The 72,089-nt window shown below is 39.7% G+C and overlaps 2 protein-coding genes across 4 annotated transcripts in view; one reads left to right on the top strand and one right to left on the bottom strand.

Annotated features, from left to right (window-relative positions):
• The window catches only part of LOC116738820 (cytochrome b5), a 27,692-nt gene extending 2,912 nt beyond the window's left edge, over positions 1–24,780 (bottom strand). Inside the window, exons 1-5 of one of the 3 annotated variants that reach the window (XR_004345377.1) lie at positions 24,509–24,774; positions 5,855–5,983; positions 4,030–4,059; positions 1,617–1,640; positions 322–356 (exon numbers count right to left, since the gene is read on the bottom strand). Coding sequence is in view for 2 of the 3 variants with exons in the window: in XM_032602627.1 (XP_032458518.1) it covers positions 126–356; positions 4,030–4,059; positions 5,855–5,983; positions 24,509–24,637 (519 nt within the window). In the remaining variant the exon portion in view is untranslated. Of the gene's footprint in view, positions 357–1,616; positions 1,641–4,029; positions 4,060–5,854; positions 5,984–24,508 lie in introns of all 3 variants that reach the window. The other 2 variants (XM_032602627.1, XM_032602628.1) reach the window with 2 other exon arrangements.
• A 15,022-nt stretch (positions 24,781–39,802) lies between these two features.
• On the top strand, positions 39,803–66,894 carry C14H18orf63 (chromosome 14 C18orf63 homolog). The gene is made up of 12 exons (XM_032654291.1): positions 39,803–39,936; positions 41,704–41,782; positions 43,708–43,764; positions 45,538–45,649; positions 46,558–46,599; positions 48,057–48,133; positions 55,651–55,760; positions 58,364–58,460; positions 58,572–58,657; positions 59,847–60,030; positions 65,649–66,647; positions 66,838–66,894. The coding sequence occupies exons 1-12, from the start codon at positions 39,803–39,805 to the stop codon at positions 66,892–66,894; spliced, it is 2,034 nt and encodes a 677-aa protein (XP_032510182.1).
• Positions 66,895–72,089: the final 5,195 nt, after the last annotated feature.

The following is a 72,089-nucleotide window of genomic DNA, read 5'->3' as shown; positions in this document are numbered from 1 at the left end:
AAAGATTGCCCAGGTCACAGGACTGCCACGGGGGAGCAGGAGACTACATTTGTTCTGCTCCTTAAGGTAGATGCAGCTGGAGGGTGAGATCTGGGGTCGCTCTAAAGTGTCCACGGTCGGAGCTGTCAGACAGTTGAGGAGGGAAGGCCCTGGGTAGTCTGGGTGCTAAGTGGAGATGACCCCTGGCCTGTCCACTGAGAGGCACACGGCGGGAGCCGGAGCAACAGAGGCACCTCGGATGAGGGGAGAGGCCCCCAGTCCAACTCTGATTTTAGGAGCCTTCTGATCACAATAATGCTTTTAAAGAAAACTACCACGTACCTGGAATTAGAATTAATAGTAGTAATAAGAGTTTCCTGAAACACAAGAGAAAAAGTAAAGTAAGTTAAGGGGAACATCTAAACATTTATTCAATTGACTAAAACCTGTTTTAAAACAAGATCACAGGGCTTCCCGGGTGGCGCAGTGGTTGAGAGTCCGCCTGCCGATGCAGGGGACACAGGTTCGTGCCCCGGTCCGGGAAGATCCCACATGCCACGGAGCGGCTGGGCCCATGAGCCATGGCCGCTGACCCTGCGCGTCCGGAGCCTGTGCTCCGCAACGGGAGAGGCTACAACAGTGAGAGTCCCGCGTACCGCAAAAAAAAAAAAACAAGATCACAATAGTTTATTCAATTCATTCTTCTTATTCAGTGCATTCTTCAAAAACAGTTGAAAGGGAAAATTATATCATAAACTTCTCACCTGAATACCTAATTTCATCATTTTTTCAGAAGAAAAAAAATTAGATAATTTGAAAGAAAATGTTAAAAATTAATAGGCTACCTAAAATATTCTGCACATCTAAATACTTTAACATAGAAACCAAACACAGGTATCATTTATACATATACAGAACCTATCATTATCTTTAAAGTTTCATTATCTTTGTTTCATTTTTCAAATGCATGAATGAAATGTTCAATAAAAACATCAGTTATTTCATCAAATCTCATATGAAGTAAAAGTGTACCCAGATTATACAAAAGACATGTCAACCAAAAAGAAAAAATAAGAAGTATCACTTAAATTATAACAGTCTGGACCACCTTTTCTGGCCTTCTTTAACTCTGTCAAGAAGGCTCTAAAAAGACACTGGAGGCGTCACAGGCTGACTTCACACTGTCACCCACCAAGAAACCTTCAAATGCCACGGTCTTTCAGTTACAGCCTGTATCACTTTCCAGCACTTTCTGAGTGGGGTCCTTCCTGTCAGTACCATGAAAATGAACTATGGATGGCTCTAGGAAGATGCATACTTCCCCAAACAGTGGGGTAACTAAGGCTTAATGAAATGTAAGCTTTTTCGGGCTTAAAAACTTGTTAAGAAGCATTCTTTTGAAGCGCCACACCAGCAAAAGTATTAGTGCCTCAAAGAAAGGTAGCCAGAAATAAGGCAGCTTCACAGAGTTCTATCTCTGTAGTTTCCCAAAACACAAGGTAAAAAACCATTAGCAAAACAATCAGCGATTTGCAGTGAGGCAAAGCTACACACAGCAAGGCGAGTTAAAGACATTCCCGTGGAAAGGCAGAAACCTTCCAGGAAGAGCAAGCAAAGCAGTTGTGAGACCCACCAACCTGGTAACATGGCCTTTAAGATTCCTGACACAGGAGGAGGGAAAAAAATAGTCATTTAAAAGAAAACTTCACAGTTATTATCTTTTTAAGCAATATTAAATCTTAGAGACTACAAAATGTATCCATAACTACTGCAAGATTAGGTTTCAAATTTTGCATAGATGAATAAAATTAATAAGGATTACTAGAAGTAACTGGACAATGAGAAAATATTATTTAGCTATTAGAGACATATAAAGAAAGACATAATCAGTTCTGAAACAAATACAACAGTTCATTTAAGGTAAAATGTTATTGTCACACTAGACAGCTAAGCCTGAAATAGTAAACAGAAGGCAAACATGGATCTGTTATTTTGTTATACCGAGCACATGCATTTCACCAAACATGCTGACAACTTGGCTGGCTTGCCTTCCACTACTAGTGCAACGTCACCACCAGCAACAACAATGATCCTCTAAAGAGCTGAACTGTAAAAGACAATATGCATTTTTATTGCTTATTATCTGTTAGGCTCTTAACCCAGGGATGCTTAAGAGTTAAGGCAAGTTTGAATTAGCACTTGGGCCACAGTTGGGTTTTGGTATGTAACTAACAAATCTGTCAGAACAGGGAAAAAAAGACTGGTCTTTATTACAGGCTGTGCCTCCTGTTCACTCCCTGACCTTGAGGGGTTCAATTTCAAGTAGGAAAAGGTTAACAATGAAATCAGTACATGATAAGCTCTCAATAAAAGCATGCACAGCCCATTGAGCTTTTGCAAATCAAAGTCACCTCATTTATAACTTCATCTCACTTAGCCTATTTCTTCACTGGAAGGCTTTCCTAAAAATACTGCTGATGGAGTGATGCCTTTGATGCGAAGGCTAGAGCCTACGGAGGCATGAGGGACTTGCAACTGCCAAGCCTTAAGTGGGTGCTAGCAGTGGTTCTGCAGTGTGTGACCTTGAACAAGGTCAAAGCCTGGAACAAGGTTGAGTTTCATTGCCTTCACCTTCCCTAGAAGGTCCAGGAATTCCCCCGTGATATCATGAGAACCAAATCAATTCACTAACATAGCAATGTTTTGAAAACTGCAACCACAAAATCCTAACAGTAGGTATTGCCACTAATGATATCGTCCATGTCAAATTGATAGATCTGGATTTGCTTACTTAAAAATGTGTCTCTGTGTCTACAAATATCTTAACTTGGCAACTTCACCTGTTTCCCTTTGGGCAGGTTCAAGCTAATAATCTTTGGTGCAGCTTCCTTCATAATTTGAATATCTTCAGCAGGCAAAATTTCAAAAATTCAGACCACAGTGTACATTTATCAGACTGGAGATAGATGGAATGATTATAAGACACACCCAACAAGGAACACTCTCTTCTGATAAACTAGAAGCACAGAAAAGATAAATCTAGGAAAGTGGTCATGTATTTTCTTTCACTGTGTCTGCTTATGGCCTCTAAGAAAAATAGCAAGTTTCTGTCCCATATTCCTCCAGTTCTGCTCTAAAGTCAGCAAAGTCACATATGTTCTAAAGGAAGAGTCTGTCTCTCAGAAGTAAAACAGTTATGTAGGAGATCTTAGCTCTAATTGGTGCTTGCTTTCTGCTGGTAGGAATCGTGGTTCAGGACATGGTTGGACCTACATTAGCTCCAAGTTCAGGTAACAATCCTTAGCAAATTCTTGTTTTACTACAGCTGAATGATATGCACCAAGCTTACTAACATACTGAACACCTAATGGGAAAAATTACACTTTTTCCCTGACAGACTTTAGAGAAAAAGCAAAAAACTTCATGTATCACAGAATTTCAACAGTCCAAAAAGGAGCCTCAAAAAAGGTACTAAGTCATCTAAGTGAGGTGATCAGGTCAGAGAGAAGGGCTAGTGAACCAGGGCATAAAAGTAGCACTACTAGAATTATTTTCCTTCCTTAAGGAAAAATACATCAAAAAGTTCTTTAATTAGCATTAAATTCAACCAACAAATATTTACTGAACACCTACTATGTCCCAGAGACGTGAAGATGAAGAAGACATAGGTAGTGTCCTTAAAGGTTTAAGTATTAAGACCTCTGCTCAGATTTTAAGTTCTCTGAAAAGAAGGCTTATGTCAAATCTCTCAGATCAGAAGCACAATGCCACTTATAAAAAGTAGCTCTTCAAAAGGTATCTGTTGATAATTATGGTGAAAAAGTTATTTTAAGTATTGAGAGTCTTGTGACGAGAATACACAAGCTATCCTAATGAAATATACTGAGCGGCCTAAACAAACAAAAAATTTTGCTGAGACAACAGGGTACATATTCATCTAACCTAGAAAGACCTCTGCTGGCCTCAGGTAAATAAATGCCCTCCAGTCTGACAGGTATGAAATACAATGCAGATAACTATAGCTGAGATACTGGAGATGGTCACACTTACCGAAGGCTTGGTTATCTTTGACCTGTCATCCTGCAATTAAGAAAAAAAAAAGTAAGGTCCATTATGAAAGGAAAAACATCTGTAAAACTACCATTTCCAAAGTACTCGCTTTTACTGAGATTAAAAAAAAAAAATTATTATTCAGTAATTAGCATTTTAGGTTCCATCTAGGTTATCAAATACACAGTTTGATCCATCTGACTGCAAAAATTAATAGCAGATTAAGTGCCTAGATTTATTTTGATCTAGCGTTCCAAAGTTTAAAATAGCATGATAGTCATATTTATATGCTGATCTGTATATATATTTATGATCTGTAATTCAGGGAGCAGCTGAGACCTACTTAGATTCTTCTCTTCTATCCTCTGAAATTCACTTTGAGGTGGGGGGGGGTAGGGTGTGTGTGTGTGTGTGTGTGTGTGTGTGTGTGTGTGTGTGTGTGTGTGTGTGTGTGTGTGTGTGTGTAATTTGTGTGGTATCCTCAGTGAATTCCTGCAGTCTCCCAATTATAGGGTTATAATCTACTCCCTAAAGGGTGATCACAGGTGAGGCAGAAATGCTGCAGTCACAGCCTGAAATCCCCCCTGCTCTACCCTCACAAGCTTTGGAATGGAAAGAATAAGGACAGGATGGAACATTTTAAGGGAAGGCCTTTCCAATTACCATACAACTATTTCGCTTTGGTGACATATGAAGATAAAGATGAAAATATGTGGATGAATAAACCTTCCTGATAAATGAAGCTTCCTTTCTCAAAGTACCATCTCCCACCACCAAAAAAACCACGTCTCACTCGACGGAAACTGCTCTAAAATAGATTTCCTACCTTCAGCCTTCCCCAAAGAGCCTACTTCAACCTTTCCTTTATTCACAGTCACTACAAGAAGCATCAATCAGACGCAACAGAACTTTTTGTATGGCTGTTTTTCATATGGTTTCTAGGTGTGCTCACTGGGGTTGAGGTTATTTGCTATGTTTTTTCCTTGTTGGAGCCCGCTTCTAGGAGCACCTCCACCCCTTCAGGTTGGCCACTGGTAACGTGCCCAGAGCTGGGGGAGGAGAAAGGAAGGCACTGGCTTGGAGGAGAGGTCCAGGCTCTCTCTAGAGGTGAGAGGGATCTACCTGTCTGCTCCAGATTCCAAGTTTGCACATCTCCAAGTTTGCAGCTATATTCCTGATAACTTTGGTTGACAGATGAGTGAAGTTATAAACGTACATTTTAAAATGCTGCAGAAGGGCCTAAATTCCTATTACAGCCCTGGGTTTACATAAAAGCCAAAACAAGCCTACGTTTCTGCAAAATCAGTCCATGGATTGCCACCAAAGATGATGTTCTCAAAGGTCTCAGGTAGAGTGACAAGGTTGAGGACCATGTGTGGGTTTTACAGAAGGCAGAGTTTATTCATTGAACATAGCTGATTTTTTTTTCATTTCTAAATCATTTTTTAGAATTTAAATATCCTCAAACTAATGAAAGTAGAAAGGAGTTTCTTAAGAAAAATATTCTGGTCAAAGAAGAAAGAAAGACAAAATAACCCTACTCTGGGTCACTACCCCCACCTTCTAAAATCTGCTGCTCAGGGAAACTTCAGAGTCTGAGACACACCGTCCCCAGGACGTGACCCTGGAGTGAGAGGATTCTAAGTGCTGGTGAAAAGTGCAACCAGGGAAATACAAAGAAATTTCTGGTCAATTTATTTCTAAAGTCAGGAGGAACTGTTTTTTGCTTTTTTCCTTTTTAAATTTTGTAATATGCAAGTCTACAGATTCGAGTAAGGTCAACCCACAGCCTTAAAGAGAAACAAGGCCCCCAAAAGGTGCTTACTGGATGCAGTTCTCCAATGATAAACGTTTTGGACAATTCTCGAGCATCTGTAGAGTGTCCGACATCCTCAAAGTTTTCAGTAGCATCACCTCCAGCTTGTTCCCTTAAGACTTCTTCCCCACCCGGGTGCTGTTTGAAGGACAGACAGAAAAATGAGTATGTTTTCCAGGCAAATGAGTTAAAAGGAAGTGGCCAGTTTACCTAACCAAACAGGCTACTCCAGAAGCCACAGATGACAATGTGGCAATATAAACCATTCATAACCTGGGTGAAAACGATTCCTTTGTATTCAATTTCCTACTTGAAAGTGCAGACAAACTTTCTCCAATAGTAAGACATTTATTTCCCGGTTATTCACATGACAATAAAACCATTAGGCACTCATTTTTCATCCTTTGGGAATGTCCTCTTTGCTTTTCCATAAAGCTCTCAAAATCTCAAAAAGATTTTCTCAGTCTTTACCCAATCTACATCTTGAACGCATTTCCACACTTATTTAAAAGCCTTCCACTGGGGCACAGGATATGAGTCCGCTTAAACATGGGAAGCCGCCCTGGAGGTACAGGCTGTTGACTGGCTCACTCTGAAAGCCAGCCTGAAGCTTCCTGATGCATCTCCAAGGCCGTGGCAATGACAAATGTGTCTTGTTAGTTCTCGAACAGTCTGTTTATTCTTAGGCACAGCCTGACAGGGACACACAAAATGACTAACTTATGCAGCACCCACAAATTATGCAAATTCACAGATTGTTGTTTCTTCTGTGTGGGTGGCTTCATTCATGAGTTCCTTAACTTTTGGGTCCTGTTAAAGATATGTGACCATAGACAAGTCTCCCAAATTAAATCATTATTTTCCAGTTACAGCCTATCTTCAAAGGAAAATTTCAAATGAGGTTAAAAACATAGATTAGGGCTTCCCTGGTGGCACAGTGGTTGAGAATCCACCTGCCGATGCAGGGGACACGGGTTCATGCCCTGGTCCGGGAAGATCCCACATGCCGCAGAGCGGCTGGGCCCGTGAGCCATGGCCGCTGAGCCTGCGCGTCTGGAGCCTGTGCTCTGCAACGGGAGAGGCCACAGCAGTGAGAGGCCTGCGTACCGCAAAAAAAACCCACAAAAAACAAAAACATAGATTGGCCTTTTGTAAACAATCAGAAAATTATACAAGTTTTAAAAATATAGAATTTTGGGACTTCCTTGGTGGAGCAGTGGTTAAGAATCCGCCTTCCAATGCAGGGGACATGGGTTCCAGCCCTGTTCCAGGAAGATCCCACATGCCGCGGAGCAGCTAAGACTGTGCGCCACAACTACTGAGCCTGCGCTCTAGAGCCCGCGCGCCACAACTACTGAGCCCACGCACCACAACTACTGAAGCCTGCGTGCCTAGAGCCCGTGCTCTGCAACAAGAGAAGCCACTGCAATGAGAAGCCCCCGCACACCGCAATGAAGAGGAGCCCCCGCTCGCCGCAACTAGAGAAAGCCCGCACGCAGCAATGAAGATCCAACACAGCCAAAAATAAATTTATTAAAAAAAATATATATATATAGAATTTTATCTTTAAAGTGCTAAACTGAAGAAAGTAAACATTCTACTTCATAGACCGTAACACAATAGTCTTCACCTAAAACAAAAGGACAACTTCTCAACTTAATTTCTCATCAAGCACAGGAAACAAAGAAGTATGTGTCTACATGTATGTATGCACACATGCATTGCATGCGCAAGTGTGTATGCATTATGCATATGTGTATGCATGCACATATGTAACCATTTATGATTCAGACCCTGCCTAAACCATTTATAAGGCAGTTTTCTTTTTTTTTTTTATAAGGCAGTTTTCTAAGGAAAAAATAGAGAATGAGAGAAACATCTTGGGTTATATTGGTTTGAATGACCACTGTTTAGGAAAAAATATAGAATAAATGAATTGATGCTAAAATACATTTGCTCTACCTTTTAAGATTTTTTTGGATTTTTAAAACAATTAGTAAGGAAACAAAGTCTAAAAACTGATTTTTGGAAAAAAATAATTCAAGTCTTGGTAAGACAATAAATATGGGACTGGCTTGTTATGTGCAGGGAAAGGCAAACAGAGACACACTGCCAAGGAAATCAAGTCTAAATCATGATGGTGTGGAACTCCACAATTCGTCTTGTCACTGTCCTCACTCTTGTGACTAAGTTCATGCTGCCATTTTAATAAGCAACCATCACATTTGAAGACTAAAAGAAATGCTCTTCCTTACCTGCTGGCGCCCGAAAGTGACAAAGAAAGAAAACTGGGAACGCTGGTGTTGGCGCCGTCTTGGTTATTCCCAGAGATGGTCTATGTCTCCCATTTCTTTCCAGAAACTCTCAGAGAACATACTACTATCTTTGGGGCAGGTTATAGAATTTGGGGTAGCCCAAAGAAAAGGCAAGGCTTTGAAAAAGGAAAGTGATATAAGAACAGGCATGCAAAGCAAAATTATCTGAGGATTTTCTAAAAGATTAAGGAAAAGACCAAAATGCCTAGTTACAGGCAGGCAAGATTAGAGGTAACAAAAAAAGAGTCTGACGGGGCTTCGCTGGTGGCGCAGTGGTTGAGAGTCTGCCTGCCAATGCAGGGGATACGGGTTCGTGCCCCGGTAAGGGAAGATCCCACATGCCGCGGAGCGGCTGGGTCCGTGAGCCATGGCCGCTGAGCCTGCGTGTCCGGAGCCTGTGCTCCGCAGCTGGAGAGGCCACAACAGTGAGAGGCCCGCATACCGCAAAAAAAAAAAAAAAAAAAAAAAAAAAGAGTCTGAGACAAATTTTGGTGAAGTCTGTATCAGAAATCTGTCCTGGTAAAGGGTCACTCACTAGGACCTCCACTCATCCCACCGTGTGCCGGCAGTCAGCCCCTGTAGAGCCCAGAGGGAGAGAAAGACTGGAGGGAACGTCAGCGGTGACGGTAGGAGGACCCAGGAAGGACAGAACCGGCGGCAGCCATGGCAAAACAAGCCATTCCCACTGGAATTGTCCTTCTAACAAAAAATCTCCCATTTTTCCAGAGGAAGATTCCATTTTCCATGTGCATAATTCCCTGTCTGCTTCTGTGAAATCTCTACTTATTATAAGGTCCCCAAGTACCACCTTGCGCTGATAACATATGAGAATCTCCAGATACAAACTAGGGAATACCAATAAAATAACTGGAAATAGCTTTCATTTTTTACATCTTTTTGTATATAAGGGTTATTTGCAAGCAAATAAACAGGAAATAGATTTTAAAAGATGAAACATTGGCATAATCCATAATTCAGAAGACATCAACTGTCACAATCCCTACCCATTCCTAAGAACACTTTCAGAAAGACGTGGTAAATTCCTGTGGTATAAAGAGAATGGTGGCTACCAGGTCCTGGAATTACAACTGGCTTTCTACTGCTCACAGCATAAATGCTTTCAGCGATGCTGGCACAGTGGATCTCTTCTCCTTGAAATGTTTTCTTCACGTGGCTTCCAGCACAACAGGCTCTCCTAGTTTCCCTTCAACTTTATTTCCCCTCCTGATCTTCTCCAAGTCTCAACCCCAGCGCTCAGTCCTTGGCACTCTCCCATTCCACCTGTACTAGCTCTCCTGGTGATCTTACCTGGTCTCCGACCCAGAATATCACCTGTTCTCTAGTGAGTGCAGTTCATGAGGCTTCCTTTGAGCTCCAGACTTCTCCCACATGCAACAGCCTACTTACCTGTTCACTCAATGTCTAATGAGCATCCTGAACATAACATAACCAAAACTGAACGTTTTACTTTGCCCCCAGATACACTCCTTCCCAGTTATTCTATTCTCAGTGAATGTTGCCACCATGCATAGTTGCTGCAGCCAAAAACTAGAAATCAAACTTCATTCCTCTTTCCTTCTCACTGCCATCCATCAGCAAATCCAGCTGGTTATCTTCACAACATATTCAGAGGCTAACCACCTCTCCCCACTTCCAATGCTACCACCTTAAGACCAAACCAGCATCTCCTGAATGGACAACCACAACTGACCCCTAACGGGTCTCCTGCTTCTTCTCCATCCTTCCCACAATCGACTGTGCTTACTCCATCATGCCTGTTACCTGTTTACCTGTTACCTCTCTCGCTTCCACTATGACCAGCTACCCTGGACTAAGCTAACATCTGAGGATTTTCAGAACCCCTACATTTGCCTCTGTGTGGAATGCTCTTCTCCCAAACCTTGATGAGATTTCGTCTGTCCCCTCGTTTATCCCTGCTCACATGTCAGCTTTTCAGAGCCCTTCGCTGAGTTGCCCATCCAGAAGGGCCTACCCCGTCCTCACACCACGGTCTCTATCCCCTCCCTGCTCTTTCCTTCACAGCACCTAGGACTCCTGAAGCTCTATTTTGTCAATCATTTGTAAGATTCATGAGGACAGAGGCCTTTGTCTGTCTTACTCATCCCTGCTGCCCAATACCTAGTTCAATGCCTGGCACATGGCAGATACAAAGAAATATTTGTAAGCAAGTTTGGATAAATAAAGGAGATGTGCACGGCTGATTACACATTGGTCTTAGAACTAGTATATACAACTGGTTAAGTGACTGACAACAACTTTCCCATTCCAACTATTCTAGTTCACACCCCTTTCCTTCTCCTGAACTATAACAGTTCTTACCATTCAGAAACCATATAATTTCATATTCAATTTTGTTTAATTCATTTAATCCAAATATTTATGAATACTATGTGCAAAGCATCGCCTGGGACACACAAAAGTACATGAAAAATAGACATAATTTGATCCTGAAAAAGCATACAATTAATTTGAGGTTAAAGAAGAAAAACACAGATATAGCCTCATAGTTTTGGCTATTCATGTGTGACCCACGGCAGTGATTGCCACCATTCTATCTTCCAGGTCACTTACCCATTCTTCTGCCTCAGTTATTCTGCTACTGATTCCTTCTAGTGTATTTTTCATTTCACTTATTGCATTGTTCATCTCTGTTGGTTTGTTAATTCTTCCAGGTGTTTGTTAAACATTTCTTGGATCTTCTCGATTTTTGCCTCCATTCTTTTTCCAAGGTCCTGGATCACCTTCACTATCATTATTCTGCATTCTTTTTCTGGAAGGTTGCCTATCTCCACTTCATTTAGTTGTTTTTCTGGGGCTTTACCTTGTTCCTTCATCTGGGACCTAATCCTCTGCCTTTTCATTTTGTCTATCTCTCTGTGATTGTGTCTGCCCTCTGGTGGATGAGGCTATCTAAGAGGCTTGTGCAAGCTTCCTGATGGGAGGGACGGGTGGTGGGTAGAGCTGAAATATGCATGGCATACTTGGGGCAAGTGAAGAGACGAGTGTGAATAAAGTAAAACATGTGAGGCTGTGTGATGGCTTACTTCACATGTCAACTTGAGGTGAAACTTGATTTCTGGGAGGTGTTTCTAGATGAGATTAGCATTTGGATCAGTGGACTCAGTGGAGGAGATGGCCCTGCTCAATGTGGGTGGGCACTATCCAATCCATTCAGAGCTTGAATAGAACAAAAGGTGGAGCAAGGAAGAATTCACCTGTTTTCCTGTATCATTATTTGAGTTGGGATATCTCATCTCTCCTTCCCCCGCCCTCAGCCTCCCATTGACTCCTCTGGTTCTCGGGCCTTCAGACTCAGACAATCACTCCACCAGCTCTCCTGGGTCTTGCTTGCAGATGGCAGACTGGGGGACTTCTCACCCTCCATAATCATGGGAGCCAATTCCTTATAATAAATCTCTTCATACATAAATATACATATGAAATATGTATGAGTATCTCCTATTGGTTCTATTTCTCTGGAGAATCCTAACACAGGCTGGATGGTTAGAAGGACCAAACCATTAGGGCCTTGAGAGCCAGTGTGAAGTGGAAGACACTGAGGATCACTGTGGGTTCCTGAAGAGCAGAGCGACCATGACAAAATGCTGGATGGACCTGTCATGGTTAGAACAGAGAGGCTCAAAATCCAGACAGGGAGAGCACCACTGCAGACATGCAGCAATCTGACCAGCATAGCAGCACAAACCCCTCTCTTTCCCTCTACCGGCCCACAGGCACCAGCCTTAATAAGAAGCCCCTCTCGGCTTCCTGAAAGTCGGCTGCCCTCCACCTCACCTGTGGAGCACAGCATCAAAAGCATAAAACTCAACTGGAGATCTTAACTCAAAAGGCTAGGCTACATGTTAAAACCCCAGAAGTTCAGAGTCTAAAAGAACCTTCAGAGACCCAACATCCTTAAATTCACGGATGGATAACCGGGGGTCCAGAGAAATTAAGCCCAACATCGCACTGACAGTTCATGGAGTAGCAGGACCAGAACACTGGGGTCTGACTTACAGTCCAACCTCCCCTCTCTTTTTTGAATGGGCAAATTAAATGGCCATTTTCATGTTTCTGAACAAAGTGACTTTAGATGCCTTCAAAATAAAGTTTCTTTGTACATATCTCTTTGGGGACTTTGTTGGGGAATCTCACTTCTAGACCCCAAGAAATGTTGTCATTTGCCCTGCCTTCCTGGGCCTTAATAACTAAGGACAATTCAAAGGATAGACATGCTTCTGTCTCAGGGCTCTGTCTGGCTACGAGGCTGTCCCAATAAAAAACCCAGAAAGGGGGCTTCCCTGGTGGCGCGGTGGTTGGGAGTCCGCCTGCCGATGCAGGGGACACGGGTTCGTGCCCCGGTCCGGGAGGATCCCACATGCCGCAGAGCGGCTGGGCCCGTGGGCCATGGCCGCTGGGCCTGCGTGTCCAGAGCCTGTGCTCCGCAGCGGGAGAGGCCACGGCAGTGAGAGGTCCGCGTACAGCAAAAAAAACCCCAAAACAAAACAAAAACAAAAAACCCAGAAGGGAATGCAGAACCACACTGCAGTATCGCAATACTCATCAGGTCAAAGCCATTCACTTCGAGGGCTTGCTTAACTAGGCAAAAACAAATGATAATAACAGAAAAACCCTTTCCACATAAATGTAATGTTATATGGACCCAAAGTCCACCAGTTCTGGAGTTTTAAATAGGATCTTTCAGTCCGAACACTTAACACTGCCAAAAAACGTGGCACAAACAAGACTGTGCATAAACAATGACTAGGCGAAAGAGATTATCTTCAATAGTTAAGCCAAAAATGAAAACAACTGTTTGGAGTGCAATCAATTTATATAAAATTTAGAAAAAATAACAAGACAGCCAAATGCTTCCTATCATTTCTAGACACTTTCTGATAAGGCAAACGGTGATGGCCACCCCTGTGGACTGGGTGAAGGGGCTGGAACCTGCGTCTGCACCGCCTCGGGGCTTTCTGCGCACCTTCTCACTGAACCCTCAAAGCTTAGGGACCAGAGGCTCACAGGCATCATCTGAATTACTTCTCCTCATTTCACTCTGAAAATGATGCAATGAAACATGAAACAAGGCCCATCTTTGCATTCCCGCTGCTGGCTTATGAGACCCACCCGCTCACTCAAACATCTGCCAAGTGCCACGCCAAGCTCTGTTGTTTCCAAGGTGGGTAAGTCATGGTCCTGCCCTCAGGGAGTTACACTCCAGTGACATGCAGACAAGTAAGAGCTAAACATAGTAAGCCCCGGGTGCAGAGCCATGGCACAACAGAGGGAGGGATGAGCTCTCCCAGAGCTGGAGGTGAGAAGCGGCCAGGGAGGGGTCGCTAAGGAGGGGGTGCTTAGACTCCGTGTGAAAGGTACACTGGTGGTTCACCAGGTGAAAAAGGGTGGGGAAGGGCGTGTTCTATGCAAAGAAAATGGAAAACACAAAGGCCCGGAGGCAGAGACACAATGGCACCCTGGAGGAACTGCAGGCACTGTAAATAACCGGATTTCACATGGATAAAAATGCACTGTTGATCATTTTTTTATTTGTTTTTGTTTGGGGGAGGCAATGAGAAAACAGGATCACACACGTGTCACCTCCCAATTGCTATCAATAACCCTTCCCCATATCACTCGACAAAATGTTAAAGCAGACCCCTCAGTAGTCACGTATTTGGCCATAGCCCCTGCACCTTTGTTGCAGTTTGGTCTCCAGCTGTCTTGGCCTCCACGTCCAGGCAGTACTGTGTTACGGAAGAAGCCCAGGTTTGGAAGCAAAGGAAGCTGAATTCAAGATCCAGCTCTGCCATGTCTTAGCAGAGCAACCCAGGAAGGTGGCAGCTCTTCCTGAGCTTCCATTTCTCCATCATTAGATACCTCTCCCACTTAAACTACAGAGATTAGTGATATAACTAGTATAATACCTGGCATGTAATAGGTGTTCCATCAATATCAATTTCGTTCCCTTTCTTATTCAATACTGCACATTCAATACTGCCAGAAAGAACCTAGCACAGAACCTCACACAGCGCCTGGTCCCTGTAAACTGCTGAGGCCAAGTCCAGCACCAAACCCCAAGTGACCCCTTCTTTCCACCCTGCCCTTCATCTTCAAGAGATTTCTGTGGATTTAATCAACTGGCTTGATCCTACTAAGCCACAGACCCAATGACAAGAGTTAATAGAAACAACATACCATAAGGACAAAGAACATTCGCTACATGAAATCATTCTTAAAGGTCATTAGGATGAGAACAGATAAGCAATGCAGCTGTGAGCTGATAACTATCCTGCAGTGCTGTTATAGTGTTCTCTCCTTGAAAAGAAAGAGAAGAAAAATCATTCATGGTTACTTTTATTTTATTTTATATATATATATATATTTTTGGCTGTTGGGTCTTCATTTCCGTGCGAGGGCTTCCTCTAGTTGCAGCGAGCGGGGACCACTCTTCATCGCGGTGCACGGGCCTCTCACTATCACGGCCTCTCTTGTTGCAGAGCACAGTCTCCAGACGCGCAGGCTCAGTAGCTGTTGCTCATGGGCCCAGCTGCTCCGCGGCATGTGGGATCTTCCCAGACCAGGGCTCGAACCCGTGTCCCCTGAATTGGCAGGCAGATTCTCAACCACTGCACCACCAGGGAAGCCCCATGGTTACTTTTAGAGTTGAGACAGTAAATGTTTGGCCCCAAATTTACCATGAATCAAAGATAATTTTGCATTTAGTCAGTGTACCCTGACCAATATTTTTAATTCTACCATCACTAAACTTATATCATTAGGTAAAATAAGTGAGTTCACCGGAGACGTAACAACTCCTGGGATCTGTGAAGGGAAGAGTAAGTCCCAGACTGAGAAGTAATGACCCTGGGGTAGAGGAAGGGGCAGGGACAGGTCTGCCTCCGAGGGACAAGAGCAGGGGACACCGAGGCCAGGAGAGTTAGAACACGCACCGCTTGCCTTGTGACCCAGCTCAACCCAACGCTCCTCATAAGAACAGGCAAAGCCACCAAAATTGAGGGCCCAGTGGAAGATGGGTTATGATCTAAGAGGGGCTATTGCTCTATCTACGCTAGGATCCATCTTGAGTTGGACTGGCCAAAAGATGAGAGGACAGGACAGGCTACAATTGAGACTGAAAAGGAGGATTGAGGGTGGAACCTGTCCTCCTCAATACCAAATCATTAGGCCTATTTTTCCTTTTATATCTAGCGTTAAGAATTTTAAAAATTGGCTAAAACAGGCAATTTTATTTCTCTCCTGGAGGCAGGAGAGAAATAAAACAAGCTGTCAGGAAATTATCCACGCTGGCCCAACAGCCATTCTGCATCGATTTTCTAATATTTTACACTCATAAACTTTCACTTATTCATTCAATAAATAACTATTTATTGAGTCTTTTCTATGTGCCAGCATTGTTCCAGTTGCTGGGATACTTCCTGCATTCACAGAGTCTACATTCCAGTGGAGGGAGACAGATAAGCAGTAAACGTGAGAAATAGGTTACATGGCATGTCAGAAGGTGACATGTGCTACAGGAAAAAGAAACACCAGAGCAGGGTGGTGGGCCCAGAATGCAGGGGCTGGGGGGTGACCAGTTGTAAACGGGTTTCAGGAGAGGCCTCGTCGAGACAGTGAAGGAGTGAGAATGCTGCTCTCTGGGGGATAACCTTCCAGCGCAAAGGGTCATATGGTGGACGGCTTCCTGGCACGTTCACAGAAGAGCAAGGGCATCAGCACGCATGACGCAGGACGTGCCAGAAGGCGGTGGGACCTCGTAGCTGCCTTACAGGCTCGGCTTTAACCACGAAAGAGAGGGAGCTGATGAATGTGTTTTTTGTTTTAACTCTTTATATTGAAAATAGCTGCAGAGAGGTGCCATGTGCCCATCACTCAGATTCCTTCAATGGGCAACATTTTCCATAACTGTAATGCATCGTCAAAACCAGCAAATATCTTAAATAGGAGTCACTAGACCGACTTAGAGTTGTTGTGTGCACTTGTGTGTCTGTCTGGTGTATCTCTGTGTCCTGGTCTGTGGCACTTTCCCACATGTAGATTCACAGAACACGGGACCATTCTGCCACCACAAAGGCGCTCCCCCTCCTGCCCCTTTGCAGTCCCCCTCCCCCGCCACCTATCGTCTGTTCTTCACTTCTGTGACCTCGTCATTCTGAGAATGTCACAGAAATGGAAGCACACTGTGTGCAATCTTTTGAGACTGTCTTTTTTCACTTAGCATAATACCCTTGACACCCAGTCAGGTTGCTTTATTCCCTTTTTACTGCTGAGTTGTCTTCCCTCTACGCATGTACCAGTCTCACCAGGGACCCACTGAGGAACATGTTGAGTTGTTTCCAGTTCGGGGCTTTACAAATAAAGCTGCCAGCCCAACAGCCACTCTGTATCAATTGTCTGATATTGTTTACACTTACAAACTTTTATTCATTCAATCAATCAATATTGAGTCCTCTCTCTGTGTCAGCATTGTTCTAGTTGCTGGGATTTGCGTACAGGCTTTTATGTGGACATAAACTTTCATTTCTCTAGGACAAATGTCAAGGAGTGCTACTGCTGGGTCATACAGTAAGCCTATGTTTAGCTTTTTAAAACAGGTAGATTGATTTCCAGAGTGTCTGTACCATTCTGCATCCTCACCAGCAATGCATGACCAATTCAGCATTTCCACATCCTCACCAGAATTTGGGTTATCAGTAATTTTTATTCTAACAAGTATGTTATAGTATCTCACTGTGGTTTTAATTTGCACTTCCTTAGCAGCTAATGATGTTGGACATCTTTTCATGTATTCATTTGCCGTTCACATAGCTTCTTGGAGGAAATGTCTATTCAAGTCTTTTTCCCATTTTCTATTTGGATTATTTGTTTCCTTATTGTTGAGATTAGAAAATTCTTTATATATTCTGGATATAAGTCCTTTGTCAGATATGAGATTAGAAAAAGTTTTCTCCTAGTCAATGGCCCCATCATTTCATTCTATTAACAGGATCTTTTAAAGAACAGAGTTTTTCATTTTTATGAAGTCCAATTTATCCACTTTTTCCTATATGGATCATGCTTCTGCTGTTGTGTCTAAGAACTTTGCCTAATCCTAAGTCTCTTCAAAATTTTAAAATTTTATATTTAGATCTATGATCTACTTGGGGTTAATTTTTATATAAAGTGTGAGGTTTGGGTCAAGATTTATATTTTTGACTACTGTCGTCCAATTGTTCCAGAACCATTTGTTGAAAAGGCTGTCCTTCCTCCATCAAATTGCTTTTGCATCTCTGTCAGAGTATCTGCATGGGTCTACTTCTGGTTTCTCTACTCTGTTCCACTGATCTACGTATATGTCTCTTTGCCAGGACCACGCTTTCTTGATTACTGCAGCTATATCCAAAGTCTTAAACTGGGTGGTGTCATTAGCCACTGAAGGGTTTGAATAGGAAAGTGATAGGATCTGACATCTTGAAATAGCACTCTACTACCAAAAATACACAGTCGGGGGTGAGGGTCACCAGGCTGGAGTGATGGTGCTTGAGCAAGGAGCCGGCGTAGAGGGGGAGAGATTAGTTGGATTCTGACTCCTTTATAAAAGTTGAGCCCACAGAATGTTCTGGGGGATTCAGTGTGGGTGTGAGAGAGACAGAAGGATCAGACATGACCCCAGGGTTTTCGACCTGAGCAAATGGATGGAAGTGTCATCACTGAGATAGGGAAGGTGGCAGCAAGATGTGTGAGGGAAGGTCAGTTCAGTCTTCAACACGCTGTGTCTGAGAGGCATGTTAGAGAGCTGAGTGGAGATGCGAAGTGAGTTGCGGATACAAGAGTCCTGAGTGTAGGAGAGACGTCTTTGTGACCCGGAGATAGAAATCCAGGAGCTGTCAGCACATTTAAAGTTGTGACGCTGGATGAGACGGCTGAGGGAAAGTGGAAAACACTGGGCCCCGGGGCCTCCGACACTGCAGGATGAGACAGAACATCCCCCTTCCTGGTAGAAGACATTGGGCGGTGACCTGAAGAGGGTGGTGAAAGGAGGGCACACCAGGCAGAAGGAAAACTGCACAAAGGTCTTAAGGCAGAAACAAGCCTGACTTGTTAGGGACACAGAAAGGTGTGGAGGGCAAGGCAACAGTGTTACCAGCTGAGGTGGGAGAGGAAGGAAGGGGCCAGATCACGCAGAGTTTGTTACACCAGGAGAGAGATGGCATTTTATTCTAAATGCATTGGGAAGCCATGGAAAGGGACTAAGCAGAGAAATGACAGTCTGTTTCTACAAAATGAAGTTTTTTATGTTCTTCTAGAAATCACATTCTTTAACATAATAACAACATACATTGCCTGAACTGAAAACTCATAAATCAACAAACAATGTGATGGAACCACTGAAATCCCGAAGACTATGTCAGGAAAGGGGCTCTGAAGAGGAAGACAGTCTAACAACTAGAGCCACAAGAAAGGAAGGTGAAGACGGACAACGGTATGAAGGAAGGAGGGAGAGACCCTTCCTGAGGCCCCCAGGAACCACGTGTAAGTGAGACGGGGACTTTGGCAGACAAGCAAACACAGTACCACCCACAACTCAGAGGGCAGGACCGAAATCAGCGAGGGGGTGAGAAGGAGAGGGCAGGGGATTAGCTAAATCCACAGAAGGATTTCATCAGAGCAGTAACCTCATCAGATTTCCATTCAGAACAAGCCCTTCCAGGCCAGTTATTTAAGAGGCCTTTAGAAAACAACATTTAACCTCTGCACGCATGCCCAACAATCTCTTTCTTGAATGAAATAATACAGATTCTTAAAATCATGCAGATGTCATCTGTGTTAGGAACAAATGGCATCCTTGAAGACTCCTTCAGAACTTTCTCTACTTAAAAACTCCCCATGGGCAACTGGAATGGCTGTTTTCTCCACCTTCTAGAAGGCAACACAGTAAAACGACAGCAGATGGGAAGAAAAGCACATTTTAGCCCTTTGACCTTCCAAAGGTTTTCTTTTTATTCTTTCATAACTTCCCTTTACTTTCTCCCTGGTTCCTATGGAGAACCCTGGATATGGGGGTGGGGGGGAATCTCAAAGCAAATAACAGCAGCTGTGTACCAACTGGATGTGTTTTCTTTTAAAGCTGTACTAGTTATCTTAGGTCCCCTGCCCTAGTCACAGAGTTACTGTTTTCCACCTTCCCTCGGCCATCTCATCCAGTGTCACAACTTTATATGTGCTCACAGCTCCTGGATTTTTTCAACATATAAATTCTCACATTCACCATTGTGAGATGAGGCTCTGATGCCTATTTACCCAAGATGCCTGAACCACCTTTACCACCAAGGATCCCTTTACATTTTCCTCCTATGGATTTCATATTTTCTGAGGTTTATTTACCAAACTATGTATGTTAAATAATAATAACTTTTCCATTTCACACTCATCAAAGACATATTTGCAACTGCAGCTTTATAGTAGTATAAGATTCAGGATATTATCAAACTTCCTTGAAAAAAACAAAGGCACTTGGGATTTTAGCACTAAACATGACAGTCCTACCAACAGTAAAGATGTAGGGTCCTCTGTGTTTTTCAAAATTAAGGACACTGAGTTTCAAGCACCCACACTCTCCTCCTGGCTCCCCAGGGCACTGAGGTCCCCCAGGCTTGGAACCACTCGTCTCTGCAAAGCAGGCAGCCATGTTCAAGGAAAACAACAAAAAGTAAGTCCTTAAAACAAAACCTGCTATAGAGAATACTGCCTAAGACTCAAAAGGCAAAAGTGAGTCAGAAGCCAACAGCTTTGTAAGGCAGAATGCTGTTAAAGAACATCTAAGATGCAGATACAGAGCATCAGAATCCCAAGATCACCAGAAAAAGTTCTACAGAAACAAGTTTCCATTTTGATCATGTAAAGGAGGACAACTTGACACAAAATATTATGCTTTATAGTATTTTTCAGGAAGGTGTCTATTTCACAAATTAAATATGTAAAGACTTGAACTGAAAGCAAGTTAATATTACTGCCATCAATTATGTGATATTTTCTTCTCATGTTCCACAGCACTCATAAAACCTGAATAAATGCTATTGCCCAAATCACAGAAAGGGAAAAGCAAACCATTTTTCTCCCTGGCCCCAAATGCCTGCATTTTCATTCAAAGTTCTACAGTCGTTAACCTTGTTAATGATATAATCAGAAATGACAAGACTCAAATTCACAAATATAAGTTCAAAAACTATAACTCAGAATTGAAAAACAAAACCCACCTACTTCAAAATACGTAGGCAGGGACTTCCCTGGTGGCACAGTGGTTAAGAATCCGCCTTCCAGTGCAGGGGAAACAGGTTCGATCCCTGGTCCGGGAAGATCCCACACGCCGCAGGGCAACTAAGCCCGTGCGCCACAATTAGTGAGCCGGCACTCTAGAGCCCACGAGCCACAACTACTGAGCCCACATGCCACAACTACTGAAGCCCACGCGCCTAGAGCCCGTGCTCCACAACAAGAGAAGCCACCGCAATGAGAAGCCCACGCAGCGCAATGAAGAGTAGCCCCCGCTTGCCACAACTAGAGAAAGCCCACGCGCAGCAACAAAGACCCAACGCAGCCAAAAATAAATAAATAAAATAAATAAATTTTCAAAAAATATGTAGGCAACAAGGCTCATAATCTCATAGATCAGTGTCAGATAGTAACTGAACACCTGCCACTATTGAGATTGCCAGTAGTAAGGAGCCAATCTTCCCTCTCAGGTGTCTACCCTTCTCTGGAAAACAAAACAGCTTTATAAGGCTATTATTTCAGGAGATGGAGCTCACTGCACAACTTAGAAACTTCACTTGTGTTCTTGCCCAGAGGGTATAATTTTTATAATGCTCTCCTGTTTCAACATCACCTGCCAGATTTTCACCTTCACCTAAAATCTCATGTTAGCACTCAGCTGCCTATGATGCTACAGAAAGCCACACCCCACGCTGACCTGTACAGGTATAGGAGTTTGCATTTACTGTGAAGACCATACACCTGCCGTTGCGTTATATGTTTAACCAGCATTATTTTGTTTCTTATCATAACCCCTCAAAGTTGGCACTACTGTCATCCTCCCGTTTTACGTTAAATAAGGCATATGAGGCATAGAGAGCGTGGGCACAGACTAGGACCCCCTTCCATCCATCACAGTATATACTGTCTCAACATGAATACAGACATGCATATAGATCTATAATATATACGGAGATCTAGCCCATAATGAAAGTTCACTATTTAGAGGTAGGAAGGCAAAAAACTTCTTTCATATTTGGGTAAGTTAGCAAAAGTAGAATCTTCTTTAGTTACCACGCAAAGGCTTCATGAATTTCTGGAGCTTTTAAATGATGGAAGAAAGGGGGCAGGGCAAGAGGGGAGAAACATATCTTCTGGGCTCCTTTTTCTGTTTCAAAAGAAGGGATGAGATAAATAGCACTGCCCTAACAACGGAACAGGAGGAATCTCGGAAGAAGTGAAAATTCTGGCAGAGCGCCCTGCAGGTCTCTGAAGGAGATGTGTGTTGAAGATGCAGTAAGCCACTGGCAGGGAATCCTAGGATGGCTAAGCTGGGGCAGGAAGCCAAAGCCTAGGACACTGCATTAATCAGAGATGGTCACAAAAAGTGAAAACAGATAGTGAAAATAGTAAATAGAACATATGTCCCCTAAAAGTAGAATCAGATGCTCTGGGAAGGCTGGCACCGCCGATGACCAGCTAGAACAGGCTGCAGGAGCCTCCTCCTCGCTGCATACCTTCATCCTTCTGATCGGTCCCATTTCACAATGTCAGCCACTGTCCTGTTCTACCTTAATCCAGACCAGCTCTGGGAGCCAGTCTGTCACCGCTGATGTTAGGCCCTACTCACCAGAGTCGATGCCTGATGCCTCACACGGCCACTCCGGGTCCACTCCCCACCGCTGAACTAGACTCTGGCTGATACAGCACAGCTGTGTGTGTAATCCCTGCCCATGCATTGTTTTCTGTGTTATTCCTGCTTCCTCAAACGGAAACTTCAGAGAATAGAACTGATATCTCTTCCTCTCGAGTTCCACAGTCTCCACTATAAGAACTCAGCAGATACAGGATCACTGATCAAAAGGAAGGGCGTGAGTGAGTACCAGAGAGCAGTGGTGTCACAGATAGGCTATTCTGGGGAGTTTCTACCATGAAGCAATTAAGAAAAGTTTAGTTTATAGGAACCGCTGTAAACTTGTTTTTATGTATCTCACTATAAACAGTAGTTTTGAGTTATCTTGCTAAGTATTAGTTATCAAATATTAGTGATAAACTCGACTCATCGCGTTTTTCTTGAGAGATGTTCTCCCCAAGCTACTTTTAAAGAAAGAGTATTGAAAACTGAGTGAAAAATAAAGGAATTTGCTGTCAGCTAATTCACCCATTGAACAGCTGGTTTGCATCTCTTCCCATTTTGCTTAGAAAACCTTGTGCAATTCCTTTTCTGCCTCATAAGAATGAAATGTAAATGGTTTATAGTAAAGCTTAGTCATCTTCTCTTCCTTATCTCCTGAGAAATGTACCCATAAAAGTTATGCAAAATATATCTTAGGGCAGTGATTCTTGACTAGCAGTGACTTATTTGTCCCCAAGGGGACATTTGGCAATAGTTGGAGACATTTTTGGTTGTCACAATGGGGGGAGGGGGTGATACTGGCATCTGGTGGGGGGAGACCATGGAGGCCCCCTGTACAACACAATGAATAGGACAGACCCCACAAAAAAGAAAGAAAAAAATGGCAAAGCTTCATAACATAAAATATCCTATTATTTTATAAATGCTATTCTTTTTTATAGACACAAATAAAGAAAGCACACAATGGATCTTAAAATTCTACAAGTACATATACCATGGGAAGGGGGAAGGAACAGTTTTAAGCAGACATCTGGTATCAATTAGACCTGACGTTATTATGCAGGATTATTAGTTCAAGAATCTCTAATAGCAAATAAGCTCTGTAGCTCAGCAGAAGGAACAGGACAGATCAGATCTGACCCCCTACTATAAACCACTCTTAACCAGATCAGGACACTATTTTATCTTCTGGCACATCACCTGAGGACAATTTAACAATAATATATCTTACTAATAACCATCAACTTCAATCTTTAAAAAAAATTCTTTTTAAAACATTCTCTACAAAACCAATGTCCTTTGATATAAATTGTGATCCAGCTCAGACCAGGCCTCTTATCTTCATTTTCCTCACAAACTATGTAGAAAATTCCCATCACTAAGCATTCCTGTCTATTGTCTGGGGAAATGAAGGAGAGCAAGTGATACATGAAGATTTATGACTGAAACTCCCCCACAGTGATATAACACAGCCAGAGGCAGCAAAGAAAAACTCCTTAGAATTTATTGCAAAAATTATAATCAACGCAAAGAATCTCATCAAAGAAATGTTTTCCTCAAAGTTAAGCAAAGTTACTTTACAATTCCCAAAGCTGCTTAAGGATGAAGTCGCACTGGCATTTTTCACTTCTCTGTCCCTCCCCCTTGCTCCTCATCAAAGCCACACACATACCCCCACGCTCACTCGTAGGAGTCCACTACTGTACCTCACCGAAGTCCTCACTGGATACCTTAAATATCACTGGGCGCCCTCTAGGTGAACAGCGGGTGGGTGGGCGTGGATGGTGGGGTGGGCTTGTGGATGCCAGGGGGAGAGCCGGCGCAGACCACACCTGGACCTCCGAACTCAAGGTCCCCTCTTGTGGGATCCCACAGCTCTCAAGGTGGGTGGTCTCCAACCGGCTCCAATTAGGAATCCACTCCAGGAATAATAAGTGGGACGACCCCTGTCCTAGATAAAGACCTGGTCTATGCACACTCAAGGATAAAAAGGATCTTCAAAAATCCTTCCGTAGTTGCGCTCTCTCTTAGGAAGACAGCTCCAGATGAGATTTTGTTTCCCACGAAGTGCGAAGTGGTGCTCTCCTACATGCCCGCGAAGGGTCTCGGGAGACAGTTTCTGCCCTACAAGGGCTGCTAAATTGGTTCACCTGGTCGCGGCAGTGGCTTATGCACCTCCAGGTGTGAACACGCGGGCGCGCAGCCTCAGGTGTACAAACTCGGGGTCCGCTCCCAGGTGTACAGACTCAGGGGGTGCACACACAAGTATGCAGACGCGGGGAGCAGCTCCCAGGTGTGCAAAGCCGGGTGCGCACGCACTGGTTAACACACTCAGGTGCGCACATAGAGCCGGGCAGGTCAATCCCACCACGCTGCGAACGACAAGTCTCGACAGGGAACCCCCAAACTCCAGTCGGCATCCTGCCTCCACCAACTCACCTCCTCCAAAAATTTGGTCAAATCGTACACCTTGTAATGCAGGATCAACCAGGTGCTCTTGCTGTGGTTGTGTTTCTGGATCTCTTCCAGGGTATAGTACTTCACGGCTTTGTCGGACTCCTCTGCCATTTCGGAACGCGGCGAGCCTCAGGCCCTAAAACGAGCAGCGCAGCCGGGCTGAGTGCAACCGGCGTCTCCGCTAACTTCCCCCGGGACATTCCCCACGGCGCTACTCAGCGCCTGGGCAGGGAGGCAGGCACTGGGGTGGGGGTGGAGGGGAGGTCGAAGCAAGGCTTCCGATGATTGGCCAAAATTCGTGTCACTCAAGGGTCCCGCCCTCGGCCGACACTCCACCAACTCCAACGGGCCGCGCCCAGTTCGCGAGTGTTGATTGGCTGCAGAAGGTGCCCTTCACAGTCACAGCGGCGGGAGCACGCGGAGGGCGGGGCTAGCTTTGTGTCTGCGCAGAAGGTGGTGGCGCGGAGATCCGGCGCCAGGGCCTGAGCCCTCGGGTGTGGGTGTTCGCGGCGGACAAGGCGAGGTGGCCGACGAGGGAGGGTCCGAGGGGGCGGGCGCAGAGTCCATCTTGTGCAGGGCAGCGACCCCACATCAAAATCGCCGCGATTTCCCAATCAGGTCAGATCAGGCAGAGCTGGGCGTTAATTTGTAACAAAGTCGTTCCGCTGCGAGTGTCGAGGTGGACTGTTAGTGTGAGAGGAGATGTAAACGAGCCTCGTGGACGGTAAAAGACGCAGTTACCTCATGTAGCCTCGACAAAACAAGTGTGTTGCCCAGAACAGTGCTCTGTAATTTCCCGACCCATCCCCAGAACTGCCCCAGAACTGCCCCATTCTCACAGGATAAACAAACCCAGGGAAATTGTTCTATAAAAGCAAAAACGTCCTGATGTGCGTAGGACATATGTCGCTCTGAAGTTATTCGCTGTTGACCCTGACTAGGCGAGTACTTGTATTAGTGTCTCCTGCTATTCTCAACAGTATATTGTTTAAGGTAAATCCTAAATAATTGATTGCTCTTGGAATAGAGTCTGGAACAGTACCTCCCCAGCTAGGCACCGATAGGAAGATTTACAAATGTTCTATTTTAAAAAGGCGGGGGAGAGAATTCCAGCATATTAAAAAGTCGCCTGATATTTATTAAGGTTTTTTTCGGCAATGGTATTTAATTCCAAAAAGAACTACACAATAGGTTACACATGTACGTCATCCTCCCAGAAACTAAGCACAGTTCTTCCACACTAGTTGCTGATGAATGTTAGCTTCCTGTCCCCCTGCTTACCTCTTCCATAGGAATGCAAAGCCATGGAAGACATTTTTCCAAACATTCCAAATATAGTCTTTAGCCTTTTCATATGATGGAATACATTGATTTTCAAATACTGCACTAGCTTTGCATCTCTGAAATAAACCCCACTTGCTTACGATGTATAATTTTTTTATTTGCTTTTTTAAAAAACAAGTATAGTTAATATACAATGTTGTGTTAGTTTCTGATGTACAGCAAAGTGATTCAGTTATACATACATATGTATGTTTTTTCATATTCTTTTCTGTTATAGTGTATTACAAGATGTTGAATATAGTTCCCTGTATTATACAGTAGGACTTTGTTGTTTATCTATTTTATATATATAGTTTGTATTTGCTAATCCCAAACTCCTAATTTATCCCACCCCCTTTCCCCTTTGGTAACCATAAATTTGTTTTCTATGTCTGTGAGTCTGCTTCTGTTTTGTAAATATGTTCATTTGTATCATATTTTAGAGTCCATATATAGATGATATCATATAATATTTGTCTTTCTCTGACTTCATTTAGTATGTTAATCTCTAGGTCCATCCATATTGCTGTGTCATAATTTCATTCTATTTTAGAGCTGAGTAGTATTCCATTGTACATATGTGTGAGTATATATATATACACATATACCACATCTTCTTCATTCATTCATCTGTCAATGGACATTTAGGTTGATTCCATGTCTTGGCTATTGTAAATAGTGCTGCTATGAATATTGATTGGGGTGTATGTCTCTTTTTGAATTAGAGTTTTCTCTGGATATATGCCCAGTAGGACTACAAGATCATATGGTAACTCTAGTTTTTTTAAGGAACCTCCATACTGTTCTCCATAATGGCTGCATCAATTTACATTCCCATGGTGTAGGAGGCTTCCATTTTCTCCACACCCTCTCCAGCATTTATTATTTGTAGACTTATTTGTATTGTTTCTGACCTGTGTGAGGTGATAGCTCATTATAGTTTTGATTTGCATTTCTCTAATAATTAGAAATGTTAAGCATCTTTTCATGTGCTTATTATCCATCTCTATGTTGCAGAAATATCTATTTAGGTCTTCTGCCCATTTTTTGATTGGGTTGTTTGCTTTTTTGTTATTGAGTTGTATGAGCTGTTTGTATACTTTGGAAATTAATCCCTTGCTGGTCACATTGTTTGCAAATATTTTCTCCCATTCTGTGGGTTGTCTTTTCATTTTATTTATGGTTTCCTTTGCTATGCAAAAGTTTATAAGTTTGATTAGGTCCCATTTGTTTATTTTTGCTTTTATTTCTGTTGCCTTGGGAGACTAACCTAAGAAAATATTGCTACAATTTATGTCAGAGAATGTTTTGCCTATGCTCCCTTCTAGGAGGTTTATAATGTCATGGTTTATATTCAAGTCTTTAAGCCATTTTGAGTGCACTTTTGTGTATGGTGTGAGGGAGTATTCTAACTGCATTGCTTTACATGCGGCTGTCCAGCTTTCCCAACACCACCTGCTGAAAAGATATGTAATTCTTTTTATGTATTGCTGAATTATATTTTGTTAAGAGATTTTCTATCCATATTTATGAGAGATATTGGTGTGTAGTTTTCATTTTATGCATTGTATTTGTCTGGCTTGGCTATCAGAGTAATACTGGCTTCATAGAATGAGTTGTGAAGTATTCCCTTTTCCTCTATTTTTCTGGAAGAGAACGTGTAGAATTGGTGTTACTCTTCTTTAAAAACTTGATAGAATTCTCCAGTGAAATCATATGGGCTGGCAGATGTATTTTCCAGGAAGTTTTAAACTATGAGTTTAATTTCCATAACAGTTATAAGACTATTCAGATCTGTTTCATACTGGGTGAATTGTGGTAGTCTGTACTTTTCGAGGAATTGGTCCACTTCATCTTAATTGTCAAATCTATGTATAGAGTTGTTCATAGTTGTCCCTTATTATCTTTTGATGTCTGCAACGTCTGCAGTGATATCCTCTGTTTAATTCCTGGTAGTAGTAATTTGACCACTCTTCTTGTTGTTATTGTTGTCAGCCTTGCTAGAGGTTTGTCAGTTTTATTGATTTTTTCAAAGAGCTAGCTTTCTGTCTCTGATTTTCTCTATTGTTTTTCCTTTTTTTTTTTAAATATTACTGATTTCTGCTCTTTATTGAGTCCTTCTTTCTGCTTGCTTTGGGTTTCTTTCTTTTTTTATTTTTTCCCTAGTCTCTTGGGGTGAGAGTTTAGATTATTGAATTGAGACTTTTCCTCTTTCCAAATGCATGCATTTAATGTTATAACTTTCTTAAATGCTTTAAAAATAGTAAACCAGGGACTTCCCTGGTGGTCCAGTGGTAAAGAATCCGCCTTCCAATGCAGGGGATGCAGGTTCAATCCCTGGTCGGGGAACTAAGATCCCACATGCCACGGGGCAACTAAGCCCTTGGGCCACAACTAGAGAGAGAAAAACCCACATGCCACAACTAGAGAGAAGCCCTAGTGCCACAACAAAAGATCCTGCATGCCTCAATAAAAATCCCACGTGCCGCAACTAAGGGCCAACGTAGCCAAATAAATAAATATTAAAAAAAAAAAGTAAACCAGATTATGTATACTATTTTCCTAACAGTTCCCAGGTCTGCTGAACATCCCTGTGACTCTGGCAGAGCAATGAGTCTCTTGAGTGCATGGCTACCTCTATAATCCAATGTCAAGACTGATTCAGATTTCAGTCCCAGTTCCAAATAACTCCATAAGTGGTTAAAACAAAACTTTGGTGCCAGTGACCTGGTACTATCCCTGGATTAGTAACTTATCAAATGCATGACTATGACCTAATCAGTTAACTCATCTAAGCCACTGCTTATAAAATGCTTAGCACAGGGTCTGGCACATAGAAAGCAATCAATAGATTTTAGCAAGTGCTATTATCAATCAAGACTTCCTTATTCTAAAACACAGGTATAAGGAAATATCCTACGTGGAAGGTGCTCCAAGGTGAAGTAAATTTAGGCAAATTTAGAAACAAACAAACCTGAGAAATTAAAGGAACATAAGAATTTATAAACTCTTCCTGACCTGCCCTCCAGCAAAGAAATTTTAATAAACATTTAGAAAACCAACTCTACTCCTAAAGTTCCTCAGGTAAAATATACTGTAGAAAGCACTCAGTCTTTTACCATAAAGCACAAATAAGCAAACGTTATTACATTTTTTATTCCTTTTCTAATTCTTTCTGCCACCAATACACAAAAAACACTTCATCAGCTCTTTCCTTCCCATTGACAAATCATTATATTTGCCATAACCATAGACAGCAGGTTCCCTCTTAACAAATGGGCACTCTTAAAAGATGGACTCCAAATTATCTACATGGATAATTTGTATTAAATCCATGTCTTTTATTTTTTTATTTTTATTTTTTTTTAAATCCATGTCTTTTAAATATGTTAGCATAGGTTAACTTTTCCCTTCTAAAAATATCTGTATCTCTAGTATGTATACCCTATTTAGTTGATTTCCAAACAATTCCCCATCTATTAGCAATAAGATCCAAAATTTTCTAAATTTTTAAATTTTCATTCATCTTAAATAAAGCACTTATGTCTTGAAGTTTTTTTAATCCATGCATATTTATAACACACCAGAATGTCAGTTGATAATCTCTAATCAGTTGAATAGCAAAGGCAGAAATGAGCAGAAAATAATAGATACCTGATCACAAAGTCAATACAAAGGTCTTAAGTTCATTGCTGAGGTAAGGCAACTTTCCTCAGTAACTTCAGACAAAGACAAGTTAATTATATGTAGGACATCTTAATGTAAATACGTTCTTAGGCACATTTTCCTTGTATGTCCATCTTTAATTAGGAGCAGGTAAATAAAAAGATTAGATGTTTGATTGTACATGGTTGCAATATTAAACTTCTTTTTAAAAATCTTTTTGTCTCCAGCACAAGTAAACAGAACAAGAGTAAAATGGTATAGATAAGGAAAGTCCCAGATATTCTATTTAACTCTGTAAAGACTTCAGGGTTCTAGACAGTTCTATGTAATACAGCTGACAGTGTTATCATCATCAGGTCACCCAAGTCAGAAGCTTGGGAATCATGCAGGTCAGTCTCTCCTCTTTATCCCTACTACCACTGCCCCAGATTTGCCTTTCATGATTACCTGCCTATCTGCTTACAATAACCTCCTAACAGGCTTTTTGCCTCTAGTCTTGAACTCCTCAGACCCATCTTCCATGAGTAATGGATCCATAATTAAAATCTGATCATATCATTATTTGCCTAAGACATTCCAATGTTTCCCAATAACTAAAGTTCAAATTCCTTACCAGAACATCCAAGGTCATTCAAAATCTGTCTCTCTCTCTAGCTTCATCCTTTGTCATTTCCCCCTCAAGCCTTATAGCCTAGCAACAGTGAGCTATTTTTAGATCTCCAACACACTGCATTCTTTCCTCACTTCCATACCCTTGCTCAATCCCTGTCCTTTGCCTCTTAAGTTTACCTCTTACTCTCCTTACCTTTCTCCTACTTCCTTTATCCTGGCCAAGGACTCAGGATCCTTTTTGACTCAGCTTAGGAGTCAACTGTGGAGGAAGCATGAGCTGACCACACCCTTCCCCTCCAAGTAGCACCCTCTCTGCTCCTTTATTCCCCAGTCATGGCTATCATGCACTCACTACATCATCGGTCAACATGTCTGTCTTTCTCACTGGACCAAGAGTTCCTAAAGGACAGGAATGGTTAGTCACATCTGTATCTTCAGAACCTAGCGCAGTGCCTGGCACTCAGCACGTGCTCCATAAATGTTTTTGAATGAATAAGGGTATAAATGTGATATAGGAGATGGCATGTGAGTACTTGGAAAAATCATAATTACACTATAATCATACTGAGAAATGTGGATTCATTTATCTGACACTAGCAAGAGTATTAGCCAAGTTTTTAACTTTTCCCAGGACACCTACTGAAATGGGGGTGGGGTGGGTAATCATCAGTTAGATCCATTATACCTGTAACTTGCCCTTGCTGACCAAGCTTGCTTTAACTGTCTTTACAAAAACTTGCATGTACTCCAAGTGTCACACAGCCCAAATAATAAGAGATGTTTGCCCAAGTTGTTTATTGGGAACTTGGAGTCAGCTGTATCCAGTTCAAGCTCCAGACAGTTAAGACTGGTTAAGATGGCGAAAATGTCTCATGTCAGAAGGCCAAAAACTCCACCCTCAGAACACGCTAATGCCACCATCTTCTGAGCACGTGTCCCAAGAAGCCTGTAGCTTAGCTGCACAACGATGATTACCTCACCTTTTTCTTGTCTCTAATTACCCTTCCTCACACTCCCCGTGCTCCTGACACCCCAGCTTTATTCCATAAATATCCCAAGCCCCTTGCCTTTGGGGAAGTGGATTTGAGATTTGTTCTCCCATCTCCTCGCTTGGTGGCCTCGAGAATAAACCCTTTGTCTGCTGCAAACCTCAGGGTCTCAGCGTTTGGCTTGCATGTCAGACAAACAAACCTGGCTCGGTAACACTACAAAAAGTAAAACTGTTTTATTTCTTCCCCAGTTTAGGAAAGTGGGGAAAAGAAGCTAAATGCAGCTGCAGCAGCAGCAGCATGAAAATAGTTTAAAATGAATGAGCGTGTGGACCTAACACCAGTCCAAGGTGCTCAATGCAGCCACGTAAGTGTACAGGTAACATGAATGATGGAGAGGGCAGCGGAGTTCTCGAAAGCTGGGAGTCCCGTATCAGAAACACAGCTACCTACCTAAATAAAAATACCATCTAGGACCTCTAAGGCTGACGCTAGAAGGAAGTAAATGTTTCTTCTTTCTAGGTATGCAACTGCATCCCTCCATATCCTTCCTTCCCTGATTCTCTCACTGATTACTGATACCACTCCCCACCGCCTACCACTGCGCTACTGTCCTTGACACTCTAGCACAAGTGTGTATAAAGAGCCCTTATCTTTGCCTTCTTACAGCAGAGCCAGAATATTCAAATGAACTTTGCTAAAGGATAACCTAAAAGAATTTTCCACTATGAGAGCCTGACATAGTTCATTCACCTTTAATAAATGAAGCAGTGATGCCAATTCAAAAAGTCTGTCTGATTGTCAAATCTCAGGTGACTGTGAGGTGCACACCCAGTGAGGACCCTTTGTAAGGACCCTTCCTTCTAAGTCCCAGTCTCCCTCTGTATGTTTGAGGGCAGATGATTATACTCTACCCATAAATACAATCTCAGACATCCCAGTTCTTCGAATTCCAGTCCAAGGTGCATGCTGAACCCAGCCGTAACGCCCATCTAGGTCTTGTCATCTTAGTTCCAGTTTCCAGTCTAAAGATCTGACTCTTCCCCAGGTAGTTCTTCTGAGAAATGACCTTCATTTTCATGTGGTACTTGGCTACCCACAAAGTATGGTCTAATCTTTGCATGTCCTAACGGTTTAAACATGATTTAACACAATGCAAGGATCTTAATCTTTATAAAAGATACATACAGGTGACTAGTGGGGGGAATCCTTAAGAGCATTCCTTCCCATTTTGAATGCCTGTGAGTGAGATAAAGGGAAACTTAAGTAACTCATATACTTGGAAAATTGAATAAGCTTGCCCACAAGCTTGTCATCAAAATGTATCCCTGTGAGGAAAATTTTTCCCTGGATGAAAATTCTTGCTGGCCCTATAACATTCTGTGTTTTTTTATTAATTAAAAATTATGATGTAATGTTTTATACATATAAATGGATGTACATATATATTTTGAAGCATAGTACCATAAATGAACACCAATGAACCCTTCACTTGACTTGGGGACAGTGGGCTCCTCCCATATCCCATTCTTCTGCCTCCCCAAAATCATTATTATCCTGAATTGTGTTCATGATGTCCTTGCCTATTAAAAAAATTAGTTTTGCACATATGGATATAGCAACAAACAATTTATTCAGCTTTCCTGGAGAACTATTGAGCTTTATAAAAATAGGATTATACTGTATGTAGTCTTCTGGAACTTTCTTCTCCATTCAAAATTATGTTTCAAAAATTCATCCATATTGAATAGAAGGAAATACAAAAGAACAAGAATGGTCTTAGCAGCATTCTTCATAATAATTCTAAACTGGAAGCACTCAAATTGTCCTTCAACCTCAGGAAGGATAAATATATACACACAATGGAACCATATCCAGCAATGAAAATGAATAAAATACTGCTGCCCTCAACAATATGGATGAATCTTATGAATATAATATTTACAAAAGAAGCTATACACAACAGAGTTTGTGTTGTATGATTCCATCAACTTTTCAAAGCAAGCAAAATTAACGTATGGTGTTAGCAGTTGGGACAGTAGTTACCTTAGAGAAAGTGGGTAAGTGGCTGGGAGAGGGCATGAGGAGAACTTCCTGGATACAGGTAATGTGCTATCTTTAGATCTGGGTGGTAGGTATATAAGGGTGGTCATTTTTGAAAAAAATTCGAAAAACTGTCTAAGTGTTTACAGTAAGTCCCCTACATACAAACCTTCAAGTTGCGAACTTTCAAAGATGCGAACGTGCATTCACGTGTCCAGTCACGTAAGTTAGTTCACGTGTCTGGCATACATTTTCGCGTGTGTGCATCCTCTACAAGTGGTTGTGCTTTTGTGTACTTTACTGTACGGTACTGCTGCTGGGCAACACAAGGAGCTTACTAATGAAGACCCGATGGAATTGGAGGCTCAGAGAAAGGACGAAGAGAGACAAGAGGAAGAAGAAGTAACTGAAGAACCGAAGGGATTCACCACGCAGGAAAAGGCAAGGGGATTTTCTTTATCTGAGGAGGCAATGTTAGCTTTTGAGGCACAGGACCCAAACGTAGAATGGTAAACGGAGGTTGCAACAGCCATTCAGAATGCAATCCAGTATTACTGTCACCTATGACGAGAAAAAAAGAGCTACTACGCAGACATCACTGCATCATTTTCCAAGAGGGTAGACAGAATTAAATCCAGCAAGGAACCAGAACCTGTGCCATCAACATCGGGCGTGAATGAAATGGCAGCTTGCCCTCCGTCTCCTATTGCTGACAATCCTTCAGCTCTACTATCTCCCACCTTCTCTCCCTCCTCCAGTCAGTAACTTCTTGTCTGCTCACTCAATGCCAGCCCCTGGATGCCAGCTGCTGTCCTATACTACTGTACTTTTCAAGGTACTGTACTGTAAGATTTTAAATGTTTTATTTTTTGTTTTATGTATTATTTGTGTGAAAAGTATTATAAACCTATTACAGTACAGTACTATATAGCTGACTGTGTTAGTCAGGTACGTAGGCTAACTCTGTTGGACTTACAAACAAATTGGACTTAACAAACGTGCTCATGGAACAGAACTTGTTCCTATGTAGAGGATCTGCTGTACTTATGATATGTTCACATTTTAATTTTGAAAGTTTTATCCATATTGTTGCATATAAATGTAGTTCATTTTTTTCTTTGCTGTATAATATCCAATTTTGTAAATATAATTCAATTTATCTATCTGTCCCCCTGTCCCTGAACATTTGGGATTTTGTTTGTTTTTGCATTTACTTATTTAATTCAACAAACAATGCTGCTACAAACATATTTCTTGGTGCACATATGTAAGAGTCTCTTAAGGGGAAGTGTATATAAGGAATTTCTAAGTCTAAGGGTATGTTAATATTCAACTTCAGAAGATTACATCACATTGTTTTCAAATTTACATTCCTACATTCCAACAGTGTATGGAGATCTTATTCTGCATCCTTACTAACCCTTAAAATTTTGCCAATACTATGGTATTTCGTTGTGGTCTTATTTAGATTTAATAATTAATGAGGTTGAATATCTTTTCATAGGCTTATAAGCCATCCTTTTTCTTCCTTCTGCAAAATACCTGTTCTTGACCTTAGTGCTTTTTTCTATGACTGACTGTCTTACTCTAATTGATTTGTGAGAGTTCTTTATATAATCTGGAAACCAATCACTTGTGGGTTACTTTTATGAAAATATCTTCTCTCAACTTGTGGCCTGTCTCTTCACTTTATTTTACTTTTGAAAAACATAAGTTTTTAAAAGCTTTTTATTATAGAAGAGTTCAAACACACCACAAAAGTGGAGAAGATAGTAAAATACATAAAAGCACAGATAATAATAGGAACCTTCACTCATTTTCAACAATTATCAAAACATGGCCAATTCTGTTACCTCTTTGTCACCACCCTCATCTCCCACGGGATCATTCTAAAGCAAATCCCAGATATGTCATTTCATCCATAAATACTTCTATACGTCTGTGAAATAAGGATCTTATAAGTATTATCTTTAGATGTTATTTTGACATCTAGAAAATAATTCCTTAGTACAATTAAATATACAGAGTATGCAAATTTCTGACTTTCATAAATAGTTTTTATAGTTTATTTAAATCAAGATCCAAATAAAAGCCATACATTTTCACAATACACATGGCTTATCAAGCCTAACACTGTCTGACGCGCTTTAACCTCCCGGCCTCGCGTCCCTACCTCTCCTTCCAGCTCCACTGCAGCCAGCTGGTCACCCTCCCGCCTGCCTCAGGCGTTCTGCTTGTACTCGCGATTCCCTCCCTTACAACGTCCTCCCCCGACCTGTGTGTGGCCGCCCACTCCCATCTCCTTTCTGTCCTACATGTCACCTTCTCCATGAGGCCTCGCGACCTCCGAAAGGGCCTCTCCCGGCACTCCGTCTCCCTGTCCCAGCACACCTATCACCATCTTCCAGACCGACATTTTACGCACTTATAGTATTAATCTATCCCCCAACCCTCAAGTAAAAGGTAAGCTCCAGGGCTTCCCTGGTGGCGCAGTGGTTGGGAGTCCGCCTGCCGATGCAGGGGACGCGGGTTCGTGCCCCGGTCTGGGAGAATCCCACATGCCGCGGAGCGGCTGGGCCCGTGAGCCATGGCCGCTGGGCCTGCGCGTCCGGAGCCTGTCCTCCGCAGCGGGAGAGGCCACAGCAGTGAGAGGCCCGCGTAACGCATAAAAAAAAAAAAAAAAAAAATGTAAGCTCCAGGAAGGCAGGGAACGCTCTTAGTTCAATGCTCCATCAGTGACTCCTACAAAAGCTCCGGGCACACAGCAGGCGCTTAATAAATACCTAGGAATTAGCCCTTGCGCCCGGCTTCCGCTCCACGCCACGCCACGCTGCAGGGCCCCCCACTCAGTAAGTTCCACCGCCGAACATTCAGCGGATCCAAGGGCCGCCCTGCGCATGAGGCCGAACAGCCCGTCAGTGCGGCGAGCGCGGGGCTCGGCACCTGTGGCTCCCCAGCGGCCATACCGCGCAGATGCATCCTACCTCTCTCTGCAAGACAGCAAGGGCCTCGAGACGGGCCACACCAGCGCCAACGCCGGCTCTTCTCTTGGGGAACCACGAGCGTCGCTAGAACAGCGCAGGCAGTCAAAAGCTTTGGCGGGAAAAAGTGCGCCGCGCGGGGCATTCTGGGAACGCTCGGGGTTACGCTTGGGGGCGCGGGGGCGCGGGGCATTCTGGGAGCGGTACCTCAGAGACGCCGGGAGGACGCTGAGGAGCGCGGGCCCGCGGCCCGGGAGACTGAGGTGAGGAGGCCTTACCCGGGAGACCAGCTTCTTGTCTGAGCCAGAGACTGAGAGGGCGAGCGGGGGAGGTCGCTGCAGGCCGGGCCGCCTCACCGCGAAGCTCGTGCGTTCGCGTCAGGGGGCGACGGCTCTGAGGGCATTCCTTTGACGGGACGCGCGTGCTGAAGAGCTAGTTCTAGCTTGTGAAAAGGGAAAAGGAAAGGAACAAAGAGTCGTTCTTTCACGAAGGCCCACAGGTTCCAATAGTAGGGCACCTTATTTAATCGGTAACTTATAGAACCGCCTTTTAAATAAGGTGCCTAAGCTAAATAAAGACCTTGGAGATGTTTCCACCAGTTCCATGCTGTGTGTTAAGAAGATGGGGCCCGGCGGGGCGGGGCTGGGGGAGCTGGCCTGTTGACCTTGGAAGCCATCGGTGGGCCAGCAGGAATCCGACCTGCAGGCAGGCTTTTTCCCACCGAGGGCCCCAACAGAGGGAGAAACTGCAGCTCCAGAGGGGCCGAAAGTTGCTTAGACCTCACCGCCCGGGCGTGCACAGCGAGTTTGGTTCTCCTGGGGTTTTTGAGTCATCGCATGGGGCATCTTGTAGGTACCTGTTCCTTACTGGTAACACTTCACCAGGGCAGAAATGTGGTCACAATTTTATTTTGGAGTCAGCAAGTTTTCCATTTTTGTCAGCTTGGACGTGAAAGATGCTGGTCTCCGATCAGTATGTTAATTAACAGTTTATCCATATATGTTATATATAGTATATCCGAGTTTCGAGCCTTAACATTACCGTTCGTATACAATCTAGGGAAAAAACCCAAACTTTTAATTTGTAAGTTTTGCCAATTATGAACTGAAAAAAGATTGTTTTAATGTAGTTCTAAATAGTAAAGTTAAACAAATTCTCCCCTGTTCCTGAACAGGTCGGTGTTGTTTACATACAGTTTTCCGAGCACTCTTGGAAGATTGACAAGAGAAGGGGAGGACCACTCGCAGGAATTTCTTGGTGACTTTGCTGGAAGATATTTAAAGGAAAAGTGAGGCAGAAAGTACTTTTAGTGGGAAATGTGTTTTAGAAATGGGAGTAACAAATCTCTAACTTTCGCCCATGTCTTTGACCTATTTCCATTCAAATATGCACAGTTGTACCTCTGGGCCCAAGCCATAATCAGTTCTTTGTTTTATATTTGACTTTATATATTATTGATGCCCTTTACCAAAACGCTTCAGAGGAAGTGAATTTTAGCAGAACTGTGAAGTAGATTGTGTTGGCCTTGGAACTTTGTACTTCATTTTTATTTTATTTATTTATATTTTTGGCTGCACTGGGTCTTAGTTGCTGCGCGCGGGCTTTCTCTAGTTGCGGCGAGCAGGGGCTACTCTTTGTTGTGGTGCGTGGGCTTCTCATTGCGGTGGCTTCTCTTGTTGTGGAGCACGGGCTCTAGGCATGTGGGTTCAGTAGTTGTGGCTCGTGGGCTCCAGAGCGCAGGCTCAGTAGTTGTGACGCACGGGCTTAGTTGCTCCACGGCACGTGGGATCTTCCCGGACCAGGGCTCGAACCCGTGTCCCCTGCATTGGCAGGCGGATTCTTAACCACTGTGCCACCAGGGAAGCCCTGTACTTCATTTTTTTTAAAAAAATTTCACAACAGTAAGCATTTACATAGGAGAGTAGAAAAGCAGAGAGAAGGAAGGACTGTTTCTATTTTTAATATCAGAAATCATCTTGATTAGGTATTTAATACCTTGTGTGACTTTGTTTGTGTTAATCATTTCCAAGAGTACTTCCACCTTTAAAAGAATCTAAGTGATCTTTAATGATGAAAATTTCAAGCACTGTGGTACTTGAGTGAGAAAGATGTGTGGAGAGCAGAAGGGCATTGCCACTATTCCTCGAATGGCACCACAGAGACATTTGGCTACTGAGATCAGACCTAAGGCTGGTCACACTCCAGGTTCCAAGACTGATATGTTACTACTTTTCTTCTTAAAGAGAGAAAATATGTAGGTGTTTAAAGGTTTGAAGTACTAGAATACCAGTTACCTTCCCTGGATGTATTTGTGTGCCCTAGAGAAATTGAGCTTAAATTATATGCTTTATTTTTACATTGCAGTTTTCTTTTCTGTCGTACATAAGATAGACTCCAAAGGTATGCTCTGTGAATTATCAACTCTAAAATGTGTCCCACATAGAAGTTTGAAAGCCAGATAATTAGTGGAAAAGGAAACTAGATAAAAGTTTAGAGATCTCAGTAAACATTTTCTTTCGTGTAAAATAATGAAAATATAGTCTTTAACTTTGAAGTGCTTTAAAGAGGTAACCTAAAACAGCAGAAGACTTTGCTATACACTTTTATTTTTAAAAAATTATTCTTGTCATAGGAAAGATTTCATTTTCCTGAAAACAAAATGAAACTTAAGAATAGCCAGAAACTTTAGAAGGAATTTGTTAAATAAAAACAATATAGTAGGGCTTCCCTGGTGGCGCAGTGGTTGAGAGTCCGCCTGCCGATGCAGGGGACACGGGTTCGTGCCCCGGTCCGGAAAGATCCCACGTGCCGCGGAGCGGCTGGGCCCGTGAGCCATGGCCGCTGAGCCTGCGCGTCCGGAGCCTGTGCTCCGCAACGGGAGAGGCCACAACAGTGAGAGGCCCGCATACCGCCACCAAAAAAAAAAAAAAAAATATATATATATATATATATAGTAGAAACATATCTAGTACCCAGAACAGAGTAGGCATTTAATACACGTTGCTGGGGGGTTTTACATTATTTGTATTCAAATTATTCTATTTGTTGTGTAGAACTGCAGGTTTAAAATTCTAGCTTATATTTTTGGGGTGACAAAAGTGTTCTAAAATGTATCGTGATGATTGCAACTCTGTGCATATAATAAAAACCATTTAATTGTACACTTTATTTATTTTTTTGCGGTACGCGGGCCTCTCACTGTCGTGGCCTCTCCCGTTGCGGAGCACAAGCTCCGGACGCACAGGCTCAACGGCCATGGCTCACGGGCCCAGCCGCTCCACGGCCTGTGGGATCTTCCCGGACCGGGGCACGAACCCGTGTCCCCTGCATCGGCAGGCGGACTCTCAACCGCTGCACCAACCAGGGAAGCCCTAATTGTACACTTTAAATAGGTGACTTGTATGTTATATGAATTACATCCTTATAAAACTTGTCCCCCCCCCAAATTCTAGATTATCGTTAGAAAACCTCAAAGGTAAAATGTGAATGATATTTAACTGCTGATGTTTGCTAACTTGTTTTTATCATCTTATACTAACACAATATCAAATATTCTGTAATGAATTTGTATTGAAACCCTATTGGTAAAATAGTTTGCTACCCTTTTATTGTTGTTTATTTTAAAAGGCCTGATTACTGAGACATTCAGTCAACAAGAAAGTATGAATGACTCTAGGCAGCAGTCACTGTTCTTCATCACACTTCCAGATTTACACAAACTCTGTGCTGTCAGGATAATATTGAGTAATGGAGTGGCAGATAATGAGATGAGGAGTACACAGCTGAAGATATGCAGGTAAAAAAACACATCTTATAAATAAGACTTTATAAACTTTTTGAGACCTTTAAGAGCTGTTTTAGTAGTATCTCCTTTAAAGCAAAATACTCATTTACTCAATCTGTTTATATAATTTTGAAATAAAGGAATTCAGTTTTGTTCTAATCAGGTATATTGAATTATATTTAGGGGAGGACTTGAAATACTTGAGATAGACTATCGCACTGTTGAGTTTTTATATTTGTGGCTTCTTGTCTGATATTTTAATTTAAATATTTTATAGACATTGATGAATTAAATCAGGGTCCCAAAACATAGAGATAGTAATAAATATATATGAAGTACCTACTGTTTTTGAAGCACTTTAGGAGATACTGTAAACATTTTAGATTAATATAATTTTTAAATTTTCAGGTTGATATAAGAGTATTTCTGAAGAGTATTTCTCCAAGAACTATCTTGAAATAAGACCCAAGATAGTCTTCGAAAAACGGCTTAGTTGAAGCCTAAAGTATAACAATGTGATTACTGAGGTCCCACCATGTATTCGTCCCTTAAATTGTTTGAGACATTCAAAAAAGAACTCCTAGAATACGTAACAATAGTATATCTGTAACTGAATTTCTTGGAGAGGAACAAACACGTATAAGATTGCTAGGGGCCAGAAATAAGACACTCTTGGGGTGTCCTCCATTTTGCTCTTATTTATAAAACTTTTCTCCTGCCCACTGTATATTTTCCCACTCAGGTGCAGCCAGGAGTCTGTACCCTTCCTGCTAAAGTACAATTTGATACTCATTGAGCATTCACTTATGACCGCTTTGGGAAACAAATAAGTAGAAAACCTTAAGAGAGATTTTTTGCTGTTCACCCTCATATGGGTCATGCCCAAAGAGAGGGGTGTTTTGACTCATCATTCCAATCACTGACAAAGAGGCTGGAACAGAGAGAGCAGAGACGTGGTTGTGTCAGACAAAGGCAGGCCTTGCAAAAGCACGTACCTGCTGCACCACAGTTCCAACAAAGATGAGGCCAACAGAAACAGATTGACCCATCTCACCTTTTGATGTAATCCCATACACGCACACTCCTGGTTTTTAAAATTTGTTTCCTTGATGATTAATAATTTTGAAAATTTTTACATTTCTACCTCTATTCCCTTTTATGTTTTTCCCATTTTTTCCAACAAAATTATTGATGGTAATTTGAATTGTAATGATTGTTGTTGTAAGTTCATTTGGCTTTTGAATACTGAACTAAAACTGCTACCCCACTTCATTCTGGCTTGGAAAAAAATTCCTTTTTGAAGAAAAAGCATCTAGTCAATAGTTCTCACACTAAAGTAGTTGATAACTTCACTGATGGGTGAATCCTTAGACTCTTTAATCAAGTGCTTCTGACCACTACTTTAAAAAAAAAAAAAAAGGGAAAATGGAAGAAACAGGAATTTAAAAAGCTGGATTCTTCACAGTGGTTAGACTTTTTCAGGTCTATACTTAAGATAAAATTGGAGGGTTTTTTTTTTTTCTGCTGTACGCGGGCCTCTCACTGTCGTGGCCTCTCCCCTTGCGGAGCACAGGCTCCGGATGCGCAGGCCCAGCCGCTCCGCGGCATGTGGGATCTTCCCAGACCGGAGCACGAACCCGTGTCGCCTGCATCGGCAGGAGGACTCTCAACCACTGAGCCACCAGGGAAGCCCGAACTAAGCAATTTTAAATTGTTCTGGTAAAGTAAAAACAGAGAGTAGGCAGTCCACTTTAAAATTAATACATTTCATCTCCACAGGCAATTGCTGTTTTTGCACCAAGATATCCTGACATCACCTGTACCTGAAATATTTACCCAAATTTGGGTGGTGATGGCGGTTAGTATTTTAACATTTTATAAAGTATTATTACTAATTATTGGGAGCAATATTGATAAACATTAATTCAGGTATTATAGCTCAAATTGAACATGGTTTATGAAGACAAATTATGTTGTGTTGTAGGTTGATCAAACCATTAACAGACTTTAACTTTGATATACCTGATGTGTAAGATCCATTTTTGTGGCTCTAAATTCATATTTAGTTTTCCCTGTCATTAATGTTAAGATAATCAATGAATAAAATACGTTACAGCATAATTTCAAGATAGCGCAGACTTAATCCTTTTCTTATATTTTATTCTTTAGAATTACATTTAATATAAAAGAAGAAGTTTCTTGTTCCAGCAAATCTCCAATTGTTTTTAAAGAACTTAGGTCAATAGGTTTTTTTTCTTTTGAATTTTATTTTATTTATTTTTTATACAGCTGGTCCTTATTAGTCATCCATTTTATGCATAGTAGTGTATATATGTCAATCCCCATCTCCCAGTTCATCCCACCACCACCTGCTCAATAGTTTTTTTTAATTTGGAAATTTCATTAAAATTTTTTCTTAGTAAAATTGGAACAAGAAATATATTTCCAGTGCTGTATATAACTGGGAATGATAAATGAAGTACCAAGAATCTTTATAAAAATTATATTATCCTGAGATTTTTGTCAAAAATCTTTCTGAAAATCCTCTTATTCTGAGATTTTAATTCCCCAGAATCCAGTGAAATCAATATTTAATAACAATGCTGATAGACCATTCAAAATCTTCTTCAGGTCTTTTATTTCTCTTCTAGGTTTTATGGTTGTATGCCCATCTTTTATCTTTTCATCCTTAATATAGCTTTTAAGAAAGACAAGCTGTTGGTGAACCAGTAGACAGTAAAGTCTCTTATTTGTGTTCTTTTCTACCTGCAAAAATTATGAAACAAAGAGGACATTGTTTTAGAGTTCTAGTAAATTCTAGTATCCTAATCTTAGCAAGAATAGTAAGAGGAAAATTGCCATCTAAAAATATGTTTTACTTTCTTACAAAGATATTACACGCTGTAAAAATTTTGACAAAAATATTTAAAATAGAAAATGGGATTATTATACATACTATTTTGAAACTTACCTTTTATTTCCCCATTAGCAGCCTGGGTATTGTTCTGTGTCAGTACATATATTTTACTCATTTTTAAGGATTTCATTGTATGGGTGTATAATAATTTAATTATTACCTTCTAATGCTCATCTGAGTTTCTAGTCTTGTGCTATTATAAACAATGCTTCAGAAAGTGGAAATTATATCATTTTTATTTATTTGGTAGTTTCTGTGGGTTAAATTCTTAGATGTTGGATTTCAGTACATTTTAAACTATAATCTACATGCTGCTAAATTGTGCTCTGAAAAGCTTGTACTAGATTACATTTAATAAATAGTGTATGAGAGAACCTATATTTCGACATCCTCACAAGCACTAAATATTAGCAATCTTTGCGTATCTGCCAATTAGTTAGGTTAAAAATATCGATAATATCTTCTTTTAATTTCTGTTTCATTGGTTAGTTGGAACACCTTGGCCTTTTGAACTTTCTCTTGATCTTCCACTTGTGTCCATTTTCCTTATTCATGTTTAATAAATTATTGTTTATTAGGAAAGGTATTAAATGTTTATTATATGAACTTCATTGGCCTTTTCACTTATGTGGTTTCTGGATTCGGGTCACTCCCAGAAAGGCTTTCCTCACTTTGGAATGTACCCACAGATTCTATTTCAGGAAGAGAATGATTATTACCTGCTTCTTTCTCCTGGGCATAGAAACTGTTGAGGTGATAGCCCTCTGCTTTGCTCTGCTGTATAATGTTTAAATTCTTTATGTAGTGCATTATTTAATAATATATTTATGTTAAGTCCTTCTTATCAATGTGGATTTTTTTAATAGATACCATTTTATAAAGCTGGAAAACTTAATGCCTATATTGAAAAATATGGAGCTAAGGTAAGTTTTAAAAAGGATAATAATTCCAGACATTGTTTATATTGATTTTGTATTCAACTTCTTTTGTGAGTAAACAAAAATTAGAGTATCTTTCTCATAAGTTATTGCTATGCATGTGAAAGAACCCAACATTTTTTTTCCCAGAACAATTATTTTGAGCACATTTAGTAGAGAAAGACGGGAAGAGTCTTAATTTTGTTGGGTACTTTCTGGCAGGCATTTTATGTGGCATAATTTCACTTATCATCTGTATCTTCCAAGAAGTAAATATCCCCATTTTTACAGGTGAAGAAAATGAAACCCAGAGAGGTGAAAATATTGTCCACAATCATATAGCTAATAAGTAGGGGAACAAAACAGTATAGATTGTATTTCCCGTGGTGGTGAGTGTCTGGATCTTAGCAAGAAAAAAAAATGAATACGTGGAGTTGAGCACTTGTCATGTCTCAGTTACTCAGGCCGTGGAGACTTTGCTGGAGCTCCCTTCATGTCTCTGCGTTGATCTCTGAGGCACTGCATTCTTGGTTATTCTAGCAGCCCATCCAGGCATCACTGCTGGCCTCTGTTCCTAGACCTAGTGGGGTTAGGGTTAATGAGGTTTTCGGTCATCTCCAAGATGAGATGCTTCCTTTAAGTTCTAGGATGATAAGATCTCAACAATACCCGGAGATTGTTTGCAGTTCCCTGAGAAATGTTTGAATAACCTGAAAGCTGGTTTTAGCTGTCATTTACAATCTGTGGGAAGGCAGTATTCTTTCCCACCCTTGTGGAGACTTCATGATTATGCTCAGTTTTTCTTTATATAGATATTTTCTACATGATAATAATCACAGCAGATATCTATAATATACTGAGCACTTTACTTGTTTCTGGAGATAAAGCTGTGAACCAGATAAACTTCCAGCCTTCAGGAATCTTAAAGTAGGAAATAATTCCCTCCTTTTTACTCATTGGGTGACAGTTACTTTGGCTTGCTCACTTTTCTACATGCTAGCAAAGGCAATGGCAGTGTTTTCTTCTGGGCCACATTTGTAAGGACGTTTGTATAGCAAACAGCCCTGAGAAGTTTCCTCATATGCATGTGCTATTCCATATGTAACTGAATACTCAAGGAGGGACTCTGCTGATCTCAGAGTTTCTCTCTATGCAGCTCTCTTCTCTTAATACTTAACCCCCAAACTCTACTTTCTTTGGCCTCCCTGGACTCTCAGTTCTGTCTGCTCAACCCACAGAGCCCACTGCCTCTTCCAGGATTCCTCCTCCCTGCACTGCAGCCTGGAAACCCTCTTTAATCAATATGCTGGGGGTACTCATGAATTTCCCATCTGATCATTAAAAATTCTGTACAAGTAGAGATACTCTGCTGGTTGCATGTGTGCCCATGTAAATATTTAATTGTTTTGTGATATTGAACTAGAGTGAACCATAATGAGAAATATTACAGTATAGTTCTGGACTTGTTTCCTTTGTGTACAGCAAAATACAAAGTAAAGTTTAAGGTCCTAGCACCGGAGCTCCAAAAATTTAGACTTACTGAGCCAGGATAAGCAGGTAGAATTTGCCCATTATAGTCATAGTTTCAAAGTGAATATATTTTAACACTTCTTTAACTTTAGAACCAGATAGGATTAGCTGTAGTGATGACTATAACTTATATCCAGGATAGCCCAGTTTGTTAGGTGGTGATCTAAACACACAGACATTTTTCTCTGAGTTTATAGGGACATAACAATTGCTGTGAATGTGCCCATATTTTGTGCTTTAATATTTTAGGTGGAGGCTCCACAACGAGTAATTCCTGTAATTCTTCAAAACTGCCTTTCATATTCACTCACAGCTAGACTTGCTCCAGCCTGGAATAAAGCTGGCCATCTCTTGGTGCAAGGTGACTTTATCTCTTTCAGTCATTGGGGCTTTCTGAACTAGCTTACTGCTATTATGTACATGTGTTTTTCATTTTAAGATATATTATTTTTAGGGAATGGTTTTTAAAGCATAGCCCCAACCAAGGATTCTCAAGCAAGCCCACATCAACATAAGTGTCATCTCCTTACTTTGGGATTATATCTAGAGGACTCCTAGTGTTTCTTTGAAAAAAAATGTTTTTATTATAGAATACTTGATGTTTAAAGAGGAATAAATATAAGTTATGTAGCATTATAATAAAATGAACACAAATTACCAGCATTGTTGGAACCAAAAGTCTGTTCGAATTTTTTGTTGAGATCTAACTGTTTTCTAAATATTTTATACCAGGAATAAATATTTGAGGGAAGAACTGGGTATTTCTGTCCTTTTAATTGAAGAGATACTTCTTGAGTGATTATATTTTTTCTCTGAATTGTCATTAGATATTCATATAAAACTTCATTTTATTTATTTATTCATTTATTTATTTTGGCTGTGTTGGATCTTCATTGCTCCATGGGCTTTCTCTAGTTGCAGCGAGCGGGGGCTACTCTTCGTTGCGGAGCACGGGCTCTAGGCACACGGGCTTCAGTAGTTGTGGCACGCAGGCTCAGTAGTTGTGGCTCATGGGCTCTAGTGCGCAGGCTCAGTAGTTGCGGCGCATGGACTTAGCTGCTCCACGGCATGTGGGATCTTCCCAGACCAGGGATCGAACCCGTGTCCCCTGCATTGGCAGGTGGATTCTTAACCACTGCACCACCAGGGAAGTTCCTAAAATTGTATTTTAAAGCATTTTTCATAGCTTTGATAATTTTACATAAAAAGGTTATATTAAGCACGATTTATAAGTTTTAATAATATGGCATATCCTATGAATTTTTTAAGGAAGAGAATTTCTTTCTCAGATGGGAAAGCAAAGTGCTGTTGGTAAGTAAAAATGCATAAGTTAATAGTTAAAACATTAATATAATAACAGTTTAAAGAATGGTACAGATGGTTAGGTTGTTAAAATCTTGATGATTAGGTTATATCAGAATTTAATCATATATTGTTATAATCACAGTTTTACTCAGGAAGTCACCTCTGGTTCAAAATATACGTTCTACTTACATAAGAAAAAAAATTCACTTCTCTTAATTGGAATAAAAGCTATATTTTTAATTTCTCTACTTAAAGAAAACTGTGACCAAAAAGAAGTTTAATTCTGCAGGCATTTATAAAGTATAGTTTCCAGAGCCATATCATAAGAATTCTTTAGTACTGTTGTAAGTAAAAACTTCCTTTTGAGTACATGATTCTTTTTCTTCTTAAAAAAAATTATTGTCTAAAGAGACACAGATGATCTAAAACACACAGTTTACAATATGGTTTAATCTAATTCTTTCATTGATGTGCATGGTTGTATTGCAGCTAGACATGTTCCTAAATAGTAGTCCAGAGATAGCAGATGGGGGAAATCCTGAGCCAAGTAGACGTTATTGTCAGTCATGGTAGCTTTTACCACCATTTGGCCATAGCCTTAAATCTCGGACTAGCACCTGTAATCCACAGAGTATTTGCTCTGAGTTGACTTCCAAGCTGAAGCCTATTTGCCCTCATTGCTCTGGTTTTATGTTTAAGTTGGACAGTGGCAGTCACTGTGTATTAGCTCTGGATGAACGGGTTCATTACCTAAATTTAGTTCCATCCCCAAACACTGTCAGGAGACTACAGCTGTCGGAGGTTAAAGATAACAGCTTAGGAGAGCAAAATTCCTCACTCACGTGTTAGAATTTTTTCTTCTAGTTTTACTGAATGTAATATTCTATGGCAAAACTGACAAATTGTAGATGTGTAACACTACCAGTACACCAGAAGCACCCTCGTGCTTTATTCCAGGTACCACTATCTGACTTGTATAAGTAATTTTAATCATAAGAAAGCAAGATAGAAGCCTTGGGGCTCTGAAAGATCTGGAATATATCTGCCAGTATATTTGAGGACATTTGTTAGTAAGACTAGTGAAGTCAAAAGCATGGCCTGGTACCTCTTCTAATTTAAGAAGAGCCTTCATCTTTCACATATAATAGATGTCAGACTTCTAAAAAGTATTTGTTGAGTTTTCCTCTCAATTGTGGGATGTCTCATTTTTCTTATTGTAACCCTACCCTACACATACATACCCACATATGCTTTTGTCTTCTTTTAGATGTCTCATCTATAGACCATCAAGTATTATATGGTGATTATTTGAATTTTACCATGTGTGAAAAAAATCCGTTCTTAACTGAGTTTCCAACTTGAATAAATTGAGTTAAATTAATTTCTTTTGTTACTAAAATACTTAATTTGATAGGATGGAGTAATAATTCCAGAAAGTTCACGGTTAATAATTTTATTTTCAGTATTAGACATCAATGTAACAGAAACTCAAGTTTGTCTAAGCATAGAAGCTTACACAATCAGACTGCCACCACCTCAGGTACCACATATTTTGATTTCTATAATTAACCTTACTATACTTACTGTATAATTAATATATTTATTATTATTACTGATATGCTAGGAGGTTTTAATTTTTAACAAGAAGAGTGATATGAAAGTTTTTATTATCAAAATCCGTATTATTAAATGCTTGCTATATTGATATTGTCCTAAATCTGTTTACCAAAGAAAACACGATTCTGTCAGTTTAACACAGATCTAATTATATTACTCCCTTGCTCAAAAATCTTTTTAGGTGGCATTCAAGACTCCACAACCCTGCCCTGCCTCAGCACCCACTTCGTGCCTCTTCTTTCATCTCCAAATATTAAAAATGCTATTTCAGCTCATACTAAATGTAATAACCCTCCACTGGCATTATTGGAGCTTTTTCTTTCTCATCTATTTTTTACACATAACAGTTTTTTCCTTCTTAGTGGAAGGATGTGTCTTTTATTTTGCTGATTCTCATAGCACCCAGCATAGAATCTTACACATTAATGGTAACTCAGTAAATGTTATTTTCCTTCTTCTGTGACAGTGGTTCTCAACAGAGAAGGGTGGAGGGCAAAATTAGTGATTTTGTTCCCCGTGAGACATTTGTAATGTCTGGAGAAAACTTGGCTATCACAAAGTAGGAGGGGTGTGTTGCTACAGGCATTTAGTGGATAGAGGCCAGGATCCTGCTAAATATTCTACAGTACACAGGACAGCAACCCCACTCCCATCCCCACAAAGAGTTTTCCAGCCCAAACTGTCAGTAGTGTCCAGATTGAGAAACCCCACTCATAGCACAGATGACTCTTCCTTTGCTTAGAGTGCCCCTCTGAGTGGCTATACATTATGCTTATTCTTTAAGAGCCAGCTCAAATGCTACTTTATTCATTTCTCTATAATTTTTTGATTACCTGTTATGTTGAGGCAATAGACAAGTCAAAAATGAATAGGATCTACTTTCTGGCCTTCAAGAGTTATGTAAGCCAGTAGGAAAGCTGACCTGAATATAAATAATTGGAATCGTTACTGAGTCAGAGCTCGTACTGCCTGCTGCACAACAGTCCAGTAAATTGAAAGATGAGGTGTTGGGGCAAGGAGTAGTCACTTGCCAGCAGACCGAGACTGTGGTGGGCTAGTATCCCAGAGACCCATTTTACCTGAGTTAGAGTAAAAAGGGAGGGGTGTGGCTAGTTGTTGCAAACTTCTCCGTGCCGAATCCTTTGTTCTTGCAGCTGTCCATGTAGGTCAGGTCACGATGTTCCTCTAAACCTCCAACAAGACAAGTGTTATTCTCTGTTCTACAACTTTTTATCTCTATATGAATGAAAAGTGTTATACCTTTAAAGGTCAGACCTCGGAGGCAGAGCCTTGAGAATGGGCCATCGTGTATATTTCAGATTCGTTCTTCTCTGTTACAGATTGGGCGGCATAACATGAGTATCTGGTACTGATGAGGAACCTTCCCAAGGCTCCAAACCCACTGTGATCTCTCACCCTCTTTTAAACCTTCACACTACTCTTCACCATGCTCACATACTTATTTGTATTTTTATTTAGTTAGTTACTTTAATATTATTTATTTATCTGGCTGTGCCAGGTCTTAGTTGCGACACGTGGGATCTTTGTTGGGGCATGCGGAATGTTTAGTTGCGACATGCAAACTCTTAGTTGCGGCATGTAGGATCTTGTTTCCTGACCAGGAATCGAACCCGGGCCCCCTGCATTGGGAGCACGTAGTCTTAGCCACTGGACCACCAGGGAGATCCCCCTATTTGTATTTTTAGAGTTATACTCATTTCTGTATCTCCAACTTGCCTTATAATTAGCTTCTTAGGGACCAATATTGTGTTTTACTACCCTTTGAATTTCCAACAGATGATACTTCTGTTTTATATATCTGAGATTTGAACCAATTAGAGAATGACAAAGAAGAGTATGACATATAGAGATCAGAACACCACCTTTATTACTAGGATGAGAATATAATTTATCATCCAAAATGAACACTTTTGAGAGTGTGAAAGGGGCACTAGCTAACCTAATGGGATACTGGCCCAATGTGTATGAACTGGGATATGCTAAAAATTAAAATCAGATCAATCAAAATTGTATTTATTAAGAATTTATTGTGCATAAAGATATAGTTTGTGAACTGGGAGTCTTCAAACCAACAGTGGAATGAAGCTCAGAGGTGTGTTGTTATAGGACGGCTTATATAGCAAAAATTTGGAAGCTGTTTATAATGATTGGTTATAGCAGTGGGGTTTCCAAATGACAGGGGATTGGTTAAAGTTATTGTAGCATACCACTTTGGAAAACAGTGTGGTTCATTTATGATTTTTGGAGGCATTTACAAGAAATAATCTAAGTTAAATTTTGCTTGGGTTGCAGAATAAGCTAAATTAGGTTTTGCCATTGTAGCTTAACTGGTATTGTCTGCCTAAGGAATTTTCAAGTTTGGTCTCCATTTTAATTATTTTAACAGATATACGGTCACACTGTTTATTACTGAAAAAGAAAAACAGCTACTCGAGAATGTGACCTGTCTGAACCCTAGAATTAGGTAGATTGACCCACGAACTTATGGCAGTAACAGAAACCCACAGATTCACTTGGGAGATCAGGCACCATTCCCAGTATGACTGAGAGAATACAGAACACCACTCTTTGCCAGCAGGCCAGCTCCCAAGAGGACGAGGTAGGAGTTGTCCCAATTTTACCAACCAGATAAGCCATCCCATCTGCCCTGGGAGGGGTGAGTGAAGGAGGAGAGTGACATCATGAATATGTGTTAGTACATCGTTCTCGACATGGAAGCAAACACCAGAAATGGGGGCGATACGCTCCTCTCTTCTGTTCAACATTTACACTCAACAGATGCTTGTTCAGTTTATTTAAATTGATTCCCTAAATTATAATTCCTCATCAGTTCCTCTAAATCTCACTTTACTTATACTTTTGATATGCCATTTATCACCTCCGGACTGCTATAAAAGTTAGTTTCATACATGTCTATGTTCCTACTAAGTTGTAATTTCTTTGAGAGTCTGGGTCCTGCCTTATTTACCTTTGTTCCCAATATACTAAAAGATAATTGGATTGAATTTTCATTTTATCAAAATCCAGTATTGGTTATAGGTCCGGAGTGGGGAATAAAGGTGAGGAGGAGGATATTTACCATCTCTCTCCTTTCCAGTTCATCTTCTACACTTTCATTCTCCTTATTAAAAATCTACCATGGCTTCTATTATCAATAAGATGAAATCTCAACTCTTTAGTATAATATACCAGTTGACCCAAATTCATCTCCCCCGTCATTGCTCTCCAAGTAGCCAAACTACTAATTGTTTCTCAAAGATAACATGGTCTTTCATACTTACATGTGTTTGCTCATACTGTTCTCCAGGCTTGTTGTGTCCATTCTCTGGCTCATCTTCCCACTCGTCTTTCAAGGCTTTTTCCCCATATCACCCCTCTGTGAAGACTTACACAGCTCCCAAGACTCATCTCTCTCTGTGCTCCCCTGGCCATGTGTATCACATATTCTTGTCCATGTAACTATCTCATTAAACTTAGAAGTCTAAGAAGACTTAGAAGTCTTAGAAGTCCACGTAACTATCTCATTAAACTTAGAAGTCTTAGAACTATCTCATTAAACTTAGAAGTCTTAGAAGGATATAAACACAAGCTGTGTCTTAATTGATTTTTCTATCATCAGAGCCTACCATACTACCTGTCACTCCAGTAAATATTTGTGGAATGAGTGGAAGGTTGAGTGGAGTGGAAGACTAATTTATATGTTGAACTAAGTGACATTTGTTTCTATATCCTATTTAACTCCTGTGGGCTACAAATTAGTAGTTTTCTAAATTCTGATCTTTGATCCTATCTAGGCAAATTTTAAGACAGTTTATCATAATTCATTATGAGAAATGGGATTTTAGCCTTTATCTTTAGAGTTTAAATGGATTCAAGAAGTATTTGAAAGAATAATTTACTCATTTATCGAATTTTAGACTATTTTAAACTTTAAAATAATGCATTCCTGACAGTTAAGTGTTTAAAAAGAAGTTTATATGCATAAACTGCCGTTTTACTTGATGCTTTACGATTATAATTGAACCCACAGTTACATGAGGAACATATTCCAGAATAGCATTATGTAATCTTAAGCTGTTTGCCTTGATCATTTAATTATACGGAAAATTTGAGAAATGGGCACCTGGAAAAAAATTTGTATTTACTCCATAGACAACTATTTATTGGTTGTCATTATGTATATGTGCATGGTGCTGATGAAAGACATCTTTTCCTTCCAGAAGTTTTTATCTTGGTCAGAAGAAAAGGCATGCACACACAACTTACCAGGAGAAAGGAACATTTCCTCAGCACTGGTTAAATTCACACACCGAAAAAATTCAGTGTAGGCTTAGAACTACATTAAAGTCCCCAGTTCTGCACTTAGTAGCAGTGCCTCTTTGGGCATGTTACTTAATTGCCCTGGATCTCTTGTAAATTGAAGGTAATGATATTTACCTGATACAATGTTAGGAGGTTAATGGGATAAAGTACATTAAGTGTACATAGTAGAGGTTCATAAAGGATGGCTATTGTTATTACTTTATAAGTAAATCGAGACACAGAGTTTAAGTAATTTGCTGTAGGTCATAAAGGTGAATAGATTCAGGATTTAGATTTTGTCCTTCCACTCTCTTCTTTCTACTACACTACATCATACTTCCTTCACCTAGGCTTGGGTTCCTTGGCTCAAATTTTTATGTCCCAAAGAGCCTTACAGAAGTACATACCTAATAAGTATTGAGTAAAAAACACAACAATTGAATAGCAGTTTTTTTGGCAATAGAGTTATCAAAATAATTGTTATAGGAACTATGTTTCTTTAGGAGTTCAGAGAAAAAGGAGATGTCTGAGGGAATTCATATTTGAAACCTTTGGAACTTTGACAAAATTTTCCTCTCTTCTTGAATCAGCTCCTTTTTTGATTTCTCTGAAACTGTTTTGGTTTTTTTTCCCCGGAATCTCCTCCATTCATTCATGGCTCATCTTTCTCTTATCACAGTGTAAATATTGCTTATCACACTGTAAATGGAACCCTTGGGTTCCATTTTCAGCCCTCTTTTCTTCTCCTTCACAGGCTCACCCATTCCAGTGTTGAACCTATACAATGATACCTCCCAGACATCCTTGTATAATTTCAGCTTGTCTGTCCTTTCTCTGATACTTTCACATGAATGTACTAATGGTACTCAGACCCAGTTGTGTCTAAAACTGAATTATTTACTTATCACCCTCCCCAGCCCCAACTCTGCTCCTCCTTTGAATTTACTCTTTTGGTCACTGGCATCAACAGCCAGTAAGTTACCCAGCCAGAGGCTTCAGGGTCATCTTTGGTTCTTGCTTGCTATATCTGTCGCTCTTCAATAGTCTACCTTTGTCTCTGAAATCTCTTCCTCTCTGTCTTCATTTCTAGTGCTCTAATTTAGACTCGTTTCCTTTCCTTGAACTATTAAAATGGTTTCCATTTTGGCCTTCCTGTTTCCAGCATTTTTCCTTCTTGTTCTCTAATTTTTCCTCACAGTGTCAGCAGAGTTCTCTTTCTAAAACAGAGGTCCCCAACCTAAATATCTCTAGTATCTCAATGTTGCCTAGGAAAGATAAAGTCCAAATTCTTTAGGTTGGCATTATAAGGAGGAAGTGATGTTTATTGAGTACCTTCTTATGTGGGTTTGCTCACATAAGGACACAAATATTTGTTAAGTAAATAAATGCAAAGAGTTAGTAAATGATAGGTAAATCAGAGTCTGTTGGGGTGTATAGTGAAGAGATGAGTGGTTTGCTGGTCTTCAGAAAACTCTTAAGTTGAGAAAGACCAATATAAACATAGTGCTAGTATCATGGAGATCCCTGCAGCAATTGCCTTGAGTCCCTGAATAGTGTAGAAAATACTCAGAAGGATATAAACACAAGCTGTGTAAGTAGATGTATGTGAGAACTCATAAACTGCAAACATTTGGAACTGATACCCACCTTCTCTGAATTCGACTTCAGGTTCTGTTTTCCCTTAAATAATTTATTCATCCACCTGCAGCCAGTCTTTTCTAACAGTCATAGCCATTCCTGCACTGACCATCTTTTTCTTAACACACAGCTCAGGCAACTAATCTCAAGCACAGAGTATCACAGCACAAGATTTATTTCCAGTGTACAGCACAATAGGTATCTTTTCATTCTTGGTGTCCTTTCAACATGACCAGCGCTTATCATCTTCCTCTTCCTACATCCATGGTTTTTTGCTCTGCCCTGCTCCCCATTTCCATTAATCTAATAAATGCAGTGGAAATTCAGAGAAGGATAAGTCACTGAATGTGGAGGAGAAGGGTCTAGATTTAGGCCTGTGAGGTTTGTATTGGTAGAACTCAGATAAATCAGAGTGGGGGCAATGCTTTAAGCCAGTGCATTGTTAAAATGCTTATGACTTGTCCAGGCAATAAAAAATTGGCCAGGTTAGCTGGAGTTCATTGAAAAGCAGTAGGCAATAAAGTTAGAATGTTGTTTCCCAAAAGATGGATGATAAGGGCAAATGATTGTGAACCGTTCTCTCTAATCTTAATACAGTGTCCTCTCACCCATTAATACTTTATTTTCCACCTCACTTGAGGTCTCTCTAATCTCTGGCTCACTGTAAGAAAATGCCCCACACTTCCCAGGGTGAGAAAACTTTAAGTGGCAAGTTGTTGGCTGCCTACAGGCTTAAGTACCCTACAGACAGGGCACCTGAGGACCGCAGAAAAAAGCATTCCAAGACATGGAAAAGGGATACAAAAGGAGAGTGAGAGTACTGGCTCTGTCCTCTCCCCTCCAAAAGACCAGATAGAGGTATAACTCCCTAACACATCCTCCACTTAAAAAATTTTTTTTTTTTTTTTTGTGGTACATGGGCCTCTCACTGTTGTGGCCTCTCCTGTTGCGGAGCACAGGCTCCGGACGCGCAGGCTCAGCGGCCATGGCTCACGGGCCCAGCCACTCCGCGGCATGTGGGATCTTCCCAGACCGGGGCACGAACCTGAGTCCCCTGCATCGGCAGGTGGACTCTCAACCACTGCGCCACCAGGGAAGCCCCTAAAAAATTTTTTTTTACTTTAGTTAAGATGCTATTCTGACAAAATGTAAGTACCTTCCTTTGGACAGAGATTCAACTTCTTATAAATTAACATAATTAAAGAAACTGAAAACCAGTTCAAATAAGTACAGAATAGGAGTTTGGGTTTGGAAGATAAGAGGGAAAGCATGAAATATTTGATATACTGTATAGAGGGGAAACAGGATGAGCTGAAACACTGATTACGTTATGTAAAGTGGTTATGTATGATTCAGTGTAATAGCCTTTGAAACTATATAATGCATAACTGTGTAATAAATCTGTGTTGTTTAATGTTTCTTTTTGTTTGCCAAATTCTTTTGAGGACTTACGCATTAAAATCTTATTTCTATTCAAAGCTAAGAGAATTTGATATTTCTCAAAGTATTATAAAGGATTTTGAAACTAACAAGAATGCTGTTATTGCGAGACATTCGATTTTGAGCAACCGGTGCTATGTTTTGCCAAGGTGAGATTTAAATGTGTAATATCTAGGGTGGGTTCAAGATAGTAGTTGTCTCTTATTTTGCTTCAACATTGATATGTGCAAAAGTATAAACCATTTTTGTGAATTTTTGAAACTGAATTATCACTTTAAAAAGATATTGAAACAATATTGTCATACAGAAGCCATCAAATTACTAAAATAATTTTGTTATACATTTACATTTTTTTTTTGCTGAACATATATCCAGCAAAGCAGCTTTACTGAGAATACATAATATATTGAATATATAAAGTACTCTTAGAATTCAACAATATACAATTCAATTAAAATATAATTAAAGATTTAAACAAGTAATTCACCAAAAAGATATATGGGTGGCAAGTAAGCACATTGAAAGATGCTCAACATCATTAGCAGTCATTAGGAAAATGCAAATCAAAACCACAATAAGATACTGCTACACACCTACTAGTATAGCCAAAACTAAAAAGCCTGATATAATATTGATGAGAATGTGGAGGAACTGGAAAACTTATACATGATTGGGAAGAATGTAAAATGGTACAACCACTTTGGAAAACAGTTTGGCAGTGTCTTTAAAAGTTAAACATATACTTACCATGCAGTTCAGCCATTCTACTCCTAGGGGTTTACCCAAGAGAAAGGAAAGCATATGTCCATACAAAGATTGACATGTATACACTGATGTGTGTATAAAATTGATGACTAATAAGAACCTGCTGTATAAAAAAAAAATTAAAATTTATCTAAAAAAAAAAGACACAAATGTTCACAGCAGCTTTATTTGTAATAGCCAAAAACTGGAAACAGCCAAATGCCCATTAAAAGGTGAATAGGTAAACAAACTGTGGTATATCCACACAATGGAATATTATTTGGCAATAAAAAGGAATGAAATATTGGTACCACAACATGACTAAAGAATCCCGACCAAAAAATAGTACATATTGTATTATTCCATTTATATAAAAATCTAGAAAATGCAAACTAAGGAAGAATTGGAGGGATTACAAGGACAGTTTGGAGAGCGATGAGTATGTCTACTATTTTGATTGTGGTGATGGTTTCATGGTACATACATAGGTCAAAATGTACCAAGTCGTACAGTTTAAATATATGTAGTTTATTGAGAGTCAATCATACCTCAATAAAACTGTAACCAAAAAACTACCTTATTTCAACTCATTGTTTGTTTTTTTGAGATTATGAAATGTTCTAAATTTACTGTGGTGGGAGTTCCCTTGTGGCCTAGTGGTTAGGATTCCAGTCTTTGACTGCTTTGGCCCAGATTCAATCCCTGTTCGGGGAACTGAGATTCTGCAAGCCATGTGGCATGGCCAAAAAATTTTTAAATAAACAAAAATAAAATTGACTGTGGTGATGGTTGCACATATCTGCAAATATACTAAAAACCACTGAATTGTATACTTTACATGGGTTAATTAATTGTATGGTATGTGAGTTACATCTCAATTAAACTGCTTAAAAAGATCTATCTATTGGGAATTCCCTGGTGGTCCAGTGGTTAGGACTCCGTGCTTCCACTGCAGGGGGCACGGGTTTGATCCCTGGTTGGGGAACTAAGATGCCACATGCCACTGGATGTGGCCAAAAAAATAAAAATATCTATCTACTTTTTTTTTTATTTTACGTAAGAGTTTAACAAATTTTTTTTACCTGGAGGAGATACTATAGGCAAGTACATGATTAAAAGTGGGAATGTATATATAGAATCTGACAATAGCAAGTAGAAACAAGAACTCAAACAGCTCCCCATTCTGGGTCAGCAAACAGCTTGAAAAACCTCAAACTGCCATGAAGGGAGAGCATCATTTTACTGTGTATACATAGTACCTGGGACTCTACTGATAAGCCAAAAATGCTACTCTATTTGGTAAACTCTGCTAAACAGACCACATAAACACAGTACACTTTAGAGAAAGAATCTTAAAGTGCACGACTCTAAAGGCCTCTGATAAACATTTACATTTTTATTAGACCTAGTTTTAAAACAGTAAAATTTCTAGGTGTCTCATTACAAAATTACAACTATTATAATAATATCAATAGAATATTATAAACTTGTACATATAATTAATGATTCATTGTCATTTGATATGAGCTGTTTTAAGTTTGTACTGTCTTCAGGGGAAAAAATGACTTCTTATTAACATAAATATGACTCTTGGCATGAAATTTTAACCTGCTTAGGCAAAAGAACTTTCAAGCAGCATATACACAATGCCTTGGTCATTGAAGCCAAGAAAAGGTAGGTAGGGAACAAGATTTGACTCTGATTCATTCAGCTCTTAACAGACTTTTCCCTAAAGTCTAACAGTTACCAGGCATACCTCTATGTGGCAACACTGTATTCATTAGCTTGTGTTTATAACTGGCTTATTGTTTGCATCAGTTCAACTTAGATCTTCTAACCATTCTAGTTAAGAATTTAGTACAATGTTAATTTAGAACTGGGAGCAAATGAGTAGCTTATTTACTTATGTGTTGATAGTTGCTAAAATTTTTGAATGCTTTCCAAATCACATAGTTAAACTGTATCTAAGCATTGGCTCATAATACTTCACCACCTCTATGTTTTATAGTATGAAAATGGGACAAATAATAAGTATTCTTCACACCATACCCCCTGACTGTCCTTTTCACTCATATGAAGATTTCCAGATGCACTGGGATGACCTGGTAAGGAATAGAAACATATATTACATTAGTAGCTATTTGATTTTACTTCTTGTAATTTAACCTTAAGTTTAGCTCTCTCAGGAGAATTTCAACTTTGTTCTTAATTTTTAGTATAGCTATAAGCTTCCAGAAAATTATGGAACTACTAAAATATACTGCAGCATCTACTTCAAAATGATAGGAAGAAGGATCTTCACATATCCTTTACAGATGCTCTCTGCCCACCTTATGATCCAGGCTTACTCCTGCCCTGATGTCATCATTTTCAACCTTCTCTAAGTTCAAATGAAGCTACTTTCCCTCTACTTCTTTTTATCTGAATAAGTGTTTTTTGTTTTCCTTAGAAATTTGCTATTTTTATTTGAGGATGAGCTTAATAAAAGTATTTTTTCCCCTTAAACACTACTGCAACAATTTAGACAGTAGAAGAAACTTTAGAGTAGATAGGAAAAATGTTTACATGATTCCTAGTAGAAAGTAAGAAAATAATTGCAGGCTTCTTCTTAGCCAAGGGCTCCCTCCTGTGGCATGCTGGATATTACTGAAAGGGTAGAATTAAAAGAATTAGTCATTTAATGAAATTTTCTTTTCAGAGTATTTAATTTTACGGTCAAAGTTTAGAGGATTTGAGTTGTACTTGATGCACCCCATTGATTCAAGGAAATATTTTTCTTAATGTTATTTTTAAAAATCAACCTACAAAAAGCACACAAGTGCTCAGGTGAAACTCTTCCATCTTAATTAGTACTTATTTCACCATTTCTTTCTCTTTATACTCTGACCAGCTGGAGTTTCCAAATGGAAGAAGGAGGAGCCTAATGTTCTCTTTCTGTATTCTGCATTTCCTAACCCAAATCTTAATATAAAGCTGAGGTTGACAGGTATCAATTTTTCCCCTTCATGAGATGCTAAGACATTATTCCAAGTCTTCAGAATATTTTTCATCAGAAAAAGTAACTGCTTTTCTCAAAGAACTGCTTTTAGAGCTTGAGTACACTCTATACATGTTGTTTCTCTGTACTGAATTTTTACTGCTCTTGGAGATGCAACCTGTTTATTGTTTACTATAAACACTTATTTTTATAATCTATAAAGGTCATAGTATCTTTTTTATAAATCATTTTTTTAAATAAATCTTAGTTTGCCAGTCTGTGTAGAAAGCCGTATAGTAAGGGTACTGTGAGTTGTCTTTATTGTGAGTGTTAATATTTAAGCAGTTAAGATTCCTGTGAGTAAATGTTCTCTATAGCTTTGGATAATATGGAATAAGCAATACATAAAATATTTAGGATTTAGTTGTGTACCTTTTAAGACCATTTTACTTCCATTAAAAAATGCTGTCTTCTATCTACAGAAAATTTCCCACTGTTCTTTAACAATGTTCAGATACCCTCTCAGTTGCATCAGAAGTCAGCCCGTACAGTTCTTTCCAAGGGTAGATATGGAAAGTGTGTTGAAAAGTTTTCTTTCAGATTTAAAATCTAAACTGCCCCATATATGTGGATTTCCCATAAAGATGACAACTAAACCGTTGTACTACACACAAGAACTAACTAAACTGTATCTGCAGGTAAGAGATTTCATATCCTACCAAGTTCTCTAAGACATGCTATGCACCTTTTGCTTTCAGTGATGGACTACCTATCCACTGTGCTATAAGTCTTTTCTCTCAGTTCAGTGTTTCCCTAATACTATTTGTCATTGTTGTACTTAACCATTTGTTATTGTCATTATTATTATTATTGTATTTAACTTGGTATGATGGTAGTAGTTGTTTACTGTTCTATTTCTTCTAATTTAACATGACTTCCTAGAGGGCAAAGAGCATATTCATCTTATTCCAAGTTCCTGGTACTTAATAGGTGTTCATTAAATGTTTTTTCAAAGAATAAATGAATAAATGATCATATAGGATAGTTTGGAAACATTTGCCTCATACAAGTCCAAGTTTTCTTTGAAATTCTGCCACTTCAGTCATTTGAGTCTGATTGATTGAAAAAGCCTTTGAATAATTCCATTTATAGAAATTGAATTATGGTAGCATTTTCATTGTAAGATGATATGCTAAGTGAAATCTTATTTATGAAAAAAAAGAATAAGTAGCAATTAAGCAATATTGATGAAGAAAATATGATGGCCTATCTTCACACTCAATAAAATAAGATTTCTTTGTCGAAAGGAAACAAAATTAAAAGGGAAATTTTTGAAGAACAAGTGGAAATCCAATTTAAATTTTTCAACAATGATCTTTCTTTTAAATGACAAATATGTGTGTTTTCATCAAAAGGAAAGACGGAGGTTTGAATAATTTGAACAGTTTGGAATGTAATATGAATTATTTGAATATTTCTGTGTCTTCTGAGTCTCCTTTCTTGACTTATAATACTAGCGTCTTGTTTTATTGTAGCTTCCACTGCTCCAGTGATTTAGGCTTTCTTGTGGTGTTGACTTGCTACGGCTCAAACACTATGCCTCATGGCATTTTTTCAGCTTTTGCTGCCATACTGCTTGCTTCATTCTCTTTATAATCCTCGAGTAAAATTCACCAGAGCCAGTATTTGATAGACCCCTTTTATCTTTTCTAGCCAGGTCACACCATCTGTCACTAGCCAGCCTGTGGATCTGGTATCCTTGGGTTAGGGGCTAACACCTCATATAAATGCTATAAAAACATAACAGCCAAGATATCAAGTGCTATAAGGCAAGGCCATTTCCTTAGAAGGGAGTGTGCATGGACAAATACCAATTGACATCTTTATGATCTTTATGAATCTTAAAATTTTGCCCTGACATAACATTTTAAAAAGTTTAGTTGTTGGCCAAGTCCAAATGTGAAGAATTTAGAAGATATGTCATTACATCATGCATTTTTATTGAATATATTTATTGAATACCTTATATTTCCAGCCTACATCTGTTTTGAAAGTGGTGAGTCCAGACAATATATTTGTGAAAATTTGCTTCTTAAATGTAAAATAACACTTACTTGGAAATTCTGGTCTTTATATTACTTCTGACAATTGGTACATTGACAATAAGAATTTCTCCTCAGTTTTATTGAGTGCCTTCTCACTTAATCATCAAAATAGACTCTTGGGGTAAAAAATTGTTTTCTCAGTTTTGCAGAAGAAACTTGAAGCTCACAGCATTCAAGTAATTTAACCAAAGCCACACAGTTAAATACATTGCAAAATTAAAACTGAAACCCAAAGAATGGATTCTTAGTTCTAAAATTGGAAAACGTTTAGATTTGTGGTTAAGAGCCAGACTCTAGAGACAGGCTGCCTAGGTTTGAACTCCTTACTACTTGTATAATCTTGGGCAAGTTATTTAATCTCCCTGTGCCTCGGTTTCTCCAGTTGTAAAATGGGGCATAGTAGTAGTGGTAGTAATAGCACTTGTCACAAATTGGGCTCTCTAGGAGGCCTACTCTGAAATGGAGTCCAGTGCGTGTGATGCTTATCGAGAAGTGCCCTTGGAATCAACACCTACAGACAGCAGGGAAGGAAGAAGAGTGGGTAAAGGGAGAAGTCAAAAGCAAAGCAGGTGCCAGATAACCATGGCCAACCTTCTGAGGAGCACAGGGGCTAAAACGGCCCATCACAGTGGTTCTGCATTGGCCAAAATAGCCAGGCCTTTATACCTCTTCCATCTGTCGTTGGATTTGGGCCACCTGGAGACAGGCAGGTTCTAGGGTGAGGTGGGTCTCCTAACTGAGGCAGTCTCTGCAGGGGCTGACTGCCAAAGGTGGTTTGCTGACAGTACCCCAGCAGCAGGGGAGCAGCCCTTTCTTGAAGGGGATCTGGGCAGCACATCACCATTTCCTTCCCAGTACTTCATAGGGTTTTTGTGTTTGTGTTTTTGGATTAGATAATCCTATTTGGAACAGTTCCTTGTAATTGAGCTCTCAGTACATGTTAGTTCCTATTATTGTTACAACCTTGTTAGCTCTAAGTACTAAAGAGAATAAATTTAAAAAATGAAAAACAAATTGATCAAACTGCTTGATAAAACTCAACTGACTTAAAGAAGTAAATTAGTAGGAGTGCTTAGCCAAACAAGCTTTTTTTTTAAACTTACCGGAATTCTCCAAGATACATAAAAGAAATTACTATAGTATAACGAACTCTTGTATGCCTATCATCTGGCTCCTCCTTGACGGATTTTTGGGGTGGGGGTAAACTGTAGTATTTTAAAACAAATCCAAGATATGCTGTTATTTTAATCTGTAAAGACTTTAGTATGTGTCTTTTTCTGATAAGAGCTTTTTAAAAATATTATGTAATAATAATTGATTAATATCACCTAATACCAGTTCATACTGCAATTCCCTGTTTATCTCAAAGATTTATTTTAGAGGTTTCGTTTAAGTCAGAATCCAAGCAAGTTCCACATAATTTGGTTGTTCTATCTCTTAGATCTCTTTTATTGAATAACATTCCAAACTCCCCTCCTTTTTATTTATGCCAGTTATTTGCTGGGAAAACTGGATCATTTACCTGGAAAATGTCCCATATTTTGCATTTGAATGATGGCTTCCTTGTTGTGTCATGGCATTATAAAACATTCCTCAGTTAGCGTCTGCATCACTTCACTCAGGGTCATGAAAGCTGGCTAGTTCCTCTTCTGTGCCCTCTGCAAATTATGAGGAAGTAAAGAGGGGCGTCTTCTTGCCTCACTGACATGAATAAGACTCCGGCTTGAGAAATCTACAGACAAAAGTGAACCCAGTCACCTACTTTGAGCATCACCCAAACCTTCCCCAGGACTTTATTGGGGACTTCCCACTTCTCCCACAAATAGCCGTGGTGGGAGGAGGAGCGTTATTCTCTGTGGTGACTTTGTATTATGTCAACCTGAGTACGCTGTAGGTATGTCCTTGAATTCCTTCCTACATCGTTCTGGCTTAGGGTGGCACGTGATGTGGAAGGTGGAGGCGAAGCAAGAGCTACGTTCACACAGAGAAAGTCTGTGTGAGGCCAGTATTGCAACTCAGCCTCATGGGGATAAGCTATGGCAGCTTGTTGATGTGGAGCAGAAGTTGGGCCATAGCTCCATCTGCCCTGACCACATCTCCTCCTTCAGCTCTCTAAATCCTGCGTTGGGTTTGTATGCATCTTCATTGCCAAGTGCACCAGCCCTTTTGTAGGTCATCTGTACTATGATGTCAGAGGCTTGAAGTTGGTAGGAGACCAACTGCTCTCTGACATTCTACTCCATTTTTCAAGGTGGCTACAAGGTCACCCAGCCACATGCCCTTCTGACCAGTGACAACTCTTCTATTGTAGTATGGGGTCTATGTCCCCTCCTTTTGGGTCTGGGCAGGCCTGTGATAGAAGTGATGCTACATGACTTCCAAGACTAGGTCATTAAAAGAAAAACAGTTTCTTCCTGTCTCTTGGGACAGTTGCTATGCCACATGTGAGGGATCCCAGTCTACATGAAGAGGCTACTTATAGGTACTCCAAATGACAACCAGTGTCGATCATCACACATGTGAGTGAGGAAGTGATTCCAGCCCCAGAGTCATCTAACCACAACTGCCTGAGAGACTCTTAGCTAAACCATGTCAAATCCCAGAATCAAAAAGTAAATAAATTTTTTTAGAAAAATCCCAGAATCATTAAAGATAAAACATAATTATTTTTGTTTAAAGCCACTAAGTTTTGGTATGATTTGCCTAATAAGTAAGTGGATCACTCACTGACTTTTCCTCTGCCTGTTCACAACTCTTATCTCCTAAAATTCTGTCCTACTGTCCTCCCAACTATATTCAACAACTGAATCGCCAGTAAGGGAGAGAAAAACCAATTGTTCTGGTTTGAATATTGTTCCAGATTGTTTTTTTTTAATTTTATTTCAAGGTGTGAATCTATGTGTTTTTTATGTCAGAGGGTGAGAGAAGAACTCTGTGTTCAGTGTTTCCGATTATTGTCACATGTCTCTCTTTTACAGACACTAAGACTTAATAGGTATGTATTTTAAAAGACTAAGCACTTCCCAGCAACAGATGAATAGATAAACAAAATGTGATATATACATACAATGGAATATAATTCAGCCATAAAAATGAATGAAATTCTGACATGTGCTACAACATGGATGAACTTTGAAAAGCTAAATGAAATAAGCCAGACACAAAAAGACAAATATTGTGATTCCACTTACATGGAATACTTAGAGTGGGCAAATTCATAGTGACAGAAAGGAGAATGGTGGTAACCAAAGCTGTGAGGAGAAGGAAATAAGTTACTGCTTAAAGACTATGAAGTTCCTGTTTGGGATAAAGATAAAGTTTTGGAAATAGTGATGATTATACAACAGAAGTACAGTGGGGAATGTACTTAATGCCACTGAATTGTATGCTTAACAATGGATAAAATGGTATATTTCATGCTTTATATTTTTCTACAACAATTTTTTAAGAAGACTATGAGCACTTGTTTCTCTTTGATGTATCTGACAAGTCAGTTTGACAAGTACTTGCTGAATTGCTTCCAGATACCAGGCACTCTAGTAGGCAATAAGATTGCAAAATGATTAAGACACAGTCACTGCCCTATACTCAAAATCCTACTTGTTCTGAAAGACGTAGTGTAGATGCAACCACCTCCTCCATTAATTTAATTTCTGAGTAAATGTTTTGTTAGTAACTGTGTGAAAGATTTAAGCATGTGAAGGATGTAAGAATAAGTAACTCATAGTTCCTACCCTCAAAGAATCTAGTATCTACTTAGGGAGACTGAACATGCACACTAAAAGATAAGAGCATTACCTTGTCCTATTTTTTTGGTGACAAATAGTAACGGATAGAAGATCCTTGGGAGGTTGAGAGGGAAAAAATGGAGAGAAGAGGGAAAGACATTCTGAGAGAGACAGCAGAACGAGCACATTTGGAGGACGATGGTAGCAGCTAAGGGTATAGTTTTTATAGTTGATTTATATACAATTTAGAATATAACTTCATCTTAAAATATTACCTTGAAAGGATGGTATCTAAAGAAGGATACAAATCATAAGAAATATACACATGTCCTCACTAAGGCTCATTTGTTTTTTGTTTTTCTTTACCTGTTCTATGTATTGTAGTGTTACTTTTTATCCTTATTTTGATGATATCTTATATCATTTCTTTTCCATTAAGGACATTATTACATTTTCGAAATTTCCTAATCTTTATCCTTTCAGGAAAACAAAGTCAAGCCGCCTAATCTAACCACTAAACAAAAGTTCAGGTCCTCTCTGGCTCAGGCCCCTTCCACAAGACCTGCCCAGGCTCAAAGTATTCCACTTCATTCAGTAGCCACAGACCACAAGGTGGAGCTTTCGGTCAGCCAGCCGAAACCCTATGTGTCCTCAACTCTGCACCTCCAGCCAGAATCTGTTCAGAGCAGAAAGAAGTCCCTGCCTGACAAGGCAGCACAAGTACATCTGGAAGTAACAAAGCTCAACAGAGGAAGTACTCAAGTTCAAGACACAGATTTTAGCTCCCAACATAATATTGCCCCTAAATTCATACCAGTTTTCAAAAATCGACAATTACAGATGAACAAAAATATCTTAGAACCTGACAACCTGAAAAGAAAGCATGTTGTTACAGAATCTAAGTTGCTTTCACTTAAAACTAGTGTGATCCAGGATGATAAACTGAATTTAGATCCAGCTATTAAAAAAAGATCTAATCGCAGCGTTCAGATGAAGACTTCTAGATCTCTGCAAGAAAAAAACACTGAGTCCTTTGAAAATATGACAGAAAATCCCCCTTCTAGTGGAAAATTATCGGTCATGAGTTTAAGTGAAATTAAACAACTACCTAATAGTTCAGTATTTCAGATGTCAAATAACAAGTTAGGTGTAATAAAAAGTGCTGTTGACTTCCAAGTGAATGAAAAAGAAAATTTGACAAGGAAATACATAACACAAATTTTAGGGAAAGGCCACGAGTCACTAAAAGTGAAAAGACCACCACACATTTTTGAATCAGACACAGAAACGGAAGATTCCCAACTGCTGCTGCAACAATCAGTTGATCAAACTAAAGAAGCTGATGTAAGTGACCACCGGTTAATAGTAAGCAGAACAGCCCACAGGTCTAAAAGGAAATTATGTCAGGACTCTTCAGAAACTTCAAAGAAGCCTCACTCCAATACTACCCATTACGGACAATCCAGTTCTTCTAAGAACCAGGTAAAAAACCTAAAGACAATTTTAATCTGGAGATATTGACCATGTGATAGACCTTTAAAACCCCTAAATAAAGATTTAAATGATTTGCCCAAGATCATCTAGAAACACATTAAGAGACAGAGTATCTAACACAACTGCAAGTATATACAGTTAACTTATAACAAAATGTGATTCTTCAATCTGGTTACAGATACATAACTTGGACAAATCAAAACATAAGAAATCTCTCATCATTCCTAAAGCTTAGGACATGGATGTGAAAGAAGGAAATATCCACCAGGTAACTTAGGTGATATCTTCTGATTGGTTGATTGATTGATTATTATTTGGCTGCGTTGGGTCCTCGTTGCTGCATGCAGGCTTTCTCTAGTTGCAGTGAGCGAGGGCTACTCTTCGTTGTGGTGCGCGGGCTTCTCATTGTGGTGGCTTCTCTTATTGCGGAGCATGGGCTCTAGGCGAGCAGGCTTAAGTAGTTGTTGTGTGTGGGCTCAGTAGTTGTGGCTCGCGGGCTCTAGACCGCAGACTCAGTAGTTGTGGCTCGCGGGCTTAGTTGCTCCGCCGCATGTGGGATCTTCCCAGACAAGGGATCAAACCCTTGTCCCCTGCATTGGCAGGTGTATTCTTAAACAGTGTACCACCAGGGAAGTCCCTGATTTATTTTTTATTACATTAACAAAATTGGAATTACCAAATCTAGGGATCCCCAACCTCATGTACCAAAGGAGCTACTTTTAATTCCTTGAAGCCTTAAAATCAGCAAGGAAATAGTAAATGGTGGGGACAGTACAATCCTTGACTAAGGACTGTACACAGCAACTGTAACGTGTTGTAAAGGCCCCTAAAGAGGGATGAGGTAGAGAGAGGTTCCATCACTGGCTCCCACCTCTGTTCTGGGGTCTTTGCAGACTAAGAACAAGGCGTGGCGCAGACTAACTAAAGATACAAGATTTCGTAGCCATTCGAGAACACCTGCCTTTGGACTTACCCAAGATGATTAATAACCTTAAATAATGTTTCAAAAATTAATCATTAAGTTCAAGTTAACTCCAAAAAATTTTGCGGTGCTCGCTAAAGTTAAACTTGAGATTTAGCTGATAAGGCTGAGTCCACAGCACTGAAATCACAAAACCATGCATCTGGAAATTGCATTTTATTCCATTCTGCCATCTGTTTAATCTAACAAACATATTACTAAAATACCCACAAATACTTTTTTGCATAGAACTGTTGGAATATTTTCAATTCAAATTTATTATGAACAAACTACAAAGCATTTTCTTATTTTGTTTTCCAAATGCTATTTCTTTCTATAATTAAAAGAGTTTTCAGCCTGATTTGAATTACCAAAAGATACTTAAATCTATTTTCATATATTGTATAATGTTGAGTTTCATGTAGTTTTTGATGGCTTACTATATGCAGTCAGTAGGTGGTTGAGGAAAAAATGTATGTGCTAGCTAGAATGCCTTAAAATTTTTTATTTTCATTTTTAAAAATAAATCTACTCTAGATTTCATATTGTTTTTAGAAGTATAGCACTTTCCCACTTTGAATTACTTAAGACCTAACACAGTTTTTAACAATTAAAACATCTGTCCATCAGCTAGAAAGAATAACATAATGAGAAAAATCATAGGATATCATAATAGAAAAGAATTTCCCCAAAATATAAAATTAATATATACCCCTGTAACATTGTTAAATAATACATAACAGTTTCAAGAAAAAAGTAAAAAAACAAAAAACCACCTGCAATTCCTCTTTGCAGAGATAACCACTCTGAACAGTGGATGGACACACATGCACTCCTGTGAACATGGAATCAGGCTCCATACGCTGCTGTGGAAACTCTTTTATCACTCAACAGGTTTCTTCATCGTTGGATAGTGTTCCATTGCAATGTGGATATCCTATATTTAACTGTCCCTACTGATTGACATTTAAGTTGTTCACAACCTTTCACTATAACAACGTCATATAATAGTCTAGTACAGATCTTTGCAAAATGCCAGTTATATAGTAGTTTTGTTAGTTGGAAATATCTTTATTTTGTCTTTTTATTATTGAAATGTATTTGAATTCATTATTTTTACTGTTGAAATTTTCAAACCACACAATATGCATAGTATAAAAAACCTCTCAGTACCTATCACCCTGCTTCAACAATTATTAATATTTTGCCACTCTGTTTCATCTATTTCTCACAGATACACTTTTTTCCTATACTATTTTAAAGCAAATTCAATATGTCATATAGTTTTACCCATAAATACTTTAGTGTATATCTCTTACAGATAAGGTATAGCATATTTTTAAAGAAAAAAAAAGAATGTGTATATATACATTAAATTTGGGGCGGGGGTCTACCATATCTTCATTGATTCACTAACTTTCATTTTAGTGTAAATATGCAAACTAACAGGAAGCCCTCAATAAAAATAAAATCTATTTCACAGAAGAACTAGAGCCTTCAATCATATAATCAAAATATTGGAGGGAGATTTATTTGTTCAGCCTTATTTATTAAGCCTATGTATGCTATGTGCCAGGTAGTAGGTTATACACTGGGTTACTGAAATGAGACTGCAATCGGCCATGTGGTCTCTTTTCCAGCAAACCCATTCTGGGTGCCTGGCAAAGACATAGGAGTATAAATGTATTGAAACAAATGTCAACAATGATATTTGGTCCATATTACAAATAAATTATCTAATATATAAAAAGAGGGAAACAGAAATGGAGCTTCCCTCCTAACTAGTATTATTCTGGCTTTCAAACATTTTAGAAATTTAATTTGCAAAATGTGATATAATTGTTGTGGTGAGATATTTAAAGAAACCAAAATCCTCATTAATATTCCACTGAAATAATCCTTCATTAAAAAAGAGCCAGCAGAGAGTCAAGTATAAGTTGAACTTAGATTTTTTTAGTGTGACTCACTGCTTTTGCTACTTCACTAAACCACTGCAATTAAAGGCAAAAATGAATACAAACTTTACTTCAAAATTGTAAATATAATTCTTGTTCTTGAAATTGTGCCCTATTAATTTACTGTATAGCTTTACTGAAAAAGTTTCTATTTTCCAGAATTATCTCTATTTTATAATTATTTTACCATTTTCATAGGGAAATACATCTGGTTTAAAGCCTATTTTGAGTGTGCCTTTCTCATTCTAAAACTAGTATGATAGATAACTAGTAGACTGCAGTAAAAAAACAGTATGTCACTTTGTGAGGGCGTGGTGAAAATATTTGTTTGTGAAGGTGCTCTTAATAAGGATATATATTTGGTCACTTGGTCAGTCGACCACAACCTGTACTCATTCTTGAAACCAGTCTTCCTCCTGCTCCGTGGAGCTTTAGGCTGCCTTCCTGCTACTGTCCACTTATCATGTCTCAGGTAATACAAACTTATTTTACTATTAGACTTAGCAAATCCAATGCTTAAGTAGTGTGTAGTATCTTCCAGTTCTTTATGTAAATAATCTTGATAGCCCCTCCTCCACTCCATTAGTGTCTGAAATTTAGAATTTATAGGAAAGTACTTCTTTAGATAAATATTAACTTATATGGCAAAGCCAGCTTATGTTAGAATCAGTCTATTTTCTGGTATAAAGTAGGTTTATTTTTCATCTTACAATATTTATCCTAATGAAAATTTACCAGAAAATATGTATACACATATAACATATAAAGACATATACATATATGTGTGTGTGTGTGTGTGTATATATATATATATATATATATATTTAATTTACTGTAAAGATAAAGTGATTGATTGATTAATTATTTACTACTCCATGTTCAGAGACGAGAGTCCAGACCAAACTGTTGTGCTCAAATTCACTGGAGAAATCAGTGAAGATTTTGGTTCATTATAAAGAAGATTTTGGTTCCTTGTTTTAATTTATATGCATTGTGGAATACCCCTTACCCTGCCCCAAATCATTCTTCACATTCCAATTGTATGTCAGTTTTAGAACCATTACAATTTTAAAACCATAAACAAATGATTTTGTTTGCCTATGTATAGATCAGCCATGGCATTTAAAAACCGAGTATGCTGAAATTAATGCTAAAAATCACCTTCATAGAAATGTAAAAAAGCTTTTTTATACCTTTCATATTTTAAATTTCACAGTATTTGTTGCTTACTATGTTACTATTTTAGTGATATTTTATTAGATATTACTATATTATACATTATATTATTTATATTTTATTTGTTGCTTACATAGCAAATAAGTAAAAAATACGGGTTAGTCAATGATTAGCTTTTATCTGACTAACCAGTTCACTAGCCAGTTCTTGCTTTCTTTTTCAAATTGCTCATCATCTGCTGTTATGCTGGAACTGACAATATATTGGGTATTTATTGATACTTAAGAATGGTCAGTATTGATAAATGCTTAAAGATGTCATGGTCATTATCTATTGATGCTTAAAATATTTATGCTGTATCCTACATAGTGTCATAGTGTCTTATTTTTAAATAAAAAAACTATTTCAAATAGATGTATTTTTCTATGTCAGAGTGACTATATAGGAATGGAAAGGCTTAGATAAATTACAGATTCTTTTACCTCTGTGGTTCCATTTCTTAACATGCATTTGCTGCTGGACCCACGTAAACTATTTTAGGTTCTCACCACTTTATAGAACCTTTATTCTCGAAGTCTTTCATTCTTTCATACAACAGACATTTATTTAGTATTTGGCATGTGCCAAGAGCTATTGTAGATGCTTGGGATATATCAGCGAACACTGGCAGGGAAAGACAGACAATAAATATAACAAATAAATAAATTATATAATGTATTAGAAAGTGACAAGTGTAGGAACAAAGAAAAATAGAACAAAGTAAGAGACATGGTTTAGGTAGGCTTCCTTGGGCAAAGACATGCAGGAGGAGAGGGAGTTAGCCACATGGATATCTGAAGGATGAGCTCTCCAGGTCTAAGGAACAACCTATATGTTCAGGGAGACATCAAGGAGCCCAGAGTGGCTAGAGTTAAATGGGCTGGAGAGGAGAAGCCAGGAGATATGACCTTATCAAGAACACATACTTTGACCCTGAGTGAAATGGAGTTGGGACCAGAGGAGTGACACATCTGGCGTAGATTTCAGCAGCATCATTCTGACTGCTGTGTTTAGACTAGACTGGGGTAGAGCAGAGTTCAGGAGAAGAAACAGGGAGACCCGCTGAGAGGCTGTTGCAGGAATCCAGGCAAAGATGAAAGTGGCTGGTAGCAGAGGAGGAGGTGAGAAGTGGCTGACTCTGGATATGTTGTGAAGGCTGAGGTCCACAGGATTAGGGATGTGAGAGAAAGAGGTGCTGAGGAGGGCTCCAGGGCTTTTGGCTTGATCACTTGGGAGGATGGAACTGTTATCAACTGAGATGAAAAGGAGCAGGCTTTGGAGTAAGAGGAGGACTGAGGA

Source organism: Phocoena sinus, chromosome 14 (genome assembly GCF_008692025.1).
Source record: "Phocoena sinus isolate mPhoSin1 chromosome 14, mPhoSin1.pri, whole genome shotgun sequence".
Taxonomy (NCBI): domain Eukaryota; kingdom Metazoa; phylum Chordata; class Mammalia; order Artiodactyla; family Phocoenidae; genus Phocoena; species Phocoena sinus.
Note: the sequence above shows the minus strand (reverse complement) of the source record. Positions and strands in the feature narration are given on the sequence as shown.

Bases quoted from the DNA above. Each gene is read 5' to 3' on its own strand.
- C14H18orf63 (XM_032654291.1), top strand. From the start codon at position 39,803: ATGAATGACTCTAGGCAGCAGTCACTGTTCTTCATCACACTTCCAGAT. The intron at 43,765-45,537 runs GTAAGTTTTAAA...TTAATATTTTAG, and splicing joins TTGAAAAATATGGAGCTAAG to GTGGAGGCTCCACAACGAGT. The intron at 58,461-58,571 runs GTAAGGAATAGA...CTTAATTTTTAG, and splicing joins AGATGCACTGGGATGACCTG to TATAGCTATAAGCTTCCAGA.